General features: G+C 31.5%; 4 protein-coding genes and 1 pseudogene across 4 annotated transcripts; 2 read left to right on the top strand and 3 right to left on the bottom strand.

The window, feature by feature from the left end:
* Window positions 1-3,932: 3,932 nt before the first annotated feature.
* LOC125845053 (uncharacterized) lies at window positions 3,933-6,197 on the top strand. Its single transcript, XM_049524470.1, has 4 exons — window positions 3,933-4,169; window positions 4,665-4,787; window positions 4,894-5,055; window positions 5,407-6,197. Exons 1-4 carry the CDS (start codon window positions 4,021-4,023, stop codon window positions 5,879-5,881), a joined length of 909 nt encoding a protein of 302 aa, XP_049380427.1. The 5' UTR covers window positions 3,933-4,020; the 3' UTR covers window positions 5,882-6,197.
* Window positions 6,198-6,471: 274 nt separating this feature from the next.
* LOC125844216 (U-box domain-containing protein 33-like) lies at window positions 6,472-16,705 on the bottom strand. The gene is made up of 7 exons (XM_049523487.1): window positions 16,353-16,705; window positions 15,228-15,346; window positions 11,577-11,683; window positions 9,558-10,143; window positions 8,394-8,942; window positions 7,411-8,133; window positions 6,472-6,901 (listed from the first exon to the last, which is right to left on the bottom strand). The coding sequence occupies exons 1-7, from the start codon at window positions 16,651-16,653 to the stop codon at window positions 6,719-6,721; spliced, it is 2,568 nt and encodes an 855-aa protein (XP_049379444.1). The 5' UTR covers window positions 16,654-16,705; the 3' UTR covers window positions 6,472-6,718.
* A 17,954-nt stretch (window positions 16,706-34,659) lies between these two features.
* Window positions 34,660-40,967, top strand: LOC125844922 (uncharacterized). The gene is made up of 9 exons (XM_049524289.1): window positions 34,660-34,929; window positions 35,035-35,118; window positions 37,232-37,341; window positions 37,503-37,553; window positions 38,226-38,369; window positions 38,464-38,553; window positions 38,765-38,871; window positions 40,025-40,109; window positions 40,591-40,967. The coding sequence occupies exons 1-9, from the start codon at window positions 34,818-34,820 to the stop codon at window positions 40,687-40,689; spliced, it is 882 nt and encodes a 293-aa protein (XP_049380246.1). The 5' UTR covers window positions 34,660-34,817; the 3' UTR covers window positions 40,690-40,967.
* Window positions 35,527-37,225, bottom strand: LOC125844923 (laccase-3-like; annotated as a pseudogene).
* Window positions 40,968-42,932: 1,965 nt separating the features above from the next.
* LOC125845337 (actin-58-like) lies at window positions 42,933-44,156 on the bottom strand. The gene is made up of 2 exons (XM_049524825.1): window positions 44,083-44,156; window positions 42,933-44,012 (listed from the first exon to the last, which is right to left on the bottom strand). Exons 1-2 carry the CDS (start codon window positions 44,140-44,142, stop codon window positions 42,936-42,938), a joined length of 1,137 nt encoding a protein of 378 aa, XP_049380782.1. The 5' UTR covers window positions 44,143-44,156; the 3' UTR covers window positions 42,933-42,935.
* Window positions 44,157-72,089: the final 27,933 nt, after the last annotated feature.

Here is a 72,089-nt window from a genome sequence, read left to right as displayed (position 1 = left end):
TATATCATTGCTGCCGTTGGTAGTCATTTGTGACTAATTACTCACTTTGGTTACTCACTGTGCATGTGTTTTATTGCCCATTATTTGGTGGTTACAAAACGTTCAACTTGAGGTTGCCGTTAGTGGCAAAAGGTGGTCAACTATGACCACTAATTCTTTTCATTTCTCCATTATTCCTTGTAACCTATATAACTCCTAAGACCATTTATCTTCACTAATTACTACCCATTATCTTCCTATCAATTGGTAGGAAGACTTCCTCAACTATAAATAGTGATAGTCTTCATTTGGTTTGGGATATACTACACACAAGAAAGTGAAAGAGTTGGTCAAAAATAAGAGTTCTTATTAGTTGAAGGAAGGTGTTCTTTTTGTGGAGCTTTGAACTCAACTCTTCTCCAGGGTTGTTGAGTTATATATTGTGAATAGTTTGTTGTATCCTGGAGGGGACAAGTCAAGAAGGACTATTGCTGGACCAGTGAAAACATTTGTTGCAGTGGGCTTGAATCTCCTTAAAGAGAGCGAGATATCCGCGCCTCAGCCTGAAGAGATTTACTTCTTCATTTTTATTTTCAATTTAATCTTGTATTTTTTGTTGTCTTGTAAGTTTTTCACTAACACGTCTCTTCTTTGGAGTTGAAGCCAATGGTCCATGGAAACACTCAAATTGGCGTTGAATATCATTGTAGAGTGGACAGTTAACATATTTAGCAACATCTAATACATAATCATCATACCCTATCAAATCTAATCAATATATGTCGACGTGCAAGCCATAAGATAGGTTTCCAAAAAACATTTTTTGAAAACAACTTCCATCATATTAAACACACATATCGAATAAATAAAGAGTAGCTAGCCTTACGATTGCAAAGTTATATAGAAGCATAAATTGGATAATCATAATAAATTTGACCAAACTCATTGCCATGGCTAGGATAAAATGAACAACAAAATATGAAGAAAATCCTAAAAGAGCTTACCTGAAAGTCAACATGAGCACAATAATAAGAAGTGTATCACATAAATGTTAAGGATACACAAAATATTCTACTAAATGAAGATGCAATATAATCAATCCCAAAATGATCGATCCTATCTATGATATATCCCAAAACATACGTTTTTTCATTCCCAGGGCTCGAATCTGAGACCTCTGGTTAAGGGTGAAGCGATCCCACCACTGTACCACAACTCAAATCTTCCCTAAGTAGTCCTAAATTTTAGATATGAGATCCTTTCGATGTTTCGAATTTTTGATATATTATTCACTCGAAACGATTCACATGTGTGGCATGTCAAATTTCAAAGTTAAGCTTTAAAGAAGCTTTAATTGCTAATAGAGTCTTGCAATTTTGACCAACTCAAAATCTCATTTAAGCAGTTCTAAATTTTAGATATGAACTATTCTCAATATTTTGTGTTTTTTGATATATAATTCACTCAAAAAGATTTGAGAAAAAACGAATAGGGGGGAATCCAACAAAAATACAAATGATTATGAAATATTCTCAAACATTGGAAAAAAGTTTGGGGTGTTTTATGTGTTACAGAAAGTAGAGTTTATGTGAATTATTCTTTTGACAATTGGTTTTTTTTTTAATTATGTGTTAATGGAATAGGACATTTTACCAAATCCTTCAATATAAATTACACATTTTAGTTTGGAGAAGTGCATGATCCACATGATATTGAAGTGCCAACCTCACACCATCTTAAGGTTGTCGTGAAGTATTTTATGAAATAAATTTCTCAGATGATCACTCAAATAATAATTATTGTTTCAGAAAGTTACTTTTTTTTTATTCTAATTTTTTTCAATAATAAAGTGACTTTCTAAAATAATAACTATTAAATGAGTGACCATTTGAAAAATCAACTCGTATTTTATTCCCAACATAACATTTCTCAATGTGAATCTAAATTAATCAAATTTCAATACTAATACGAGACGTCAGATGAAAAACGAAAACAATTTGTTGAGTAATATGCCAATATCTCGACTATAACAAGGCCCACAAGGGGGTTGAGGCGGCCAGGGGCGGACCCACGTGTTACCCAGGGGGTTCACCCGAACCCCCTCAAAAAAAAATTACACTGTATATATAAGGTGAATTTTCTAGATTTATGTGGATATATATATTTTGAACCCCCTCAATGACAAGGTGAAAGAGATAGTCCAGTGGCAGCTCCCTTCAAAATTAAGCCTGACGTCCAGGGATCGAATCCCTTGGTTAGCGTTTTATTTTTTAGTTTTTTACTTTCATTTTTTTTTTTTTTGCTCCAGTTCCGATTTTAATGTTTTTTTTTTTTATAAAACGTGCTAAAATGTGGTGTTAAACCCAAAAAATTCAAGGGTCCCAACTCCCATACTCCCATTCCTAAAAGCTAATAACTTTTTCACTTTTCAAATCCCTATATCACTTTCTTGTTCTTCCCCAACTCAAAACTCAAATATTAAAATCATCTCCCATAATATTCTATTGTTGATTGTTTCATACTTGATACTTCATGCTTGAATCTCACATTCAATTCGAAATGAAAAATCAAAACTCATGCTTATTGCTTAAAAGGTAATAGCCTTTTTCAAGCAATGAAACCTCGTCGAATAGTATTGTAAACGTGCTTGAGAAGTATTAGCACTGACCTCTTTTTGGAGTTTGTAGTTAGCACTCTAGTCCTAGAGTGAGACATTACGAAGTGCTAATTTTTTTTGTTCTAGTTAGCTCCATTTTTTGCTCTACTTAGCATCCTAGTTCTAGATTGACATATTGTAAAGGGCTAACTTTTTGTTTCACTGTAATCACTCATGTTAGTTTCGGATTTCTTGTAACGAAACTAACTTTTTGTACCTATAAACTATATACTACTACTTCCTTGAAATTTTATTTTGTTGGCTTATTTACACGTTTATACTTTTATTTTTCGAACCCCCTGAACGAAAATCCTGGGTCCGCCACTGGAGGCGGCAGGAGTCAGAGTCATGATCGAACATGATGCTTGTTTGATGGACATATATAGTTAAAATGTAAAATAATGTCCTTCCTATTAACTATAACTTTTGACATGATAATAAATATTTAATCCTAACATAATTAAAATATCGCACAAAGTGCTCACCACAGAGTGCTCACCCGAAGGATAGAGGCTGTGGAAGAGGTTGTAGCGACGGCGGGTTATCCTGGGGTAAAAAAAAAAATGAAACAATTTTATCATGATTGAATAATAAAAAAATATATACATATAAACAATATAAATATTAGGTTCTAATAAATTTACTAATGTCCTTCCATGATGTTGAATATTTTAATTTAAGTACACATTTTGTTACTTCAAATCCATATATATTATATTCAAAAACCACTATATAGCCATCTTGGAAATCTGACCTTTGAATAATACACACACAAAAGGTCCACAAATCCATCTAAATAGGTCTTCTTTGAATTTGTCAGCCCTATCACCACAAGTGTCCTTCTCATTACATATGCAGTGGCCACTAATATTAATTAGATGAGAAGTATTAGGTGTATAGTCGGACTGCCTTTATTACCTAGTGATTAATAAAATAATATTTTTAAAAAAAATAAATCATAAAATTAGAATTTCAATTTTAATAAAAACAAAAAAGTTGAAATAATTTCTTTTCATCATCTTAAGTTTTGATCTGCAGATTCATTTGGTACCTATATTAATGAGAGACGTTAAATATAAGTATGACATAATTAACTCATAAATACATGACTCCTTCAACTTGTCTAAGTTTGGACATATCACTAACTCACTTATTTTGATCCGTTAAATTCAATATATCTAAAAATTGGACTGATAGGTAGCTAGTGAATTAAGTCGAAGTATGTACACAAACAACACTAATATTAAAATAATTACTATTAATGAAGTAGGTGTCTGTTGTTGGTTTGTTGCATCATTTGGTTATTAACCTCTTCTACTCCTTACCAAAAAGTCCAAAATCCTTCATTTTATTTTATTTTTCTTGTATGAATCAACAAGATTATTATGTCAACAATACAAGGGGGTAGGGAAAATAGTAACAATATTATGGCTCAACCATTTCTCCATGAATTCAAGAAACAAGCTTCTTTCTTCCTTAAAGAGAAGATCAAGACAGCCAGATTGGCTTTGACTGATGTTACACCAACTCAGATGTAAGTTCTGTATTGGAATTAGCGACAGATAAATTTTGTATATCATGATTAGTGATAGATCATCGGAAAAAAAATTGTTAGCTACGAGTAATTTATAAATTCCACTTTCTTTAGTCTTTGTACTATGATGAGCAATTTTGACTTTTTGATCATTTGTATCTTCTGATTTATTCACACATAGTTTGTTTATAATAGTTTCGTGACTTTACTGTTATATTATCGAATTTTGATAAGTCATTTTTTGATTTCTTTTAGAACTCTTACAAATAGTCCGCTTTTTTTTTTTTTCAAGTTAGTGATCGTACGTTAAATTAATCTAGAGAAATTTGATCAAATAATTACCAATTATGGTTCTTGTGGATCGGATCATTTATAAAAAAGAAACTCTAAATATTTGAGATCTTAAGTTCAGTGACGATTTTATTAGATATCTTACAACTAGAATTCCTCTTTTTTCCGATCCCTCTAAATTCTAATGATGATGTTTGTTTGAAGATTGACAGAAGAAGCTACAAATGGAAATCCAGGTGCACCTGACACAAAAACACTAAAAATGATTTCCAAGGCAGCTTTTGAAGTTGATGATTATTGGAGAATTGTTGGGATCCTACACAAAAAGTATATTTATTTTTATTCATTTTCTTTATTTAAAAAAAGTTTTTCTTTTTTGGCAATTTTTTGGATAATATTTTCAGGCTTGATGATATTTTATTGTATGATGTAGATTGTCAAGTTTTGATAAAAAGAATTGGAGGGTTTCATATAAGGCTGTGATAGTGTTGGAACACTTGTTGACTTATGGACCTGAAAGTGTTGCTGAGGAATTTCAAAGTGATAAAGATGTTATTAGGGAAATGGGAAGCTTTCAACTCATTGATGAGAAAGGGTAAACTTCATTACAAGTTGAATTTAATTATGATCATCCAATTGTTTATTTATGGTAGACAAGTCATCAAACTAATTTCTAGAATGGAAAAATAACTCAATCCGGAAACAGTCTCTTTATATTCACAAGATAGGGGTAAGGTTGTGTATACACCACCCTCTCCAGTTGCGTTTTGTGTAACTACACTGAGTATGTTGTTGGTAAGTAAATCAACTATCCATATATATAATGGAACTTTAAGAAGTCGAGAAATGCTTTATCCCACAAACGTTATTAGGTTCTACAACTTTGTCGCGATAAACTAAAAGTTGAATGTCCATCCATTTAAGGTACTTTGAATGATGTATGCAGATTCAACTGGGGGCTAAATGTTAGGAAGAAATCTGAGAGGATATTGAAGCTGCTAGAAGATGGGCAACTTCTCAAAGAAGAGAGAAACAAATCCAGGAAGATATCAAGAGGAATTGAAGGTTTTGGGAGCTTTAACATTAGGAGGACTACTAGTTCAGAGGAAGAATCAGCAATTAAACCTTATGGAAGGTCTAATTCTCAGTTTAATCATCATGAAAATGATGATGATGATGATGAATTGCAAGTTAGTGAGAAAGTGGATGATGAGTACTTAGTAAAAGAAAACATAGCACCAAGTGATGAAATGCACAAATGGAACTTCAAAGGAGAATCAAAAGCACTTTTGGATGAACAGAGAGAAGAACCAAGGATGGTATTTTCATCAGAAGAAGATCATCCTTTCAGAGAAACAGATCGATTAACGTCAGTCTCACTGCTTTCATCTGGAGATCAAGTCCTCCAAGCATGTCAATAGGACGTGTAGCAGCATATGTATGTTGAATAGTTGTTTTATGCGTTCATCTATCTCTCAGAACAGTTGTGTTGTTCCACCTAAAGATTTATGTATAGAGCCAAGAACACCTAATTGGTTGTTTCCCTTACAAACTTAATACCACTACTAGCTGTTTTGAGCTTCTGTTGTAACCTACCTACAGGGTGAAGCAATGCAGAAATGCAACTATACTTCCATTTCAGGTTCATGGAATAATTGTTGCTCTCTTGAAAGAGCATAATACCCGAATTTGTGTTTCTTTACAATGCTACTAATGATGCTGATGTTTCCTAGTACATTGCTGCTGCTTTTTTTGTTTAACCATCTGGTATCTAAAGCCCGTTGGTTCCACTCATCTGAATTCATGCTGGATAAGCACACTAAACGCTCTCAACCCGGAGAAGATCTCGAGCACTATACTTGTGGTTAAAGGTGGAGGGATCTCAACCACCACACCACAACCCTTAGTAACACTGTTGTATCTCTACTGCTACACCTGATGTGAACTAAAATTGCATTCTTGTAGCTTCTACCTTCAGCAACATTTAACATCTCAGGAAAATGGCAAAAGAAACAACAAGAGCACATAAAATCAGTCTATAAAATTTATAACTACTACATTGTCTCCGAGATAATTGCAATGTTCTCCTCTACTCATGTTATCAACACGGAGTCTTACCATTTTGGTGTATTAGAGATCTATGAGATGGGGCTATTTTCCTTGTATTTGTTACACTAGCTCTTAGGTTACCTTTTGTATCCTAGGCTCCACAAATACATATATATCGATTTACACTATTGTTACTACTATATGAGGATTTATAAGTTGCAGAGCCAATCCTTGATAGCAAGTCGCAGGGCATGGTTGGGAGTTAGCTCCAAATGGCTTAGTTTCAAATTGGTCATTGGAGAAGTATCATGACCACTTTCCAGCCATCCTTCAATGGCCTCTCCTTCATATGTGAACCCGTCTGCAGCAACCTGGGGGTCATTCATTATGTCCTGAAATAAATTCACAATTATGTGAGCATTATTGAGCTGCAAACATGAAAACCAGAAAAATTGTTTCTAACAGTAAATTGGAGTGAATGAAAAATACAAACACAGCACACTGGATGGATCATCTATAACGTAAGTAGTGATCAATTGTCAGCATAAATTATGACAACAGGCCTATGATGCCATGCATGTGGAACAACTACCATCTCATGCATTTTACATTCAGATTATGTTTTTATTTTTATTTTATGATTCCATGTTCTGCCGGGGTGGGGGGTGAAAGGGTGGTTGAGAGAAGAGAAAGGATATGACCAGATGTTGTACCCTCAACCTTTAAGAGGCATGATAGCAGCACTACCTGGAAACAGACTACCAGTTTGCTCCCTCTCAATTCTTTTTAAGTCTACACATACACTCTTATCCCCTAAAATAACATATCTTTGTCTTCCTATCCTGCGTCCTAGAGGACCACAAAAATTCATATGATTAATAGCACGCAGAACATAACTTACCTGGCGAATCGGACATAAGAAAAAGGAGGGCACTGATTGTTCTTCCAACTCATTCAAGTTCTTTAGTTCCATTACAAGAGATGATGTCAGCTCAGGCCTATCCCTACTGTTTAATTCACAGCATTGCAATGCCAGTTCTGCTAACCTCCTTGACACAAATGTAGACCATTCTCCAGTAGATAAATCCAAAAGAGAGTCTAATTGTGCATATAAGACTGCCCTGCGTACTTCATTCACTAGTCCTGCTAGAGTTCTTCCAGTGAGCATTTGAAGGATAATAAGTCCAAGTGCATAGATGTCCGATTTAGGTGTCAGAACTCCAGTTTCTTGAAATTCAGGATCAGTGTAGGCGAACAGGCCCTTTGGTTCACTAAGGCGATTGAAACTTGGGCATCGTAGGACTTGCTTAGGTATCAGACTAGATATGCCGACATCACATATTTTACAGCTGCCTGTAGAATCAATGAGCACATTCTCAGGCCTCAGATCCCCATGTACAATCTTTTCAGGGTATGAAGAGTGCAAAAACAGAAGTGCGCTTGCAATTTCAGCAAGAATTCGTGCTCGCATCTTCCAATTCATGGGACGAGTGTTGTTTTTGCAAAAGAGGCGATCTTGGAGGCTCAAGCCAGGAAAATATTCATGAACAAGGCACCAAGATTCTGGACATACACCAAGTAAGGTGACCAGATGAGGATGACGTAACTTAGCTAGAATTTCCACCTGCAAGTAAGAAGTTAATCATATGAGCAAGCACACAAATAAAAGAAATTGTTGGCAGAGAAAATTATGAGATTACTTTTTAGCTTATGATGAAAGACCAAACTGAGCACAAGGAAAGGTATATGCACTTGAGTTGGATGATATTAAGGAAAATGCTATGCTGAAAGGGAACTCTGAAGTAAAGAAACTTAGAGTGGAATCCAAATCCTATCTAAATGCAATTTGCAATCCATGCATGTGAATCAAATGGAGATGTTTACCTGTTCAAAAAAATGTGATGGCTGTTGCATATTATAATGATGCAACTGCTTAATGACTACAGTTTTATCTGAGAGTTCTCCTTTAAACACATCACCATATCCTCCCTGACCAATCCTGAAGCTCTCAGAAAAATTGCATGTTGCTGTCTGCAAATCGGAGGATGAAAACTCAACCAACCCAAGTGATACAGAGCACTCAGCCAAGTCACTTGCACTTTGTCCTCCATCTTTTCCACGATTCTTCCACGAATTAATCCAGTGCATGGCCTCACTATTTTGCTGCTGAAGTTTCTGCTTCTCCTGCTGGAGAGTTGATATGGAGGAGTGAATCAATGTCAATTCTCCAGCAATCTCTTCACACCGTCGATCGGCCTCCTGTGCACGACTATCCAGGAGGGCTATATTTCTCATGGCCTTGCACAGCTCATAAGTTTTCTCCTTTTTCTCCATCAAGAGCTTTTCTTTTTCCAGCAATGTAGTTTCCAGAGCATCCTCAGCTTCCTTCCTCAGTTCAACTTCATGTGCATGAGCAGATTCAAATGCTTTTATCTACAACAAAGCAAAATTTCTAAATTTCAGAGCCTAAGAAGGAAGCTTCAGTTCTTATAAAAAAATAAAGAAAACTTCAGTTGTATAGAAGTAATAGTTCACCAATTAAGTGCTTTCAGCCCATTATAGATGTTGCAAATATGAGAGATGACATTAATATTCACATAGCATTCTCTTACAATGGTAGTTGTCGCAGTATAGAAGATATGTTGCATGAGTTTCTGCTGTATTTAAGAATACAAACTGGCTCTAGGAATGAACTACTCTGACACAGAGATTCATGCAGTAGCAATGACTTGGTCGCAAACATAGACTACAGTAGTTCTAAAGTGCTGACTTCAATTTTTTTAGCTTGGATAAGCCCATAGTGGGTCTACTGGTACATTAGATATGATGGCTTTGGTCCATAAATGAATGTGAAGCCATAATATAAGAAAAACTAATAAGTGTAATTTAGCTTCATAAGCCTCCATGTCTGTGATATCCAGCAGTAGCCAAATTTTACGATTGTCCATGCATCAATAAAGTTCTTCCACAAATATGTAGGTATGGAATGATCTATAGAGCAATAAGAATACGGCCTCCTCAATAGGAATACAGAAACTAGAGGTTTACCTTTCTGATGGCTTCTTCAGCTTCAGCTTCCAGTTTTTTGCGCTTCATAATCTCTGCAAAAGCTTCATTCCTTGATGATTCAAATTCTGTGCCGACTTCTGCCAGCTGTTTGTATAAACTTTCCATCTCCGCATCAGGGGGCACCATTTGTTCAGCAGAAGAAACACAACTGCTATCATGAATAGAGCTTGTTGAAATAGATAAACTAGGAACACTGATCAGATTGCTTCTGCTGGAAGAAGAAAAATCCTTGAACCGTAAATCAGTTTGTGATGGAATCCCCGCTTCAAGAACTAATTTTTTTATTCCAGATGACACCAGGTCCCTAGACGAGCTTGACTGAACACGTTCTGGGAACAGGATAACCTCATTCTTGCAAGACTTCAGACACTGAGATCTTAAACCGCATACATCAACAGCCCCTGCTTGAGTATTAGGAGAAATAGGTGCAATGAAGCTTGAGCATTCAGGAGGTTGTCTACTCCAGATTAATCTTCCTTTGTAGACGAAGAATATTTCACAGAATGTAGGGAACTTTGTGGCAGCATAACTTGCTTTCCTGGAGCTTTTCTTAACCTTCACACAACTGTAGATGGCTGGTAAGTTTGGGTACATGGGACCAGTTCTATTTGATGAAAATTCAGAAAGATGCAAATATACTGTTCCAGTAAATACAGGTTTAGCAACAAAACATATAAAGGGTGAAAGAAAAGATCCATATAGACATACCAACTAGCTTGGATTAAGGCTCTGTCGTGTTGATATCCTTACCTTAGGTCCACTGTTACGAATCTTTTCACATTTGTTCAGAGATTGTGTGAAAATAAGAGAGATTTCAAGAGCTTCTAGGTCAAGAGAACTTCTGATTTTTTCCAAATGAGAAACTACTATGTGTTGGAATGAAATGGTCCCAAATATAGCAGATGAATAGAGGATTCATATAAATAACACTACTAGTTTGCGACGGAGGCTCTGTTATTGTTGTCATCCTTGTAAAACAACTGAAGCAAGATATAGGTTGTATTATGAAATCCCCCAGTTCTGCAGGCAATGACAACCTCCACAGATTTCTAGACCTTTAATTTGACCACTGTTCTCAGTTCTCCAACAGTGAAAGATTAGACTAGCCTACTAGTATTTTCAACTAGCAATTTGAGTACCCTAGGAAATTTGTCCCCACCCGTCAAGTTTGATGAAAACAGTTACCTGAAATGAACACAAAGTGGCCCGGGCACCTATGTTGCTCAGATTCTCTAAAAGTACTGCCGTAACCATGTCAGATCCTCCAAAAATGCACAACTTTGGAGGATTCGTCACGCAACCTGTGCCATTTTTGAAGAGTTTGAGCAACATAGCCGGGCACTACCTTATTGAAAAGAAAGACCTAATTTTCCTTTGCTAATTAGGTCAGTCAGGAAAAGTGAAAACTAAGATCAAATTGCTATAAGACATGAACCAAGCACTCAAAATGTTTCCAAAACTAGAGATTCCTTTTTTCTCCTTTCTTTTTGGTTAATATGGTAAAACCATATCCCTTCCCCTCAAAATAATATCCTGTCTAGGAGTCAACAGTGGCTCTTTCGAATTTTGCTCTCTAGGTGACAAAAATTCTCAACCTCCAGGTAAGAGGTGGAATACTCTTATCACTCAAGCAACCTCACTTACCAGAAACTAGAGATACCAGGAGATCAACATAGCAACTTGGACATTTCAGTTTGTGGTCAATTCTGGTGCCTCTGACACGACAAATCTGGTTTATGCAGGAAAATGACATGTAGGAGGAAACAAGTTTACGAAAAGGATTTATAAGTTTCATTAAGATCCTTGGCACAGAAACAGAACCGCATGAATTTGAGATATTTTGTAGCATCCAGAAGTCTTTCCAAAAAGACAAAGCTCTTCAAAAATTGAATCATATAACATAATCCAGAATTCACAAGTGCAATCATAATCTACAGCAGTTCAAACAGTTTAATCGCACTTGAAAGTAATCTAAATGACCAGAAGTTGAAGACCTACTCCGGTATAGCCCCAATTATAAGCTTCCTGATGTTATGCTTGTTGACAAAATCCAGAATTCCTTTTAGGACTTGATCTGATTCAACTATAGCAACACTTGCTTTAACCTGAAAAGATTATCACGTCTTCTGTAAGTGACTGCATTGGTAGCATGATACAAGGAAAATACTCATCATTACTTGAAAAGAAAAGCAGATTTTTACAGTACATAGATCATGATACAGTGAAACACTAGTTGTTTTAATTTTAAATGAATGATACTGTGAGAACATTAGTGTCACAGAGGTAGCAAAGATCTAGACATCTTCCTGCATGTCGTATAGTAGCAATAAAATGTCAAATCTAGGCACAGAAATCACCAAGAGACTAAAACAGTTGTACTACAAACATTGGTCAAGATGTAGCGAGGAAGGAAATCGTGAAAGTAATAGAAAAAATAATTTAGGATTTTAGTCTTTGTTTCGGATGTAATAAAAGATATTAGAAAGTGGAAAAGTGAGAGAAGAAAAGAACATATTTCGGGGGCTCAAACCCACTTAAGCTATCAAGTATTGCACGCAGTACTAGGTTCAAATCTCAACAGAAGAAAAAAAAAACTAGGTAATTTCTTCCCATCTACCCAAACTAGGTGGACTGAATTACCCGATACATGTGTTTGTGGGAGATATCAGGTAACTGTTGGAATAATCAAGGTGCACACAACCTTGACCCAATATACAACAACAACAACAACAACAACAATGCGGAAATCTTAGTAGCTCAGTTGGTTGACTATCCGTTGTCAAAAGAAAAAATGTATAGCGGGCAGTGAGAAAGAGGCACGAGAGGACAGGAGCGGATAAAACGAGTTAAAACTTTTAGGGGTTGGGAGGATAGAGAGACAGCAAATGGAGAATACTTTGAGAAGAGGGGAGCGATCTGTACAGACAGAAAATTCAGACACAAGGTGCCTGAGATGGAGAGTCAGGAGCCTGGAGCCCAACAACTTCTTCGTCAACTTTTATCACATCCCCACCTTTATTCTTTTGAATAGAAATTTCTTCACATCACTTTTTACTGATACTTTCACTTCCTCTGGGTTTCTTTGATATCTAGAAAAAGAGAATAAATTTGTTAAAAATCACTCATCTTTTCCTCACCACAATCTCTGTTCCAGACATAAGGTACAATCTGATCATCAGCAGGAAAACTTCTTCCTTTTGTAGATCGTTACAGTAAAACGGCAAAGAAGAACTATTTCCATTTTAATTTCGCTAGATTGATCGATATTTTTTCACCCATACGTCTGTTCATTTTCATGTCCACATTCAATGTATTCAATTTGAATAATCCACACATGTTCTTCAGAACCAAAAAAAAAAGAGGAAAAAGAGGAGAGAAAAGTCAAATAGTTTTCAACGATGACCTTTCTCTTTTGTACAACCCAGCAAACAACAAGAACTGCAGCAGGGCAATCCCTTTAATCCATCAGCACTTCATCACGATAGAATACTCAGATCAGGATAAACACGAGATACAGTTGTGATCGACGGTATATGGTGGAGATTTACAATGGTGCTTAAGTTTCTACAGTTACTAAAGGGAGGGTGAAGGTTAGGAGGGAGAAGGAATTTTGGTGAAGAGGGGAAGGGGAGAAGAGAGATGGAAAAGGGTAGAAGGGGCAATAAGAGATGGCGTAAATGGAAGTAGTCAGAGATGGTAGTCATTTATTGGTAACATAAGTGACAGAACTTCAGGCGGAAAGCATGGAAAAGTTCCTCTCTGGACTGCCGTTTTATCCTTTTGCTCGGTAATTAGTCAAAACCATTACCTGAGTTAATGCTTGTAGAGATTCTAATCTCACATTAAGAAACTAGTTATAAGTAAGATATCTGATTGTGGTCCCATTTGAGCAACAGACAACCATTCTATTAAGTAAAATTTATCAACAAAAATCCCACAAATACACAGCCAGATCAGAGTCTGAGTCTCAAAATAAACCCATCCCAAAGTTTCAGAACCAAAATGAGTTGTTGACATCTGCTCATAAGTCATTTTGAAGCAAAAAGTGCATAAAAATCCTCTAGAAGCTTGAAATGTTACCATTTAACTTTAAGATTTGAAGTCCTTAAGTGACCTCAATGATCATTAATACCACATAAGAATCATCAAAGGAAATGGTCCGACCTAGCTCATCGTACTCAGACATGTTTAAAGATGTCGCATTAGACACTCTCCCATGTAACAGTTTTATCAGTTCTATGCAAATCACACCAAAATAAGTAAGCCCACTAAGATAACAGTTCTAACATTTCAGAGTAGCAAAATGACCTTTAGAGGTGGTTTGGTAGGAGGTATTAGAGAAAATTGTAAATTAGGTCTTGGGCCTAACTCTACCCTTCGGGGTGGCCCAGTGGTTTGGGCTTGGGACTTCCATGCGGGTTACCTCTCCTATGTGATTTGCGAGCTATTGCATAGGAGCGGGGGTTTTACCCTGTGCACAACCAAAGGGTAGTGGCTGCGGGTTTCCCTTGTCATTTAAAAAATAAAGAAAAAAGAAAAAAGAAAAAAAAGGAGGGTCTTGGGCCTAACTCACACCTTAAAAGTTAGATCCAATGAAGGAGGATTGTCCAAACCTTATAAGGAGACCACCCATCTCATTAACCACCAATGTGGGATCTCAGTTTTAAAAAAAAAAAAAAAAACACCAATGTGGGATCTTCTTTCATTCTTTAACCAAAATAATACATACATTAGCTTTGGTATTATTTAATCCCATATTTGGTAAGTGTCTGCAACCTAAGTATAACTAATACACACCCTATTCAGTACTATTCTTATACATAGTAAACCATGACATTAACATGCGAGATACTATTCTTATTCTAATACACCATATTCAGTAATATCATATTCTAATACACCCTATTCATTTGATACAACAAACCAAACAATCTATAAAAACTAGTTTCGGCACAACTAATCCTAGCATTACTAATACGTCATATACAGTACTACTTTTATAAACCCTATTACTCTCCTATTATCTTATTTGTTGATTCTATTATTACTTGTTGTTTCCTTTGTTTCGGTTAGCATATTATTTTTTGTTGTTATTGTTCTATTCTACTTTATTTTTAGCTGACTTTTTCACTATAGTACTTTCTTTCAATACTTGATGTTGATATGTTTTACTTGAGCCCAGGGTCTATCAGAAACAATCACAATCTCTTTACCTTCAGGGGTACAGCTATGGACACACCACCTTCTCAGGCCTCACTTGTGGGATTACACTGGGTATGTTGTTGTTCTTATACGCCCTACCAAATGACCCTTAGTGAGAATAGACTAAACTTCTAAAGCAAATTAGTTAAGCACAGAGAAATTATTCTACACGTTGAGAGGAAGGAAATGGTGAAAGAGCAATTCCAATACATAAATCACAATTCAACATCATCATTCTCTTTGATCAGGACACTAGCATCAACAACTCTTCAATCATAGAGTAAAATGGTCATGCAGTTAATAGTATGGTCTTCTTCTTTATTCAATATGATCCACCAAATGAATTTACTGAAACCTAGTTTTACAAAATAATTGCAACTTATGCTATAAACAGGACTGTGTTCCTGGAGAATAACTCCACACCAATCATTTAGAGATAAATGATACCTTTGATTTGCAGCATACACTCAAATAACGAGATATAAGTTTCCAAGCCTCTTCTCTCTCTGCATTTCGAAATGCGGCTACCATTTTTGCATTAGCCTGAGTAACTGGCAATTTTCCCACTGCATAAAAATCACAAATATGGACACATGATTGTAGGTTGTCAAAAGAATAAATCGGTTCCTCTAAAGTTTTCTAGTCTAAATGTGTATAGTATGGGGGAAGATGTTTTAACAGGATGCACTTTAGTGGGGAGGAAAATGTTTATCATAACGCTAATGTTAGGGTTATGAAAATAGATGACATATGGTAATTGTACAAGGACTAATATTCAGGAAAACCAGAGGCGGGTTCAACATCTAAACTTATGGGTTCAACCTTTTAAGATTCGTAACGTTGAACCCGTTATATTTTAAAAGTTCAGGGTTAATACCTACTATTATTGCACAAATTTATGGATTTGTATTCCGCATATCATCACTATGCATCCGCCTCTGGGTAAAAGTATGTTTATGAGTATCGTAAACAGTGGTTACATGTTGACTTAAGCAAGTGATATGGACTTAAAGTTAGGATAGTTGTAAAGGAAAATTTTGCTCATTCCTTTTTGGTCAAAAATTATTTTCTAGGAACAAAGAGCTTCACAACTCAATGTAATCAAACATTACTTAAAGGACCAAAACTTCATCAACTTATTGAAAAAAAATTCAGTAAAATGAAGCTAAATCTATAATCATGATATGATATATAATCCACATTTAACCCTCCGTGTTGGCTCAGATGGTTTGTCTTCGGACTTCCATAACGAAGGTCTCAAGTTCGAAACCCCTTGCTTGCACAACAGGGCCTTGCCTAGTACGGTTTATCTCTCTTACGTGGTTTGCGGGCTATTGCACAAGAGCAGGATTTACCCTAGATGTGGGTTTCCTTAACAACCAAAAAAGATGCACTAATCATCTACATGTATAACCTATAAACACTAGAAATGATCAAGAAAATGATCTTTTTAAGGAACAACATTAAAGCATAAACATAATTATCATTACCAAAAGCACCCAAAGTATATAAATCATCTTCATATCATGAAAAAAGCATCAACAACAAGAGAGGGAAAAAGAGGTTACATACACAAAGTGGGTATATATGGAGAAGGTTGAAGAACATGAAGAATACAAATCTCAGAATTCCCAAATGTCTTACAAGCCCACTGAACCAAAGCAACACCTTTGTCAACATATTTACCCACAGCTACAAATACTTTAGACCCTTGTTGTTCTTCTTCTTCTTCTACCACAACTTCTCTCGATTGAGGAGCAACGATTTGGCTTGTCCTGTAAAATCCACGTCGGAAACTGGCCATTGAAGAAAACCCAGAAGGGAAATTTGGAGGAGTTGGAGAAGGAGGAGGAGAAGGGGTTAGCAACTCCATGGATTTTGAATATCAAAGAACTCAAAACTCACTGTGGGACATTATAGAGACAATTGGGGGATTCTTTTTTGTGCTCGTGTCAACATCGCACGACTTAAATTTGTTAAGAGTCATATTGATACGACAATTTATGGTGTGTTTGGTCTCACGTAAAATGTTTTCCACGCAAAATATTTTTCAGCTTGATGGATCGACTATTAAAATTTTCACCTTATTGATAAAGTTTTGATACTCTCTAATTTTATTTTAATTTAAGAAATATTTATGTGGGTTTTTTTTACGTTTGGTATGAAATTTAAAAAAAAAAATTTACGTTAAATGTATTTTGTATATAATTTAAACAAATAGATTCTTACGTAAACGTATCTTCAGTAAAAAAAAATAAAAAACAACTAAATGATTGGATGTGTATGTAATGTATTAATATTTTATAAATAACTTATTGTATAATTTAAACAAAGAAATTCTTAGGTAAATGTATATTCAGAAAAAAAAAGTTAAATTAAATTAAATGATTAGATGTGTGCGTAATGTATTGATATTGTCTAAATAGTACTCCCTCCGTCCCTTTTTAGTTGTCCACTTTAGAAATGGCACACAGATTAAGGCAACAATGATTAGCACAGTGAAGTTACAATTTTACCCTTATGACAATTTTTCACTTCAAAATTACAACCACTTATTTGAATTCAAGTGAAATAAATTGGAGGGAAACAACATACACTTTTACAATTTTCAAGAAGTGTAAATAAGGGTATAATAGAAAAAAATTTGTTGTCCTTTCTTGATTTGTCAAAATGGACAACTAAATAGGGACAACTAAAAAAGGAAATATGGACAAGTAAATAGGGACGGAGGGAGTATATAACTGTGCTTATATGATGTATAAAGATATATCAAAAGATATATCTATATACATTGCTATATTATGTTTAGACATTGCAACAATTATCTTTCTCAACTAACTGTTTTTTTCAATTCCGACTAACTTAACTCTCCTTTAAATAGTTTAAAATTTTAGATATAAGTTCCTCTCGATGTTTTGTATTTTTTTGATATATTATTCACTCGAAATAATTCACGTTTATTGCAGGTCGAAAATTAAAATTTGAACTTGAGAGCTCTATAAAGTGTTATTGAAGGTATAAGTTGGCCGAATGGCCAATTAATATGGTAATAATAATTACTTATATTGGGCTATTTTGGGTAAGAATTTGATCGAATGATTAATTTGTCTAATTTTCTTCTAAAAATATAGAAATGACCAATGATTGTCATCAAAGTAAGAAGTATAGATTATAGACCTGCAGGATCAAATGAGAACTTAACGGATCTCGCAACAATATAAGCTTTCAAAAGGGCGGTAACCACCTACATTTTATGTAGAACTGAACGCTTAACGTAATCAGTATAGGTAATCAAGTAATAATAGAGAGTCGTTAGTCTGATTCCACCTAATGGCGAATTAAATCAACATAGAAAGCAATACTACTTTTGAAGACTATCTATAGTGAGATCATGATATGTATCAAAAGGCGGGAAGATACAATTAATGTTAATTCATTTGTTTTTTTCTTTTTGTGCTAGAAAAATTAGTTTTTTGGAGAACCAAACTCATATATGTAGAATAAACTAATCTTTTTTTTCTAATTAGATTAGAAAATGTTTTCATTTTAAGAAACCAAAACCAATGATGTTTGATTGTTTTTTTTAACTTATAAATCCACCCAAAAATGATATATTTGGATGGGAGAGGTAATTCAGATGGTGTTTGAATTGACTTATTTTTAGGTATATTTTGATTTTTAAATTTTATTTTATTTTAATTAAATTTCAAACACTTATTTTTAAATTTTAAAAGTATAAAAAGAAGAAATTAAATATTTCTAACTTATGACTTTTAACTTATAAACTATTTTTAAAATGTCGATCCAAACATTCTCTTAATGATTCAAATTTGACCTTACGCGACCATTAATACTCGTCAAGTAAACAACAAATACAAAATAATAGCTTCTCTACCCCTAACTTATGTAAGTTTGAAATGATTGTTATGTTGTAACATATTAATTATAGCGTGTTAGCATTTGACTAATATAATAGAAGATAAATAGATAAATTATTTATTATTATCTTACGAATTTTTTAAAAAAATCTTGTTGGAAAGAAAAATAACCTAACCTAGGTTCTCAAACAAAAAAAAAGACTTGCACGTATTTCCCTTAAAACTCATGATCTTTACGAATCGATTAAAACACACAACTTTTCTTCATAATTTTTTGACTTTACTAAATCAGAAAGTCATTATAACAAATTGAAAAGTGAAAATAAATTAGAACAAAAATAAAAGAGAAGTTGAGTGTACTGGCAGTTTTACTTTACAATAATACTTTCAGTTTAGCTTTAATAATCATATATATATATATATATAAAAAAAAGAACCCTAGGCTCACATACGTAGCGCTATCACAAACAAGGATTCCCTTTTAACTTATTTATTTCTAAAATTAGCCTTCCCTTTCATGAAAAATTGTGGTTGTTATTAAAAGTTGTGACTTTTATGAAAAATTGTGACTTTTATGAAGAGTTGCGACTTTTATGAAAGGTTGACTTTTATTAAAAGTTGTGACTTTTATGAAGAGTTGCGACTTTTATTAAGAGTTGCGACTTTTATGAAAAGTTGTGACTTTTATGAAGTGTTGCGACTTTTATGAAAGGTTGTGACATTTCAGAAGAGTTGTGACCTTTCCGGTAAGGCACAATAAACATTTGTTCACGCTACCCTTTGTTGTCTATAAATAGAGGGGTTCCCTCTCATTTTAAAACAACGAAAATTCTGAACTACTTCTTATTCTTTTGCACAATTAAATATTTGATTCTGAACTTCTTCTTCTTCTTCTTCTTCTGCACAATTAAATATTGTGTACTTTGCTCATGTTGAGTGGCTCATTGACACTATTGTTTTTGTATCATTACACTGGTGAATAAAATCGTTTCAACTTGAGAGGATCTATTACCTCGGGTACTAGAGGGGAATGATTTCCTTAAGGAAACATTGTGCATTCAATGAGCTCGATTTTTTCTTTTGGTTTCATTTTATTGTTACAGATCCTGGTATGTTTTTTTTACAGTCATTAATTTATGCTTATAATATTAATTGTTGTTTTTGAATACATGTTTTAAACTTTGTTGTTTATGTTTCTGTAAAGTTATTGTTATAAGTATTTGTTAGTACAGACACTATGTAAAATTCAACTAACTACAGATTCACAAATAACTTTTTACAGAATACATTTCTTTAAAACATTCTCCAAAGATATCTAAGCTTCTCCAAGAGATCAAGCCTAGAAATTTATATGATTTTTTGTTGTTGTCATAATAATGTTAATATTAACAGGAGTAAAAAATAGAAACTCAAATGATAGAACTAAAACTAGCAATTAATTACAATGTATGATACACAATAATGACTATTCTCTCGCACCAAAGTACTCTTTTGAACATTTTTCCATTATCTCTTACTTCTCTTTCACCCTTTTCAAGGATCCTTAATATTTTGTTCGTGAACAACTTCAATTCCCAAACACCATCATAACTATATTACATATGAAATTTGGATTTTGAAAGATTGCATTTTAATTTTAAAACACATAATGACTACATATTACTTATTAATATATCATATGATTATGGAACCTTTGCTGTTGATAAACACATTAGTTATCTATATATATAAATATTTAATTTTGAATGTAATTGATAGTGTTATACTAACGAAATTTGCAAAGAAGAAAATTGAGAAAAATATTTATTTGACTCTCTAATTAAAGACACTAGGTATCGATGCATATAGATGATAAAACTAAACTAACCATTGTAAAATTTCAAAAGCAAATTAATGAATCTGTAAAATAAAATTATGTAAACTAGGAGAAAATAGTGTTATGATTTGTAATTTTGCCTATTCTTTTAATAAAACAAATGGTAAACTACAATTGAATAACCTCTATACTCTTGAAAATATATTTCTATAAAAATGCTATAGCAACAAAATACAAGAAAAGTTCTATTCTAATAAGAAAAAATCTAATCGCACGAAGCCCGGGCCCATTTACTAATAATAATAATATAGAGAGACACCTAATAAAAGAATGAATGAGACAACACTAACTACTCCACTAACAGCTAAGTCAATAATTATTATTTTGGAAGTTTAATATTTGAGCCAGTGAGATGCACTGGTTTAATGTTAAAAAGATTAGTAAGAGATGTTTATGGCCAGCTAGTGTCTTGGTTTTTTGTGTGACATTATAACAAGTGTTTTATGTCTGTGTTATTTTATTTTTTGATTTTATTATTAATATTTTAATTTTTTCAGATGGTGATGGCTAGCGATGATGATCGTGGATGCCGATCAAGGATGGTATTGATGTGTGTAATAGCTAGTGGTGATTGTGGGTGGCTGACTATAGTGGTGGTGTTGTGGATAGTTACTAATGGCAATCGTGGTTGATAATAATGGTTGATATTAATAGTTTTGTGGATGATAGTAATAACTAGCGATAGTGGTGACTGTTGGTGGTATTTGATGACTAATATTGGTGGATATTGTTATGATAATAATGGTTGATGCTGGTAATTGTAAATGGTGATTGGTGATGATAACAAATTAACAAATGATTATAGTTGACAGTAATAATGATCGTAAATGGTGATAGTTAATAATAAAATTATCAAATTATCGTTTTTATAGAAATTCCTAATTAAATGTTCTAATAATGTTAAGACTTTGCTATCGATCTCCCTTTATTAATATTTATTAATATTTTTGTTGTATATCCTTTCATAATAAAAATGGAATATTGCAACAAAGGGAAAATTATTTGAGAAAAAACTATGATTTTTTTTTTGACTTATCAAAAAGTAGTGAAATACAAATGAAAACAACAAATCTTGGATAATCTAAGGTCATCCAAGTCTTCATAGGGGGCCACAACTTGAAATGATTAAGATTTGAGAGTTTTATATATATTTATTATGCATATTTAGATATGACAGTTTGTTAGGACGAACATTGTGCTAAAGAGCTCGACTAAAAGCTATACAAATTGTACACTGAGGCCCACTAAATAGATGAACTAAAAGGAGGAAATGATACATATATACAACTGATAGTTATAATTAGCAATAAATATCCCAACATTAATTAACATTTAATAGACAAATAAAAAATAAGCACAAAATGATCCAAATTAATAAATGACATTTTAATAGTTTTTTTTTTTGTTTTCCTCGTATAACCAATCATCACTAAACAACAAAAATTACGAAAATATAAAAATTATATATACAATACGTAACCGCCTAAAAACGTAAATTATGTATTTTAATATGTTTTTTTATTTGTTACTTGATAAAAAAAATTCCAATTGTATACTTGATAATTGTATATAGGTAAAAGAATGGTGTATTCATTCACTTAGTATTAGTATACATTTATAGCTATGGTATCCCCTCTAGTGTATACATATGAAAAAATCAAACACTTTATGTATTCATTCACTTATAATTAGTATATATTTATAGCTATGTTATCCCCTCTAGTGTATACATATTAAAAAATCAAACACTTTATGTATTCATTCACTTATAATATGTATACACTGCATTGAAGATTTTTTTTAATCATGAACTTCATGTATGCATTGCATTCATGTATACATATCTGTGTATTCATTCACTCAAAATTTGTATACATTTTAGATTCTTTCTTCAGTGTGTAAATGAAGATTGCACATGAAATTTAAAATGTTCAATAGCAAACACAAGTTGAATCAGATAATGAGAAAAACTTACATGGCTAAAATTTAGAGTTATGGATGGAGAATCTATTGGGTTATGAAGGTGAATATGACATTATGCAGAAGTTTACAATTTGCAAATCATATAATTGATAAATCAGATAACAAAAAATTTATACTAAAAATTAAAATATTATTATATCAAAACTAATATAAAGAAAAACATTGAAACTTTAGAGAGAATAAATCTCCCCATAAACAAGACTTTTAAACGACTACATTGTGGATTCTATTGTTATTGTGTTTGAAGAAACAAACTTATATTTATAGGGTCCTAAAACATTTTCCTAAAAGAAAAGAATAAACCAAATATGAAATAATATTATATTTTCCTTTCAGGAAAAGTAAAAACATTTATGGTAATGTTTTGTCTTTTCTTTAAAGAAAAATAAATCTTAAATTATGGTAAGAAAATCAGGGAAAAACCCTAACAAATCTCTCCTTTTGGCTGGATTTTCTTGACAAAGCTTGATCTGTCTTCTTCATTGCATGATAATCTTCAAAAAATCTTCAAAAAATCTTCATCATTGTTGTTTGTCATGGTTAAAAATAAAGTTTAAAATATATGAGTTAAAAATAGGTTAAAAATATATTTTTTAATTCTTAAAAATTGCAGCAACAATAATGTTGAAAATACGGTTAAAACTTCTTCTCCACATGTAGCTTGACAAAAAATCTTAATTATCATCTAATTGATTACAAATTGATTTGAAATCATCTTGAGCATGTCTTCAACCTCGTTGAACCATAGGATCACCGGATTTTTGAACCATGTGCTCTGATACCACTTGTTGGGTTATGAAGGTGAATAAGGCGTCATGTGGAAACTTACAATTTGCAAATCATATAGTTGATAAATCGGATAACAAAAAACTTATACTAAAAATCAAAATATTATTATATCAAAACTAATATAAAGAAAAACATTGAAACTTTAGAGAGAATAAATCTCCCCATAAACAAGACTCTTAAACGACTACATTGTGGATTCTATTGTTATTGTATTAGAAGAAACAAACTTATATTTATAGTGTCCTAAAACCTTTTCTTACTAGAAAAGGACTAGCTACTCCAAAACATTTCCTAAAAGGAAAGAATAAACCAAATATGAAAGAATATTATATTTTCCTTTCAGGAGAAGTAAAAACATTTATGGTAATGTTTTGTCTTTTCTTTAAAGAAAAATAAATCTTAAATTATGGTAAGCAAAATCAGGGCAAAACCCTAACAGAATCCCTTTTTTTATGAATACTAATTGATACCTACAATCAATTACTATTATGTAAATTTTTGCCTAAATCAGATATAACCTTAAATTTCAAAAATTAAAACCCCCCAAAAAATTAAACAACAATACAAGAGGGGGATCAAACATATGTTAACAGTTAGAGAAATTGATGAGTAGACATCAACAAACCATCAAAAAATTAAAAGAGAAAGAGAAAAAATAGACATTGTGAATGATTATTTTTATAGAACTCAAATATGTAAAACTAATATACAAAAAGTAAATCATCTTTTATTCAAAGTAATGAAGAACTAATGAAGAAGAAAGAATTGAATAAATATTTACATAATCAATAAAAAAACACATTTCAAAAGAATCGTGTGTGTATGGAAAAGAAGAGAAAAAATAAGGAAGAAAAAAACCACTTACCATTAAAAAAGGATACCATGCTGCCACCTTCTAAAATTATTTAATTTAATTAAAAGATAACTTCCCAATACGTGGGCTATTAATTGCAAGATTTAATTTTTAAAAATTATTTTTTTGTCAAAAAGAAAAAATGGTTGCCAATTAGTAAAATAGGATATCATGTTGTACCATTTTTTCAACTAAAAGCTATACAAATTGTACATTCAGGCCTTACTATAATATTTGGTCATTTCTGGCCCACTTTAATTGGATATTAATTTTATTCATTTTTGTAAAGACATTTGTATTGTAAATTATCACACGTGTCTTAGTTTTCCACTTCCTACAAGTTCTTACTTTGCTCTTCATCTGCTCAAGCACTCCTCATTTTCAATTTCCGAAAAGTGTTGCTGCAATTCAAGTTCTTACTTTGCCCTTAATCTACTCAAAGTTCTTCTCATCTTCAATTTTCGGAGAGTGTTGCTTCAATTTTAAGATATTCCTTTTCCTTTTGTTATTCTTCTATCTTTTCAATTTTTCCTTCAATTTTTCTTTGTGATCAAAGGAGAAAATCGAAATGGAAGTCCCTACCTTCAATTTTTTCTTCAGATATTATTTGTGAGCAAGGGAAAAATCGAAATATGAGTATTCACACATGCAACTGAAAAAACCCTGTTTTATTGGTTTATATAAAGCTTTGATTTTTTGTATTGAAAGAGATAACGATGGATAGTCTGAAGGATGCTAATTGTTGCATTAAACACCTTAATAAGTTGGTTTAACTGTTGAATTTGTGATCAGTCTGACAACATAATCTACTTAGCTCACAAATCATAAGCTTATCACATACATATTTTACTTGCCTTTAGAGTTGATACCCAACTTTATTTGAGGCTGATAAAGGTGATCTTATTAGTCTTAGTAGCATTCTGTATATCCAGAAATTTCTTTCGAAATGATTTGAATTGCAGTCTTCAAGTGATTCATTGATATATATATATATATATATACGTGTGTGTGTGTGTGATTTCTATCGAAATGATTTGAATTGCAGTCTTCAAGTGATTCATTGATATGTGTGTGTGCGTGTGTGTGTGCTGCATTTTTCAATTGGTTTATTCTTCTCTCCATTACCTTCTTTTTCGATCTCTTTTAAACCAAATTTACCAAAAAAAAAAAAAATTGACACACAAAAATCTCTTCAAATTTCAAATCATAGTTTAAGTTTATATTTTCCACCTTTATCCATCCTATTTTCACCCTTTAATGTTAACATCAGAACAAAAAATAATACATAAAAAAATTTAGTCTTTAAAAGGGCAAAATAAAATAATTTATATTCTTCGCATAGATTTTTTCGACAAAAAAGAATAGTTAGTTTAAAACTTGAAAAATGATTGGCTTATGGAGATCTCTTAGGAGAAGGAATGGAGTTTTTTTTTAATCTAATTTACTTATGGCATATTTGTTTTAATAGACTCGTTTCTTTTCTTCGTATGTATAAGAATAGGAGTTGCTGGAAACTATTGTTTTTAGATAAAAATTAAAAAATAAGTATAACATGTATTTTTTTATAAGATAAGTGGGTCATGGGTGGACTGAAAATGGAGCTTCACCTCTAATGGTGAAAGAAATAAGATCGAGGGAGAAAGAATCTGTGAGGTGTCAATTTTTGTGGGATCCACCGTTATGTTTAACAGAAATTTTCACATGTATAGTTAGTTTTAGGGCTAAAGATCAAAATGAACATAATTTTCTATACATTAAGGACTTTTTCAATAAGGTGATATATATAAATGACCAAAAATGTTCAACCCTTATACATCAAAGATCATTTTGATCATTTTCTCTAACTTTCCAACATTGAATTTATTGTGTAGTTAACTTCCTCATGAAGTCGCAGTTGGGGAGATGCTATATGGTGGTTTTTTATTTTTATTTTTTTTTAGTGGTGATCATTATAATGATGAAAATATTGGATAGATTATGTCAACCCTGGATATAACGTGTTTGGACTTTTTTTCTATTAATATTGTATTTATTTGAATAATCATTGATTTGCCTCTAAAATGAAAGGAGCATTCCACCAATAATCTATTTCCATGTTTTAACTTCTTTCATGTTTGGTTATGTTATCGTGCTTCACTTACTGTAGCATATTCTGCTATCATGATATTCATTTTTCCCATGTTTTTGTTAGGACAAGGAGTCTGATGATGCACCACAAGATATTGAAGTTCTAAATCTAATAGTACATCTCAATTGGAGTTGTAGTAAGTTTTTGAACTTCTTAAACTATAATGTCATTTGTCCCTTAATAACAAGGTGGCCACTGAACTAACTTAGTGGGATAGTATTCAAGCAGTAGAACCTATCTTTACACACTAAATGATATAAAGGGTGTGACTGTTGTTTCTGAAAATCAAGTGTATTTTAGTTAAGTAATTATTTTCTTTCTTTTTTGTCTAATTATCAAATTATTTCTCCCTCATTTTTCATGTTCTGTCTATGTAGTTGCTCTCCTCACCATGTTAAAAATTCTTTTGTACAACGTGAACATGCTTCTGTAAATTGCCTTCTCAAAATTTTACTTACCTAGATTTTGATTTTAACTCAAGGCCTTCACTAGCATTTGATGTTTTGTCGTGTGAGTTAGAAATTTTATGCCAAATCCAAGACAACAATAGATATAGATTTCTAAAGTAATGGAAAAGTATAATAGCTCTGTCAATTCAATGTCCCTAGATCTCTATGACAAAAAAGGTGAGACCTTTTCTTCTTCAAATTTTATTTTTTGTCGGGGAGGACGGTGGTAATGATAATCTCAACTTAACATCGACAATATAAATTTATTTACTTTTGATGAATTGTTAGAATCTTTTGGGACATTAAGCATGCTAAGTGGGATAAGACATTAAATGTATTTCAATGAACATCTTTTATGGTGATCTTTTGACCTAACATCCTCAAGTAATGCACTCTCAGACATGATATGATCAAATGATCAGCTAGCAATTATAAAGGAGACATGATGATGTCGTTTAAGATTTAGAAATGAGAAACAACATGTATTTTGCTATTTTTCTACTGGGCAGGTCAAGGATGAGTCTATTGTAGATCGGCTTGTTGCTGAGTTGATTGAAAAAACAAATGAGTTTGCTGGTGTTCCTAGCAAGGATTTATTCTATAGAGAAATCAATATTAATATTCTTCTTTTCCTCCTCTGTTAGCTAATAAATGTTGGTAGTTAGTTGGGATTAATTTTAAAGCTAATAAATGTTGGTAGTTAGTAGGAATTAATTTTGAAGTGTTAATTAATTTCTTGATGTTTATGAATTTAATTTTAAGGTTAGCAAGCTTTTAAAAGATCCATGTTATTGTCATTTATAGTTTTTCCAATATTTCTATTTCCTATGTAGTCTTATTTCTTGACCCATATATTAATTGGCATGCAGAGTACAAGTATGAAACTGTGAGATGTTTAAAGATGGAAAACACATATGCAGCATGCCTGGTTATGGCATGAACAAAACACCTGTTTTAAAAAAATCTCAAAATGATATGGTTGTCGCAAATGCTAGATCATGTCTAAAGTGCTGCTTATATAGTCCTAATTTGACTTGAGCGTCGTAAGAGTTCAATGTTTGGATTAGTGATATATGTCAATTTAATTGGATACAATATATTTAAAATAAATTATACATAATTTTAACTTCATATATTCGATACATGTATCTGATCTTAAGTTTTTTCAAAATGAGGGAAAACGAAAAAATGGATGTTGATTGTTTCAGCATTGTTGTGTAGTGTGTGTGTGTGTGAGGGAGTGAGGTTTCTTGATTAGGGGGTATCAAGTTTTGTTCTTTAATAAAAAATCTTGTTTGTTTTAGTTAAATCTGACCGAGTTTGTATGTAGCTAGAATGGCAATGGGGCAGATGCGGAGTGGGGTGGGTTTAAGGCAATGTGGGGCGGGGAGGGTTTAAGTTTGTGCGGGGCAAGTGGAATGCGGGGCGGATTGCGGGTATATGTGATTTTATGTGAGTTCAAATTTAATTTTAAGTTTTTACATGTTATAAGAGTGATAGAGCTAGAGCCGTCAATATGGGCTAGGTCAATTAGGCCGGCCTGGCCTAACCCGTGATTTGATAGGGCTGAGCTACGATATTTGAAGCCCATTTAAGAAAAGAGTTTTTTAGCCTGACCTGAATAAGCCTGCCGATTTGTGGGGCTTGAGAAATATGGATAGGGACGGCCCGTTGGCCAAATAAAATTTAATTAAAAAATTAAAAAAATAGAGTATTAAAAATATCAAGAGTCTAAACTCAAAATCCGTTTAAAGTTTGAAATATTACAATTTAAATACGAATTATGTTTATAAAATATGTACTACATAAAATAAAAATTCCCTAACATTTCTAGGGAATCACTAATTGTCATAGTTTTTGTGTTTTATTACGATCATTGGAAAACTATTAGGTTAATCTTTCTATTTCTATTTATATTTTTACTTGAAATCAAACTTAGTAAATATTATGAGGGAAAAGAGTCTGAAAAACACTTCAATTTTGGTCGAAATTACTATTACGATACCAAACTTTGAAAATGACCTTTTACATCCCATGTACTATTTAATAGTGTATTTTAAAGGTATATATGTGTCTACGTGGACATCATAAATATTGCATCATTTTAAATAGTAATGTGTCCACGTGGGCACATATATACCTTTAAAATACACTATTAAATAGTGCAGGGGGTAAAAGACTCCATAAAGTTTGGTATCGTAACAACAATTTCGGCCAAAACTGCAGTATTTTTCAGACCTTTTTCCCATATTATGAAGATAATTTTATTTGTGTATTTGATTAACAAGTAGTAACACTAACGTCATTTAATATTGTCTTGTCAATATTTGTGATAATGTTTTTAAATTATAATTTAATTTTAAAAATTATATAAAAAATATATTTTTAAGAAAAGAGGGCTGACTCGGCAAAGCCCGTACCATGTACATATGGGCTGAGCCAATCATTTTCTGGCCCACACAAAAAAGGGGCTAGCTTGGATTGACTCGTCAAATTTCAAAGCCTGTATGGGTTAGCCCAAATGGGGTGGGCCTACCCATATTGACAGCTCTAGATAGAGCATTATTTATTAATATAATTTCTTTAATTCTACTAAAATATTCAAGATAGTAAATGAAAATGTTTCAATAAAAAATAATACAATCTCTTACATGTTTTCCAATTGACTTCTAAATATTAAATTTTTAAGTCACTATCCTATTAAATTAATATAACTTAATAAAAAAAAGAATTTATTTTTGTGAATTTTATTTTTAGTATCAAACTTAACTAGAAAAAGAAAATATTGAAAAAGTTATGCGGGGCGGAGTGAGGCGGGTTGAAAATGAAAAAAATTGTTACGCGGGGCGGAGCGGATTAAAATTTTTAGGGGTTAAGCTCAACCCGCCCCACCCCAACCCCGCACAACCCGATCGTCATCCCTACATGTGGTCGTCATAGTGCTTTACCTCGGCTTTTATGAGTTTGTTGCTCCTCTTCCGATGCAATTGCAATTTTGAAGCTCTTCCTCTTTATCATAAATGATTCACTTGCTCTGAAATAAGGGTTAGCACTTAATTTATCTTCTGAATGGATGTGAAAGAAAGAAGGTAAAATGACAGGCTTATCCTTTTGAATGTCCGAAAAAACTCAAGAAAAGAGGAGTAATTTTCCTAGATAGTCATCCATGTTTGAGAAATTACCTAGTAATATCACTTATGTTTGTTTTAAGACTACAATATCACTTAACTTTACATATTTTCCTTAAAATATACTTGACACAAAAAAAAATTATTCTCTCTTTTATCGGGATGTCATGTCACATTTTCATTTTTTCTTAAAAAAATTAACTTTTAAAAATAACTCATATGTTATATTCCGGAAAAAAAATTCTTAATTATTTATCATTTTTAGTTTTTTTACTTAAGCATATTAAGAGATAGACATTTTTTTCTATTATTACATTTAAGATTAATTATTTTTCTAAATCATTCCTTATTTAATTTCTTAAAGAATATGCAAAGTGCACACTTTTAATGGGATTTCATGTTATATTATTCTTTTTTGTAATAATATTTTTATTTTTTTTTAAACTGGAAAATTTAGTTTCTACTCCTTCCGTCCATTTTTACATATTTACTTGTTCAATATTAATTTGACATATGTCTTAAGAAATAATAAAGATAATTTTACTATATCAATCTTTTAAAATAATAAATTTTATATTTTAAAAAATGCATTGGCAAATGACTATAATTAATAATAAGAGTGAATTAGAAATTAAGTAATAAATTATCACTTGATTTTCTAAAGTAAACAAGTCACAATTGACTAATTATTTATAACGTAATGAATAAATAAAAATGGACAGAGAGAATAGTTGCTAGAAAAAGATTTGTGGAAAGAGTTAGTTGATATAATTCTCTTGGTTTTTTACGAGTACGTGAAAATTGTTCTCTAACGTCACTTTTTTTTTTGTTCACTTTTATTTGTTTTTAGTGTTCACCTTGTGCATTTTATAAGAACTTAAAGAATGAATGATTTGAAAAATGATTTAGAATAAATAATTAGTGTTAATCGTAATAACAAAAAATAAATATGAGTTGTTTAAAAATGTTCACTTTGCGTTATGTAATTATTATTTTAACCGAGTATATCATATGGGTTGATATAAAAAGTTAAATCTTTTAATTATTAGTAAAAAAGGAATAATGTGACATAGGAGAGAGAAAAGTGTTTTTTTTGTGTCAAGTATATTTTAAAGAAAATATGCAGAGATGGGTGACATTTTAGTCTTAAAACAAATAAAAGTGATATTATAAGGTAATTTTTCAAACACGGGAGACTATGTAGGAAAATTACTCAAGAAAAAGAAAAAGAATGATATATTACTTTAGAGGTTTAGCCCATGCCGCATCCGGCCCATAGCCCATCTCTCAACTCTCATCAGTCGTCAGTTGTCTAAGATACGCCGCAGCTCATCTCTCAGCTCGTCGTCCATCGTCTCAAGCCAGCCGCTGCTCAGTCCTCGCTGACTGCTGAGTGCTCGCGCCTCGAAGGTCAGTGCTCATCCCCTCCATTCCTTCGTTTGTTTTCACATTCCCCGCTGGCTCATCAATTAACATATCCTCCTCTAGGTTTGTCCTTGATGTTGTTTGTACTGTTTTTTAATATGGAGTGATGAGCATCTCCACTTCCTTGTCAATCTTTACCATGTAGCTGCTCTCTCGTGTTGTTTCCATTTCATTTTTTGTTGCCGCCCGCATCTTTGTTACAAATAATTCTAACTCACTTTTCTACCAATTATTTGTTTTAAAAAAATCAAATCGAAAATAGTACATACAACATATGCACTGTACCTAATTAGTATCATCCTAAAACAGCAATTGGACCGACTAAATCCAATGTATTGGTTCACATTTGCTTATTACTTGTATCGTTGATAAAATAATGTATCAACAATCAATAACATGCTTCTGATTTTCTGGTAGGTGTTACTGTTAGTTTGTAATCAGTAATGTGTTGCACGGCTGATTGTTGTTCTTCTTGTTTGTTTCACTTTTTTACTGGAGGTTGCAACAATGTTTTGTTAGTTTTCTAAATCTTTTGGTTGCTGCAAATTGCTATGACGCATACTAGCAGTTGGACTTTAGTTTGTAACTAACTCTATTTTAGAGCTGGGCATAAGTTTATTGAATTTTCTAGTGTTGTTGTCTTGACTCTTGATAGTCTTTTTATTCTTATACTCGGCTAGTTTGTTAATGTTGCTGCCTGCTGGACTGCTTAGACAAGAATTATCAGTTTTGTTTAAATAAATTAGTCAATGATATGGTAAGCTGCAAGTTGATTGCTTGTTGAAAATTGAAGGCAAAAGCCAAACTGTATGGCATAGATTGCTGGAGTTTGGAGAGTATATTGTTGATTGTTGTAGAAGTTAATGTTGATTGTTGTACAGTTAGTGATCGTTTGAACAGCAGCACAGCCACCAAAGTCCACAGCCCACATGTGATGTATTGAGGTGAAAACTTACCTTTTGCACAAATTTGATATTTGAATAGGTAAACTGTCCTTTTGAGTTTAGTCATGGCCTTATTGGGCAGGCTGCAAGTCACTGCCTCACTGGTGACTCAACTCACAAGTGAAGTTGCAAATTTATATACAATGAGACAGACTTCCTGTAGGAAGTTGCAAATTTATATACAAAAATTTGGTGAATTTTTACCATTAATTTTTGAACTTCTCTTGAACTGTCAATACATTTGCAATGCCATAGAATTGGATGTGACTTGTAAGAAATGAGAGGTAAAGAAATTGAACAAAAGTGATTGGATTTTGAAAATGTACTACTGTTAATTAAATTTGGTTAAATCGAAAATTAAATCGAATCGAAATTGTAATAATCGAACCAAACCGAATTTATTTCGATTTGGTTTGGTTTCACATTTTTGCCAAACCGAATTTCACTAATCAAATCGAACCGACCGAACGCCCAGCCCTAGATGTATGTAGTTAAACTAAACACGCTAAAAATGAAATTATTGTTACAAATATCTCTATTATTACTATATAAGAAGAGTGAATAAGCACACTCCTCTCCGTCAACACGTGTGCTTACTTGAAAATACAGTAAATTTAAGGGTTATTTTTGTAATTATATGGTTCACTTTACATCTGATCCTTATTTTTCCTCCATCAATCCTAATGCCACCGCCCACTGCTCAAGACCTCCATCACGTTTCCTCTGTCTTCTTCTCTTGTTCAGGTGACCATACATTTTATGTGTTTTTTTTTTTTTGATGACAAGGGAAATCCGTAGTCGCTATTCTTTGGGTGTCCACGGGTAAAATTTCCACTCCTATGCAATAGCTCGCAAATCACATAGAAGAGATAACCCGCACTAGATAAGCCCGGTGCGACGAGCTTGACCAGAAGGTAAACCCCTTGCCAAAAGCAAGGGGTTTCAAACTTGAGACCTCCAACATGGAAGTCCCAAGCCCAAACCACTGGGCCAACCTTCGGGTCATTTTATGTGTCTTTTTGTTATTTTGAATGTGATTCCCTAAGTTTACTTCGGCTAATTTATAGGTCTTTTTACTGTTTTGATTGTGATTCCCTAACTTTAATTCGGCTATTTGATTTAGCGATTATTTTGTGATTTCTTTGTATTCGACATTTTTGGTTGGTTATTCAACTTTTCCGTTTTCACTACTGTTTTCTGGTGGGTTTCGGTTCTTTGAGTTTGGCGTTTTCTTCTATCTGCTTAACTCCTATTTTTCTTGACTTTGCACTTTCAGGTGTTTCCTTATCTTTTCTCCATCGAATCTAACAGTGTTTAAACAACGGAAGTGTAGGTAGAGGTTGCCAGGTGAGCATACTTTACAATGATCTTTTTGTTGATTGATTTTGATTCCCTAACTCTACTTCTACTATTTGATTTTCCAATCCTTTTGTAATTCGTTTGTGTGTGACAATTTCTTTGGCTTCCTTCGACTCTCCCGTTTTGGTTTCAATTCCTCTTCTATTTGACTTTGAACTTCTTGTTCACTTTTTGTTATTTCCGAGCTTTATCTTATCTAGGCGAGCCTCATTTGTAAGGGAAGATTTACGGTGCCTTTAAGTTTTCCTGCGATTTCCTTAGTTTGATATTGTCTTCAATTTTGTGATGCTTTTAATATTTAATCTTTTTTTGGTATATTTTACTTGCTGATTGATTAATGAGTTCTCACAATTTCGCCCCTCTTCTTGTGTTTATTATAAAGGAGATTTTTTTCCCTGGTTTATTGAGTACCTATTAGCGAATGGACCAACGATTTCATTATATGTACTTTAACAATCCCCCTGCTGAGCTAACCTTTGGATTGAGTTAAACCGAGATATTATATCTTTACGGGTTCCATGTTTTTTTAATGGAAATTGATAAATTTGCTCACTAGACCTTTGCACAAAGATATGCAGCAAGACATGCTCATTGAAGGTGTTCAAACATTCTGTTTTTGCAATCTAACATGGTCATTATATTGGATTCTCTTGATGCCCAGCATTCCTCTGACATAAACAAAATACAAGAACTTGGTTGGTTCAGCAAAAGGTTGAAATTAGTAGGAGATGACTTAGCTGGTATTGTGACAACATTGCAATATTCTGTTTTTTGTTGACACATTGGATGCAGTTAAATGAGACAAATTTTGAGTTCTTACAAACACAACAGAGAAGCTCATTTTATTCAGAGAAATGTGTATAATGTAGGTCCTTTTGTTACTCTTCAAGCTGCCTTTTTCCCTGATTTTTCACAAAATATTTACTATGCTTGGTTGTAGAGGAACTTTCTGGTATATAATTTTTACCAAGATACTGTGAAGAACAAGTACAAGCGTGAAGAATGTCTGTTAAATTCATTAGACATAGATCAAAATTTTGCACACTTAAAAAATGTAGTAATTTTTTAATCTTAAATTTGAGTGTTTCATCGACCTACATATTTGCATAGTAAAAGCCCATTTTATTTTGTCTTCTCACAAAACCCTCTCTTTCTTTTTCCCCAAAATCTCTTAAACCCTAAAACCAGAAACCTTGAAAACGATGACGTTTGTGTAGTAGCCACCATGCATAGAAGGAACATTAGGCTGCGAAGAGAGTACCTATACAGGAAAAGCTTAGAAGGGAAGGAGCGTTTGCTCTATGAGAAGAAACGCAAAATCAGAGAAGCTTTAGAAGGTCAGTTTTCATTACAAATTTGATGAGAAAATATTGAAATTTGTAGAATTTTATATTTTTTGTGCTGTTTGTTTTTGGGTTTTTGATGATTTTGGGTATTTTCAGAGGGAAAACCAATTCCAACTGAGCTCAGGAACGAAGAAGCTGCTCTTCGGAAAGAAATCGATCTTGAAGATGAAATTACTGCTGGTATGCTGATTATTTCTAAATTTATAGGGTTGATACTTGATTATGATACGAATTGAACTCAAATTGAAATTATAAACTAGAATTAATCTTGCTACAAAAATTGCTGCTATTAGTCTTGGTTATGGGGATACACGATTGAATTGGGGAGGAAGTCTGTTTTGGTGTCTATTGTAGGAGAAAAAGTGATATGGATATTGGGATTGCTTCACTGAGTAAGAAATTAAGAAAACTTTTAAATTTTGGGGTCTGATTAAGTATAAGTAGAATGCAGTAAAATGCTTTTTAATCTTATAGTTTTAAACATATCAGCTGAAAAGTTAGAATTAAAGAGTCTTTTAAAAAAGAAAAGATACAATGTGATTAGTACATAGAATGTGAAGGAAAATATATAAGCTCACCACAAAAAAGATCTTTAAGAAAAAGAGAAATGTGATGAAAATATAACTGTTCAATACTTCTATATGATGATGACAGAATTCAAGATTGTGATTAGTACATAAAATGTGAAGTAAAATTCTTTTCTTGGTTGGCACTTGAACATTAATCATAGACAAATGAATTCCAGTAGGCAAAATCATGATGGCTCACACTTGAGAAAACAACAAACAGACACTAAGAACTGCTTAATGTTAGGACAATTTGCTACAATTTAAACATATTAGCATTGTGGTAGATCTGGTGGAGGTGGTTCCATTGTCTGTTCCTCTCCAATTCCATTTTTGACGATGAGTGCCATACCTAGGCCCCAAGCCAAGTGTGAATCAATGTGGCAATGGAACAACCAAACCCCTGCAACATATCACATAAGTCAATCAAATTCTCAAAACAGATACAAAAATTTCAAACAAAAATATTTTTAGTGATGATATCAGGTTGTTTACCTGGATTATCAGCCACGGAACGAATGACTGCCCATCCACCAACAGGAACATCGATTGTGTTCCTGACAGGCGGATCGATCAAGTTAAAGTTGGCAGTATCAGTTTGAGCATTGAAGCTACCAAAACCTTGTCCAATGACCCAAAAATGGTATCCATGAAGATGTATAGGATGGTCCTTTGTAGAGAAGATAGCAGTATCTTGCAACACAATTCGTACATTAGAACCAAACTTGAGCATGTACAGCTTTGTTCCAAATCTCGGTTGCCAGAGTCCTCATGAAACATTGCCCGTGTAATCAAAGTGCACCGGTGGAACAGGTGGGAAGTCCAAAGTATAAATCCCTGGAATATTTTGGTAATAGGCCTGCAGCAATGAAGTTCTTCTTAGAAAAACAAATGAAATGTTCATGCTAGCAGCAAATTGCAATTCACTAAGCCTAGTCCAACAGTGAAAAATAAGTTCTCATCAATCTGATTGGGAACTCTATTATTGCTAGGAATGCTCCTCAATTGATTAGCGAGAGAAGTGGCAGTGGCTGTAACATTGAAAGCTGGAAGTTGAGGCAATAAAGGCCTTGAATTCGCGCCTGAGTAGAGATTTGTGTACTCAAGTATGGCTGTGGTAGTGGTGTTATCAAATTGCCCATTTCAGACTGTGGAATAGGCACGAGCTGCCATATAATATCGGCCAGGGGACTGATCAGCAGTGAGAATTACATTAGTTGTTTGTCCAATTGATTTGAAATAGTGGTACATTGGTCTCCTTGGCTGAATGCGAAGAAGAGGTATCTTTTTTTATCTTCATATTTATGATGTAAGATCTTATAGTTTCTAGAGGTTTTTATGTGCTCATGAGTTTTTCTTCACTTGTCTATTCTCTTGGTGGGTTAAATCTTGTAGAATGTGAAAAGGAAGAGAGAAGCAAAGAGGGTAAACAAGATGGTGGAAGGATATGAAACCTTTGATAAACTAGAAATTATTGGCTGCTGGAGATCTTTACAGTTCTCTTTAATGCTTGTATCTTCATCATGCCTTTTCTATGACAACATCTCTCTCTCTCTCTGTTCTTTTGTTAATAATTCACCTATGGGAATTGTAGACTATGCACGAACAAGTAGAACATAGTGGTTTGTTGAAATGTTCTCTAATTACATTCGTATTGAGTTGTAGTTGTATGTGCTATGTTTTTGCTATAACAAGGCTTTTGTCTATTTTTAATGATGTTGATGCAGTACCTCGATCAACTATTGATGATGAATATGCTAATGCACCTGAAAAAGATCCCAAAATTTTGCTTACCACTTCAAGAAATCCTAGTGCTCCTCTTACTCAGTTTGTCAAGGTTGGTGTACCCTTCAATTATCCTGTTATTATATTACGTAGTCCACTATCCCCTTCTCACTCTTTCTTTCAGAAGTCATTATATAGGAAACTATATTTTTTTTAATTAGACACTTCTCATGTCCTATTCTTTCCTTTTTCCATGTTGTTGTATGGAGACAGGAGTTGAAAATTGTGTTCCCTAATGCTCAGCGGATGAATCGTGGTGGTCAGGTTGGTCTGCTATTGGGAATTATTTTCTTGTTTAATATTTCTATCATTACGAGCTATTAGAGATGGCATTGGGAGCTTACAGCTTGAAAGATTCATAATTAGAATTGGTACTTTGTCTCTAACTTCTTGTCGGAATAGGAAGAGGTGTTCCATTTGTTTAAATTGCAATTTAAACATGTGTATATGTACATTTTTGTGTCTTACATGTATACTGGAACACAGAGAGTGCTAGAATAATGTATCAGGCTCACATATATACATTCCTGCAAACCTTCTAGAAAAATTTAATTGAATATAAAAAGAAGAGAACAGATGGCCATGGATGTCTCATATTTTTTTTTTTTAAATGAACAGAGCTCTGATTCTTCGACTCTTAGACCCCTTGTTTGTGCAGGGAAAGTGATTTGTCTTAAGCACTTATTAACATTTATGTGCTTGCATAACAAGCTACTTAGTTCTTAAAGCCTATGTTGCTTGGATTCTTCAAAAATGTCATCTTGGTGCATGTCGGATCCTCCAAACGTAGTGCATTTTTGAAGCATCCGACACAGTATGGCTGAGTTATTTGGAGAGTCCAAGCAGCACAACTTCAAGATATTTACGGTTTTACAGTTATCTTCTATTTGTTTATCATATGTTTGTATTTTGCTCATTTTTCTTCTTTTTTTTCAGGTTATATCAGAAATAATTGAAACCTGCCGATCTCATGATTTTACAGATGTAATTTTGGTCCATGAGAATCGTGGTGTGCCTGATGGTATTGTCATTAGTCATCTGCCTTTTGGTCCAACTGCTTACTTTGGATTGCTCAATGTGGTAAGTGGTCTTACTCTTACCCTGCTAAGCGCAGAAGTCTTCTGCTGTCTATGTGAGTTGTAAGATGATGTCCTCATCTACTATTTTCATGCAGGTGACTAGACATGATATTAAGGACAAAAAATCTATGGGAACGATGTCTGAGGCGTATCCACATTTGATTTTTGACAAATTTTCAACTAAGGTAATTCCTGACATCCCTTTTTCAATGAAGAGTGAAACACATGCATTTCAGTAGACTTGCTACTGACATTGAGATTTTTAAAACTGGTTGATCATGTCGCCAAAATCAGTTACTGGATGTTTAGATAACTCTTGAATATCTAGTCTTTGAATTCTTAGTGTGGCATCTTATATACTGTTCTATACTCACGGGGGATATTTTGATCATGCAGCTTGGTGAGAGGACAGTAAACATCCTAAAGCATTTGTTTCCTGTTCCCAAGCCTGATACAAAACGAATCCTCACATTTGCTAACCAGTCGGACTACATCTCATTCAGGTCTGTTTCTTGTTCAGTCTCATTAAGTTCTACTTTAGCAATGGAGGTTGTTAGTTTTGCTGTTTAGTTTTACTTAAGTACAAGGCAAGCTGGGGATTATGGCTCAGCAATATTTTTTCCCATTTGATCCTCGATCCACAGATTTCTCATTTTGGTAAATAGAAGCCATACAATCAGAATGAAGCTTGTAAACAATTGCTTTGGCATTAGCTATCTTTAAACAATTAGATATATTTTCGCTGCTTGTGCCAGACTACGTTCTAGACTCTTTTTTGTAACATTTTGTTGTGTTTTTCTGAAGTTCATCAATTTACGGATGTCTCTTTTAGTTGTTTTAGTCATTAGCTTTTACACATTTTGTTCCAGACAATGTTTCTCGGACTCTTCAAAAATGTCAATGGGTGTGCGTCAGATTCTCCCAAAATAGTGTTTTTGGAGAATTCAACACGGGTGCAACAACGTAATGGAAGAGTAAGTGCAACCTAGGTTGCGTCAGAAATCATTAACCATTTTTTTATTCTGTATGGTGAGGCCCATGGATTTTCCTGAACTATTCTAACATATAGAGAAGGGGCTAAATCCATGATATGCTACATACTTTTGCTTCTCAAAATGTTAAAAGATGAGAGAAATAGACAGACAAATGGATTATGACAAAGACCATGCAAGATACAAGTTGGAATATCCTGCGTAAGTTTCATTACCTCTCCTGTCCAGCAGGAGGGAGCAGTAGCTTTTCCCACTTTACTCACTTGATTGACTCAAACCACCAACCGCATGGTTCGATCTTAGCGTGATTGCCACATATGAAGTTGTTGCAAAGAAATAGCCCCCACTTGTTTCTCGAGAAGAGATGAGAAATATGCTCAATATCATTTGATTGAATAGTTGAACCAGTCCCTTGTTTGAAGAAACCCTCCACTTCAATCGGTATTTTTTTTTCATGAAAAGCATGCATGAGATAAGAAATTCAGTGTTTCACTAAGATTTCGAAAAATCCTCTGGTGGAGGGTCCTTACCACTAGGCTATCCCTTGGTTGTCTTGTTAACTGACAGAGGATAGTTAAAAATAGGTATAAATTTGATGATTTACTGGATATACAGCTCCCCCCTTCCCTTTTCTTTATACTAAATTTGATTGTGAAACATGCAGACATCACGTCTATGAAAAGCATGGAGGTCCAAAATCAATTGAGCTGAAAGAAGTTGGCCCTCGATTTGAACTACGGCTTTACCAGGTAACAATAATTATACCAAGACTAGTTCATCATATTTGTTTGCATCCATGTTTATAAATAATCTTGAAACTGTGTAATCTTGATTTATCTTAGTTTAGTTGCCAGACCTATGTTTTCCACATCTACATATTCCTATAAAATTATTTGGAACGACAAAAGAGAAAAAAGTTGCTGCAAGTTCTCTTATCTGCTTCATGATAATAGATGTCACGCAACTAAACCAGAAGTGATATTAATCTCTTCTCCAAAAGTTCACTAATATGTGTTTTATCTAGCTCGAGAATTTATCATATTAGTTAACAGATTTGTTTTGGTCTTGAAGAATCAGTCCCTGAAAATGTGCTTTGTTTAGTACACTTGCCCTGTCTCTCTGTCATATGAATTCCGTGCTACGTTGTTAGGAATGTGTGATCACCTTGATCCGTATTCTATCTGTTGCTGATTGCTCATTCCTGATCAAGTTACTTGTTTTTCAATGTAGATCAAATTAGGAACAATGGATCAAGACGAAGCTCAAATCGAGTGGGTCATAAAGCCTTACATGAACACATCCAAAAAACGAACCCTTCTAGGGGACTGATAAACATGCAACAGAATATGAACTTTGAGCCTCTGCCTCTTCCCGTTTGCACTAACAGAAGTTGATCGTTGCTGCAAGTCATGTATTTGACCATTGAAATGCAGATGTGATTGATCCTAGAGCTACATTTGACGTAATTTGCCGCTTCCTGTTCCAGAGAGATGCTGTAAAATCTGCCTCTGTAGGAAAAGAAAAGAGAAACGAACTCTCTTTGTTTTAAGTAGTCATTTGGTCTTTTCCCCTGAACTGGGAATATAATGTTATGTATAGTGTGCTAATTTTTTTTTTTAACCTCAAAGTTGATTTATGACTTCTATCTTGAGCTTATTGCAGCTTAAAGAGCAAAATATGGTGAATTCTTTTTGTTTTGATCAATTTTTGTTTCCAATTGGTCGTATATTTATGACATTCTTAATATATTTTCTTTCCGTTATAACTAATGTGAACCTATTTGAATAAAAACGAAGTTTAACAACAAAGAAAGACTTCATAAATATAGTTATAACTCATTAGAGGCGGAGATAGAAGCACAAAGACGAGATTCATCTAAACACCCCTTCATTGGAAAATTGTAGTGGAAATGGGGTTATTAGTAGTTCTTTTAGTTGACTCGACAACAGGAGGAATCGTGGTTTTAGGACATGTTAAACATCATTCGTATGGTGGTGTTAAACATGTCATGAGGGTGGTCCCAAGGGAGAGGGACTACATGCACTATATAGAGGCATAGGGCCTACACTTGTTGGTATTTTTCCTTATTCTGGATTGAAGTTTTATATTTACAAAGAAATAAAGAGGTGTGTTCCTGAAGATCACCAAAGGTCCATTTTGATGCATCTTTCTTGTGGAGCTCCAGCTATAGCTTATTTGGACAAACATTTACGTATCCATTGGACGTGGTTAGGAGGCAGATGCATGTAGATCGCTTGCATCTGCAACCTACATTGCAAAACAGAGCGCTTTACCCTCAAAATAGGAATATGTTCAACGGTCTTTAATTTCTTCCATTGTATGCAATCAAGGTGGGAGGCAATTATTTGCGGGACTTTGCATAAACTACATGAAAATTGTCCACTCCACGGCTATTGGTTTTGCGACATATGGCGCAATGAAGGCTTGACTTCTCCTAAAAGATTCGACAATTTTTTTTAGTAGTTTTGGCTCAAACTCGATTTTATGTGCAAAAGATCACTTAATATGTATAAACTCCGTCTTTTAGGATATATTTAGTTTTTTGAGTAACTAACACAAAACAAAAACTAGAAATGAAAGAAAATACAACATCAATAACTAACTATATATCAAATCCCAATTAACTTGAGGATCGATTGACCGTATGAATTCTCTATATTCCTTATATTTTATTCAAATACATAGTTTACACGCTCATCAATCTTAAAATCCAACCAAACGCCCCCGTTTTATTGGATGTCTTAAGAACCAAGAAGCTAAGAGCTTTGGTTTTAAGATAGAATCAGCCTTAGGAATGTATAAATTGAAAATCTAGAGCCCTAAACTAGATGACTAATAAACTAGAGGTATCAAATGCGCGAATTGAGTTGAATTTGGATAGACTAAATTGGGTTGTGTTAATAAATGGGCGGGTTATAGACCCAAAGCTACTTGGACTGGAATGGTTTGGACTAAAATGGGGGTCATAACCTAACCCACCAATTCTTATTAAAGTTTAATTGCTTTATTAGTTCTTTTATAAATCTTTAGTACCTAATATTTTTTTATAATCACTAAAAATAATATATCAAATACTAAATATCTTTTTAAAAATATTTTGACAAGATTTCTCATCAATCAATTTGAGCTACATTGGGTTGTGCTAATAAATGAACAGGTTTTGACCCACCCAAACTTAAGTGAATCGGGCTTGATTTTAACACCCCTATAGTGAACTACTTATTGGGTCAGCCCTCCGCATAATATCACACTTGTTCACTAACGCTGCGATTGTGTACCAATAATTTCAACCCCGTCCGAATTATTATTTTTTGTTGACAAGGGAGGGACTGTTCTTTGGGTAAACTGTGCTTTAATCTAATTGCCTACAAATCACACCGGAGAGGCAACCTGCACTATGTCAGACCGAGAAAACATGCAAAGAGTTGAAACCCAAGATGACCTGCTCAATGAATACTTGTACACATGATATAACGAAAAACAAATCGATTTAGAAAATTTACATGTGATGTGAATTATTATTACAGGAGGAGATAGAAATTACATGGGAAGAATTAGAAGCATTTTCTATGCACAATGGATGGACCAGATTCATCATATTCTGCCTTTGCAATCCACATCTGTTGGAAGGTACTTAAAGAAGCTAAGATTGAACCTCCAATCCAAACACTATACTTCCTTTCTGGTGGTGCAACGACCTTAATTTTCATGCTAGTTGGAGCCAATGCTGTGATTTCTTTGCTCATTCTATCAGCAATTCCAGGAAACATAGTGGTTCCGCCACTAAGTACAATGTTTCCATAAAGATCCTTCCTGATATCGACGTCACACTTCATGATGGAGTTGTAGGTTGTTTCATGGATTCCAGCAGCTTCCATTCCGATAATTGAAGGCTGGAAAAGCACTTCAGGGCATCGGAAACGTTCAGCACCAATAGTGATGACTTGACCATCAGGCAACTCGTAGGTCTTCTCAACAGTGGAGCTAGTTTTTGAGGAGGTGTCTATCTCTTGTTCATAGTCAAGAGCAATGTAGGAAAGCTTTTCCTTAACATCCCTAACGATTTCTCGTTCAGCAGTGGTGGTGAATGAGTAACCGCGCTCTGTCAAGATCTTCATTAGGTGATCAGTTAGGTCACGTCCTGCTAAATCGAGACGAAGGATAGCATGTGGGAGAGCATATCCCTCATAGATTGGGACAGTGTGGCTAACACCATCACCAGAGTCCATGACAATACCAGTTGTACGACCACTGGCATAAAGAGAGAGAACAGCTTGAATGGCGACATACATAGCAGGAGTGTTAAATGTCTCAAACATGATTTGAGTCATCTTCTCACGATTAGCCTTAGGATTGAGAGGTGCTTCGGTGAGTAGAACAGGGTGTTCCTCTGGAGCAACACGAAGTTCATTGTAAAATGTATGATGCCAGATTTTCTCCATATCATCCCAATTGCTCACAATACCATGCTCAATTGGATATTTCAATGATAGAATACCACGTTTCGATTGAGCTTCATCACCAACATATGCATCTTTTTGCCCCATACCAACCATCACACCTGTGTGTCGTGGCCGACCAACAATGCTCGGAAACACTGCTCGTGGAGCATCGTCTCCAGCAAATCCCGCCTATAAATTTCAAATTTCAAATTTCAATTTTCAATTTTCAATTTTCAAATTTCAAATTTCAAAAACCTACCTTGACCATTCCTGTTCCATTATCACAGACCAGTGGCTGAATATCCTCACCATCTGCCATTTTTTATGCACTGCATCCCATGATCAAAATTCAAAGTCTTTAATTGTCATTCGATCCAATGTCGACATTTACATACCACATTTGTACCCTTTCAACCCAATAACAAATACACAACAAGTTTCAATATCCTTCCCATAAGCCATTAATATCAACATTCAAGAAGCAAATTCAAATGTCATAATCAAGTTACTACAACAAATAAAGGATTCCGCCGTAATTATTTAGCCATAATAATATAATATGAGTATTTATAATCAACACTCTATAATTACAGTGGCGAGGCTAGTCATGACTAAGGGGTTCAAAATCTGAAGAACTGAACACCCTAACTAGCCGAAGGGGGCTCGAGTTTTGACATCTACCGTATAAATAAACAATAATTTTAACCATGTATAAATAGTATAAGCTACCATCGACAATGTTATCTAAATATTATAATCTAGAGATTACAACGAGAAAAATAATCTCATCTCATATAATATGCGATAAATAATCTCATGAGTTAGCTAATATCCATTACAAAACACTAAACAAATTTAATCCCAAATTTAATAATGATATAGCATCCTATCCCTATAACCAAACGATCAATAGACACGAATTTGAATTATTCTCATACACATATATCGATTTTAAATTCTAAATTCGTCTCCGAACAATGAAATTACCTTTTGGGGGAGGGGAATAAGCTGTTGGTGCCCACAGTTGGGTTGTGAGTGCAAATACAAAAAAAAAAAAAAAAAAAAAAAAAAAACAACAACAACAACAAAGCAAAATTGAAATGAAACTCAACGATTCCAAAAGGCAATGAAATGGTCTTCTTTTTAAATGCTACAAAAATAAAATTCCCACATTTTTTGTAGTCTGTTACTTTTCTTTGGTATATATTTGGTCTTTGTTATTGTCTATGATCGCCACGTGTCACATATTTATATGAGGTCCTGCTTTTTTTTTGGTCTGGCTTCTCCTCTTATTTAGCCAATTTAAACGGTTCAATTTTTAATTAGATTAAGAAAATTCAATTTGATTTCAATTTTTAAAATAAAATTGATTGTGGTTGATCTATTTTTTATTTTTTTACACCAAAAATAGGAAAATTAAAAAATTGACCAAGCTCGATCATTTAAATATTTGGTGAAAATTCTTTTGATTTAAAAATACAAATTAAAACTTTTTGGGATTAAAAATAAAGAAAAGGAGTCTGACAAATTGATACCTATATACAATCTTTATAATCTTTTATTGATATTTTTTTTTTCTTCCAAAGATTAGAATTGGAAATTGTAGCGCAAATATTAGCATTCTCTGATTTTATAGGAAACTCAATATTTTCTTTCTTATTCTTGGACTTGTTCAATTATAAAAGATAGGGTGTGCATTCGATTTTTCGGTTTGGTTTTTTACTATTCGATTAGGATTTTTTGGTTTCGAAAAAGTTCAACCCAATCCGAACCAAAATAAATTTGGTTTGGTTTGGTTTTTCTCTTTTCAATTTGTTTTTTTCGGTTTGGTTATTCGGTTATGTCAATAATTAGAAACATAATCAAAGTTGTATTTGCAATTTGAATATATATATATGAGAAGTAATAATATTAAATCTCTTAAATATACTCTCTAATAATCACAAGTAAAACATAAAATACAATACTTAAAAGTATATCAATTATAGATGTCCAAACATAAAATATAAACTAAAACATAATGAGAGACGATAACTAAAAAGAGACAAAAGTGGTTTATATATAAAATTCGGTTTTTTCGATTTTTATTTTCTAAATCCGAAACCAAAACAAAAAACCAAACAAAGTAAATTATAAATCCAAAATCAAACCAAAAAGTCAAAAAGCCAATCCAAATTAGAATTCGGTTCAATTTCGTTTAGTTTTTCGGTTTAATCCAAATAATGCACACCTCTAATAAAAAATGATTTAGTTTTAAATATATACAATAAAATAATTAATAATTTATAATGAATATAGGTATATTTTTATTTGTTTTTAAATAGTAAAAAATGATTATGGTCTCAACAGAGCTGAAGTTGTCATAAAAATAGTAAGTAAATCTAGAGATGTTGGATTATCCTTTAATCCAAAACTATTAAGAAGGTAAATATTTTAGATGTTATAATTGATAATCAGTTAATGTTATCGTGTATATGTAATACTTTTATTTATAAATGTGAGATAATACACACAAAAATATCTAAAGACATAATTTAAATCATATTTTTCACTATTGTCCTTTCGTGAAATCATAAATATAATTTTGTAAATAGTGCAATTTATTTGTCTAGTTATGTTTTTTTCCTTTTTTTTTGCAACGTTAATTTAAAAGAGAAAAACATTTTTTTAAATTTTTTTTTGCTGTGATAACTTTTTCCTTTTTTTTTTCATAATGTTTTTCCAAACATTTTTTCATCCATCAATATTGTATATATGGTGTATAAACATCTATATATAATATACAAATAAATATGTTTTATGTAGTGTATATGTAATGTATCGATATTGTTAAATAGTTATGTAATGTATCGATATTGTATCAATATTGTATAAATGTGTATCAATTTTGTATAAATGATATATAAACATGTATATATGATGTACAAATAATTATGTAGTGTATATGTAATATATCAATATTGTATAAATGTGTATAATCTTGTATTGATATTATATAAATAATTAAGTAATATATCAATATTTATTTGTCTATCATGCATTCCCACCTTAATAAATGAAAAAATAAACGAAGATAATAAAATGACATAAATATTCATTTTTTCACAAAAAAAGGTGAAACAATTAGAAAAGAAAAAAAAAAGTTTTAAAAAAGGAGCAACAAAAAGGTTTAAACAGCGATTTTTAAAAAAATAGCACAACAAGAAAAATTAGAAAAAAATTTACTTTTTTTTTTTATAAATCAGAAAGAAAATGTCCAAATGGCAACTTGTCACTTTTGTAATAGCCGATTGACTATATATATATATATATATATATATATATATATATATATATATATATATATATATATATATATATATNATATATATATTTGGTAAGAACAATGTTCGATTGACCATTTTAAGTTTTAAAAAAAATTGAATACATAATTTTTTGTGTAAGAAATTTAACCCAATGGACATTTTGCATAATTCACCTTTAAAAGAATCATGCATAGATACTGTTTCAGTGATATGTGTGTATCACATTATATATCATTTATTTCAGTATACATCACACAAATCACATTGTATATCGTATGTATCATACATAATTTTACATGGAGATATACACTGATATTCATGATATATCAAAGAAAATAAATATACACTGTAATATACATATGTATGTACACGAGATACAATACGGATATACAAATGAAGTCATTTTCAGACTCGAGATTTTAATGTGAAATTAAATTCAAATTCGCCTCAAAGCGTCTCCAACACCTCCAAAATGGATATTAAACTCCTTCATATGTTCATGATAAAACCCAATATTACTCAATCCAGATAAATCACATATACACAAATCGCGAATCAAACTTATGTTAAAACTCTTTATCTTCATAATTTGACGGAAAAAACTAAAGAATACTTCAACCCAAATGAAGAAAAATGGACACTGCAACATCGACATGAAATCAATAACTAATGGAGATTTAATAGAAAACTTGAAGGATTTTTTGCTAAATGTTAAGAAATCTTGTCCAAAAAAGAAAGTAAATAAATTTGTAAGAAAATATTCATTTTTTTTTTGTAAAAGCATTAGGAGGGAGGGGATACTAAATATTTTTTGTGATTTTAAAGCTTTTTTTTTTTTTTTTGATATTGAGTGTCGGATCTTTTAGATATAAATATTTAACTCGGGTTATCAAATGTCATATGCAAATGAACTTTTTTTTTGTCAATTATTGTTCATAATTGTCGTACTTTGCAAATTTATCTAATATAAAAGAAAATCTTTTTGATATTGAGTGTCGAATCTTTTAGATAATATAAATATTTGACTTGGGTTATCAAATGCCATATGCAAATAAACTTTTTTTTAATGTCAATTACTGTCATACTTCGCAAATTTATCTTAATATATAAATAAAAAAAGAGTTTTAATAATGTAAGCCCATTTTTTTTAAAAAAATTACATCTTTATTGATTTCTCTTTAAGATAATTTGTAAGACCTATCACCATTAAAGTATATGGTGCAATGAATGGTGTTACTCATTTTTTAATTAGATGTTTCGAGTTTGAGTCTCATGTATGGAAAGAATCCTGAATTGGGCCTTATGCAACGAAAATTCGAATTAGTCAGACTCCAATGCAAACACTAAACATCGAAAGAAAATCATTTTTTAAAAAGAATTATCTATGTAATCTACATGAACAAATAATAAGGATATTTGATACTATTACCAATTGAAAATTTTCAAGTTAATCTTTCAATATTTACCCAAATAGGCCATAAAATAGGGTATATTTAAAAAAGTAAAAATTAGGCAAATCACATAGTATAAGAAGGAAATTACTTCATATCCCTACTCTTTCATTAATTACCAAAAATCTCTTTTTTAGTGTCTTTTGGATACATAATATAGCAGCGCGGATACTTTAATTAATAAAGGGCGGATACTTAAATTATTAAGTTGTTGGCACGGATACTTTAATTAATAACAGGTGGATACTTAAATTAACGGGCGAATGCATAATATAGCAGCGCAGATACTTTAATTAATAACAGGTGAATACTTAAACTAATAAAGTATCCGGTTAAGTTGAATTGGGGGAAAATAAGGGATTTTTGTATTTTAGTAAAAGAGTAGAGAAATATTGAGAATAGGTAAAGTAATATTGTGTACTTAAGTAATTTGTCCTTTAAAAAAACCCAAAAGTTATGTACGTGGAATATTCTTATTAATTGTACTAATATAGTATGTTAATGTAGCCAATGATGAGATTCCTATTATTTTTTTTAAAAACAAAGTTTAGATCTTACATTGAGATAATAAACATCATGAGATGCACTTGACCTTAACGTGGTGAGGATCTTTGTGAATCCCACTGCAAAAATATTCGAATCAAAATTTAATAAATTCATTAATTAATGGACTTGTTATATGTGATCTGAATTTATTCAATCTTTTAGTAATTTCATGCATGTGATTCCAAAATTAAAGACACCTCCTTTTGTTTTTATAATTTTATTTTTGTCTTCATATGTATGATTGCAAAGCCTATAGTATGATTTTAATACATTTTTTATATGAAGAGATGTGATGTAATCATCATTGAAAAATTATTTAATTTTTTTTTGAAACAGAATGTGTCAATTTTGATGAGTTGCTTCCTGTCGAGTTTGGATTATTTTTATATATACCTATATATTTTTAAAATAAAATTAATTATCTAAAAAGGTATTTGTTTAAATAAACTCAAAACAGAATTTCAAAGACATAAACATATCATTATAATAAAATCTAAAGAATTAATATATATAAGAATACAAAAATAAATAAAAAAGGGATAGTGCTTTATCTAACGTGATGTCTAAGAAACTTTTGATAACGAATTTCCATTAGACTTCAATTCGTTAAAGTGTGTGATTATTTTACCTTAAAGTTTAATTCATTAGAAAATGTATACTTATATTTATTTAATGGAAAAGGCTTAAAAATATCCTTAAATTATGTGATACGAATAAAAATGCTCTTTGTTTATGATATGGTCTAAAAATATCTCTGTCATCAATACTTTTGTTCAAATATGTCCTTATTATTGCTTAGTGGGTTAAAAATGTCCTTTTTTCAAACAAATATACTATTTATCTTTTTAACAATTTTTTTTTTCTAATCATACTTTTTTAATAAAATGTTTATCCTACTTCAATTCGAAAAAAATAAAAATAGAAATATTTTTTATTTTATTAAATTGTTTTATCATTGTATAAATAAAAATTAATGATGGATTTACTATGATTTTATATATATGCCATATATTATCCGTTAAAAGGGTACATGAATTTATTCTATTTTAATTGATAAAATGAGATTAAGAAGAAAAAAAATTATTTCCTACATTTTAATTAGTTCAAGTGATTTTAAAAGAAAGAAAACAAAAATATGGTTCTTTGATAATATTTTTATTAGGAAAAAGATGTGTTTAAAAAGAAAAATATAAATATATCTATTCAAAAAATAGTATTTTTAACCCATTTAGTAACTATAGCGGCATTTATGGACAAAACTATCAACATCAAGGATATTTTTGGACCAAATTATTGACAATGAACCAAACTATAAACAAAGAACATTTTTATTCATTTCACATCATTTTTTACCCTTTTTCGTTTGCTTAATTATATTTCCAAACTTATATATATGTGAGCTTGATTATTTTTTTAAAACTTTAAACCAAACACAATCTCAAAACTTTAATTACTTTAAGATTACATGAGCATTATTCAAACTATATAAAGGACCACCATCCTTTACCAACCGGTGTGGGAGTACTTTTTAACAGACATATATATATATATATGGACGATGTAAAAGAAATTACGATATGATTTCACTTAATTACTAGTATAAAAGAATCATCATACTACCTGTGTATATTTATGTATAATATATTCTTGAGAGACTTTTAAATTATTTGACATGAATTAATAATTTTGTCTTCAAACAATTGACAACTTTAAAAATATTTCTTTACTTGACTAACTGAACTTATTATATTAGAATATGTATTTATGCGTTTGTACTTTGTATTAATCCAACTAGCTGATAAATAATTAAGTTGTGAGTCAGAAATGAGGCCAATTGACAATCATTTCGAAGATATACATATCCAACATATATAAATGAAGAATATTCCACTAGAAATATTTTACTAATTTTATTTTTCTTCAATTCTATTTTCCTCCCTCTAACCTGCAGAGAGGCACAATTTATAAACTATAACTAAAGTCACGAGTTAGCAATATATATATATATATATATATATATATATATGCACAATATATACATTAATTAGTTAACCGAACAATATGTATGCATAACATTTCTATATATCATGTATATTTCGATTATATTAATAAACTAGTCGTAACTTTCCCATAAAAATAGCAAAATGATGACAATACTGCATGCACAAGTTTTTATTCCATTCATCTCTCTTTTGATCCACACCTTTTTCGTGTTATTTGACTAAACACATAAAACCTTCCGTCAATATAAATGTATAATTTTGCTCCTTTAAGCAAATTAATTTTGCTCCATTTCCCTTCAATGTTTACATCACCACCATAAGTTGACTTTGAGAAGAATAAGCCTAGAAAAAAGCTCATTCCAAAAATAGAAATAGAGAGGTGACAATTGGACCCTTATTCTTTGCCTACTTTCTAATAATTTATTTAAGAAACATCAAAGCAAATATTTTTTAAGTTTGAACTATATATCAGTCGATTTTTTAATAAATTGAAATAAGCAGGTCAATGATCAACTCAAACTGAAACAAGTTAACGGATTATGTTTTCACTTTTTATGAGTTAATTTTACCATCTCTAATCAAAACAATAATTTTCATCTAAAATATGTTGTCATATTTCACATATAAAAAATTAATTTAACCAATATTTATAATAATAAAAAATTAAATCAACTCAATATATTGCATTAAAATTTAGACAAGATCCATTTTGGTAAATGTGAGCTGATATTCTGATAATCTTTAGCTGTTCATCATTTGGAGCAAAAATTTATATACCTTTTTTCTTTATAATTTTGAGAAAATCAAGGAATAAAAAAGGGTGTTGAAACAAAGCGGATAGATGGATGATATGATTGTTAAGGATGGGTAGGGTAGGAACACTGATCATTAGAAGAAACAATATAATTAAGCATGACCTCCAGATGCAATTATTTATGTCCCATCATATATATATATATATATATATTACTTTGTGAGTCAGGTGCGGAGTTTATTTGGATACAAATTTAATTGAGCTTAGTATTTTTTGTTTAAATAACATATTTATAATTGCTTCTTAAATATGTACAAATGTTATGCTTAGAATTTAATTATTAACATTTACAATTACAGTCATAAAACTCAATTCATAAGATTAAAATTTTTACTTTACCTTTAATATGAGTGTGTGTCTTTCTTATTATTTTACTCAACTCATGTTGACTTAACACTTTCTTTAAAAAAATAATTATTTACTGAATTAAATTTATTAATTATATTTTAAAAATCTAATTTTGATTACTAGTAATTTATGCTATTATGTAATAATAATGATAGTATTGAAAGTTCTTAATTTGTTAAAATGGAGAAGTAAAAAAAATAATATTTTTAGCGTAAAAATGAAATAAAAATAAAATAGTGAGAGTATATAGCATTTAATTGCAGGGTTTGCTTTTCAATGATATAGAAATATAAACTTATCTCGAATTAAAAAATCTATTTATCTTGAGAGATTAAACTTAAAAACAACACAAAATATAGACAAAATTATTTTGCTAAACCCCATCATATATACCCCACGGGTCACGGCCACTATATCAAACACATTACTGTACCTTTTTAAGCGTTAATTATTACTTAACACTAATTCAATTCTACATAATTAAACACCTCCATCTTTACAATTATCACCATTACCGTTATTAGTCACTAACGTCAACCATAACCACCGCCATACAAACCATCTCCATTGTACATTCAAATGTTGAAAAACAAACAATTTTAATCATAATTCAATATTCAGATCTCGAGACAACATCTAAATGTATATTCAGATTCAGACGTCTTAATCTTAATGAAAACAAATAAAAGTCTTAAATAGAACAAATATTGTAAATAATTAATTAAGGATAATTGAAATAAAAAGGTAAACGCAAGTGAAAAAAAGAAAATGATGTAAATGAAGAAAAGAGGGAAAAAGGCATAGAAAAATGTTGGAATATAAACCACCAAACGTACTTACTTTTATTTTTTTGCACTCTCATGGCTCAAATATTCATGATGGTGAAATCCAAGCAATATAAATTATTAAGGGTCCCTCCACTTTCTATACAAAAAAAACCACAAGTCATAAAACTCCATGATTTCTTTCGTTTCATGAGATGATGACAATAATCATGGGAAAACAACTATAGAGTAACAAAAATTCAAAAAATATTATCTAAAAACCAAGCCATAAAGTCAAAAGCCTCAATATGAATATTGGATCCTTCTTTAACCAAAGAATCCTAAGCATGAATATTACATATAGGTAGCAAGACAAGAATCCTAAGCATAAGCATGCATATATATCACAAAAATAGACAAAGGAAACACATAATAATCATTAGGATTAATGATTTTGTAAGCACTCAATATAATTTAATCGATTATAGCACGTTATAATTTGTTGTATTTTTAGGTTATCAAATTAAGATTAATATTATAAGTGCGCGAACATAATTTCACATTGATAGTTGAAAAGATTGAGAAACTACATATATAAGAAAATATATTCTTAATTGTGTGAGGGAGAATATTGTTGGGTACGAATAAATTCCCACGTGATAATTAACCAGATTGGAAAGCTCCATATAAGGTATAATGGCAAAGTGTGAGGTCTATTTCTACCAATTTTTGGTGATATATTAATGTATTAAACATGCTCAAATGATGGTGATTATTAAGTGTTGGACATAGTTGGGATTTAATGATGCACATAGCTACTTTGAAGATGGAAAATTTCTTTTCAAGAAGGAAAAAAATGTGAGAATTTACTCTAAAATACTTAGAAGCAATGTGCGAGGCTAATAACAAAGAAAGAACGAAAATTGAAGTTGAAGAAGGTTTGGTCGAGATAGCCAAGGCGGCGCAACCCAACTAGGCCGCGATGCTAGGTGTGGTGCTAAGGTTATTTTCGAAATCCAACTTTTCCTATCGTTTTTGGACTAGGATATTCAATCTAGGACTTTTCCTACATATATAAATAGTCCTTAAAACACATTTTTAAACGGATATTGAGATTAGAAAGGATAAACATGGTAAGAGCAATTTTGATGATTTTTAGCTTTCTTATAATTTTTATTATGACTATGAGCGGCTAAGTTCTCTTGTTCTAGGGTTATGAATAGTACATAAATGTTTGACTTGGACGGTAAAAGTAATTACTTATATTAATTAAATACATTAAATTGGTTTGTTTATTTTATCGTGCACTTAATTAGCTGTTGGGTAATTAATAGTAAAATATTATTATTTACTAATTTATTGAACTTGAAAAGTGGAAGCTATGGATTGCATGTAGGGTTAGATAGAATGAATTTAATCTTACAATCTGAAAGCAGGGTGGAGCTAAGTGGGGATTTGTGGATTCGGACGAATCAGGAGCTTTACAGAAGTTCCTATATTTGTATTAGAAAATTAAATAAACATATATGTATATTAACTTTTGAACCTTCTGATAAAATTGATTGATGGTTCAGTGGCAAGAAAAGGGCCGTGGAAATATTTTCCACACTAGAGTTGTGGGTTTGAACCTCACTATCAATAAAAGTCTCTTTTAGAACCCCAAATTCCTAATTCTAACTCCACCAAGCCATATTAATTAAACTATGTAGGCGTTTGGCCATGCGATACCATATCACGATATGGTATTGTGAGATGGAATCAACGTTTGAACATACGATTTTACGTTGATTCCATCTCATGATTCCATATCATGAGATGTGATTCCATATTCTCCAAAAACCATGATATGGAGTTATATGAGAATTCCATATCATGATTTGAGATAATTTAATACAAAAATTGATCCACGAGTTTATATTTTGTTAAAATAACCCCACATGTATATCAACTAACCATTTATTTTATATGTAAATAAAACTTGTTATAATCACATCATTACTTTTTAAAATTTATTACTCACCGACATAAAATTTATTATTCTCACCAACATATAGTCTTATGTGCTTGTGATTTTGATATGCGATTTACCTTTATTGTTGTTGGTTGGGAAGGTACTGCACATGATAGTAAAGTACTTGAGAATGCACTTATTGAACCAACGTCATAATTTCCATTTCCACCACATGGTAACTTTAAATTACATCCTTAAAATAAATATTATTTATTTACAGAAAGTTGTCTCATTTACGTCACATATGCTTTTAGTAATTCTTTATAAAATGTTTGTTGGTAGATAAATATTATGTCGTTGATGTTGGTTTCCGAAACACAAAAGGATTTTTAGCTCCATACAAAGGACTACGTTATCATTTGCAAGATTACCGAGGAAGTGAAAGAGAGCCTCAAAATGCCAAAAAACTGTTTAATTATAGGCATTCATCTCTGCGCAATGTGATTGAAAGGACTTTTGGAGCTTGGAAAAATAGATTTAGAATACTGAAACAAGACATAAACTATTATGATATTGATACACAAGTGAAAATTGTCATAACTTGTGCAGTGTTACATAATTATTTGCGAGAATACCAAAGTATTGATGAAATATTTATGGTCTATGACCATGAGAATATAGTAGTGGATGATATTGACCAACAAATGACTCAAAGTAACAATGTTGGTTCGTCTTCTCGGTCACATGATCGAGAAATGCAAGTTCAACGTGAGGAAATTGTTCGTACTATGTGGGAGGATTATATTAAAGACCAGTACACTACAATTTATGTTTATTTTTTTTATTAAATTAAAGTTAGATGAAACAATTACTTAAGTGGAGAGCAAATAGCTTTGTAATAATTTATTATGCGATTTTATAATTTTTTGTTTATTTGATAAGATTGAATAAATAATTGGGGCTATTTTAATAGTTTTACAACTTATGGGATTTTTATGTTTATGAGAAAATATACAACACAAAAATTTCATATCGCATGTCCAAACAAAACTTCAATTTCATCTCATGATTCCATATTATGATACCATATCATGATTCCATATCGCATTGCCAAACAGGCCCAATATATCAAAGAAAAACTAATGATATAAAAATTATACTCTATTGTGCACAAAAGTTAAAAATAGTAATCACTCTACTCTTAAAGAGTGATGGGGGGAGTAGTTGGGGTTGTTTGTGTTGCCCATTCTACATAACAATGCAACATAGACATGCTGTGTGTTGCTAGCGGCGGGCCATGTGAATGAAGAATGTGCCCAAATTGACTTTAGATTGAGAGCATCTAATTTTAGATGTATAGCCAAAGACTAAAGCACTAGACAATCTTATGTTGTTTACAATTATGAATGTCTCTTGGACTTGAATATATAATATTGTTTAGTCATAAAAAATATTTGGAAGTTTTTGTGGGAGTGAATAGGTAATTATATATAATATCAAAGTATGGGCATTTCTAGGTTTATAATGAAGTATTCATATTGAAGCCTGACTAAATTCAGATTCGCATCTGCAGGATGACCCACATTGGGATAAAGTGCTCCCTAACAAAGGCGACTCCATACCCAAATGGACTCAAACCCGAGACCTCTTGATTAAGGATGAATGAGTACTTACCACTTCACTACGACACTTGTTGGTAAAGTAAAGATTGATTATAAAGCATTTAATTTGATCACCAGCCTCTAATAAACTATTAGACCATAAAAAATTAAAAATGATGCAACAAATTATAAATACCTTTTTATATTTTCTTAATCATGACCTTTTACTTTGAGGGGTCATTAAACAGTATATATAATTAATTAATTAATTAACAGTAGAGATTAAAGGCAAGAACATATGTATAATTATAACAGTAAAAATTATAGGCAAGTACATCATGTACATGTATTATATATTATATGATTAATAATCCTGTAGCGTACTTTAATTAGGCCTTCAAACTTATATTAGCATCCATTTTTGTTTAGTAATGATGATGGAATGGTTGACCCAACATTCTGATGGAAACTTATAAAAGTACAATAAATTTGGCAAAATTCTTAGATTCCATGAATTTTGATTTATTATCCATCATGCTGCTAGAGGTTTGCGGGGGGGGAGAGACTTGTTTAAATATAATTGTGAATCTAATTATTATTATTATTATTATTATTATTATTATTATTATTATTATATATTAATCAAATATTATTTTAAGAACTCTCATAAATTTTAAATTTTTGCCTCTAGCACGAAGCGTTATGTGTTTACAAAGAGTTAATAGGTCACAATCTAAGAAGATATAATATACACATCTTACTGAAATATTAATAAATGATATTCCATAGTTTAAATTTGTAATTTATAAATGAGATGAAAACAATTTTACATATCGTTATTCTAAGACTTTGATGCAAAAGAATAAACATATTTTAATAGTGTATAATTTCTAGGTAGTTAGAGTAAGTTTACTAGCAACAAATAACTTTTTATGATAGCAAGATTGATAAGATAACTTAAAAAATAAAATAGTATATGTTATAACTGATTAATTAAATTGAACTAATAATATAAATACAATATCAATATAGTACATAACTAATTAAATCCATTTAGATTTCTCTACCGCCAATAAGTATTGTCAAGTCTGTCATTTTAGGAGTTAAATGTAAATATTATTCCTCTCTTTCATTTTTATTTGTTTATAATGGACTTACATTCTCCTTTAAAATACTTTAAATAAATAAAAAAAAATACATAATTTATCGTAATATTCATATTAATTAATGTATTGTAACAATAAATTTGAAACATAATTTTGAGAATGAGTAATTAATATTAAAAATAAAATAAATATAAAAAAATGTCTTGATAAATATTCTAAAATAGATAAATGAAAGTGAAAAAAAAATATTATGATGAACAAGTGAAATAACAATAATTTCTTACAAAAATTATTGATTGACGAAATACAATAATATGGAAAAGAAAAAAAAAATTAGCACCAAACAAAATTGAAATTGCCCCTTCTTTCAAAGAGAATACGATAGTAGTTGAAACTATATTAGTTGAAATTCAAAAGATTCTTCACGGGAAAAATACAAATATCTTTTACCTTATCCATAATATGTGAAAACATGGACCTAATTTGATAAAGTCATTCGATCTACATGAAGAATGTAAGTAAAATAACCTAACGGAGCCTAAGGGCTAAGAGCACTGGTATAGCCATATCCTTCATAGAAAAGTTATACTCTATATATAGAAATTGTACGGTTTAAACCAAAAAATATTTTTCACACATAATATTAAATTTTAAACATTTTTATTGAAGTTTATGACTTCGACTTTGTGGTAAGTGTAATACAAATATATAAATTTAATTTAAGTTGACATAAGATGGCTTCAGCGTGAGGCAAGCACGTGCCTAGATGCCTCGAATTTTGTAAAAATCACAAAAGTGACGCACTTAAGATTTTTATTAATTACTTATTCTCTGACTAATCATCCCTAAAAATATTTTTTAAATGGAATAAAAAGACTTAGTTGTAAATCATTTAAAAATGAAAAAAGATAGAAAAAGAAAAAGATAAAAATTTGCATTGGATCCTTCGCCGAAGTAGGACTATTATGCAAGGAACAACTTCAACATTTTTCTCTCTCACACACATCCAAAATGTTGGAAAAAGCTAAATTCCAACAAAGTCCAAAAATAAAAAGAATTTCACTAGATATTGTCCAACAATTTGACAAATATAGTAAAACAAATTTTATATTATTATATCAATTTTTTTAAAAATAATTTAGGTAATTATTCAACAAATAATAAGTACTAATCTAAGATTATAAGTAATATGTTGATGCATATTGATTAAGAAGGAAGATATATTTTGAAATAAATAATTATTAGATCAGAGTGACCATCCGAGAAATCAATTTATATAATCAATTTATATAGTTCGTATAACTTATACTCAAAATTGAATCCATCATTATATTCACACCTTTTCTCCCCTACCCTTCCCCACCCTCTATATCTACCCTCATTCTTCTAAGGTGTCTATTTTTTCTCTAAGAGTATCACTCTCAAAGTCTTTAGAGTCACTCCATATACATATCTTTTTGAGTTTACTTCTTCATCTTTTTCTTCTTGTCTTTGGAGTCACTCCACATACATATCTTTTTAAGTTCACTTCTTTCTTCTACTTGTCTTTAGAGTTACTCCATCTTTATCTCATCAATTCCTCCATTGACTTGCAACTTATATACTCAAATACACAATATTCATGTGCTCACAATTCAATTCTTCATCATCATCTTCCCTCATGGTTCTTCCAAAATGCAATTTCTTGTCATCTAGACCCTTTCTACATTTTCAAGATGGGTATCAAAATTCACCCCAACAAGACACACAAGAGGCTCAAGTAGCTCAAAATCAAGAAGATCATAGACAACAAGACACACAACAACAACAACAAGACAACAACAAGAAAGAAGAAAATGAATTATTTGAAGATAATGTTAAGGATTACAACAACAACAACAACAACCACTCCACTGTAATTCCACAAGTGGAGTCTGAAGAAGGTAGAGTACATACAAACTTTACCTTAACCTTTGAGAAGGATAATACAAAAAAAAATCCAACATCTCCAAAACGTGTTAGAAGTACTATAGATTTGATGATTTGTCCACCAGCTCCAAAGAAGAAAAAGACAATTCAAGTTACAAAGAGAAGATTACATCATGATCATCAAGAAGAAAGAGTTTTTCTTGATGTTTATAATGAAGTAGAATCATTGTTTCCTCCATCTTTACTAGCAGATCTTAGTAAGAAGATCAAGAAAGCTAGGAAAACAACTCCTATTTTATGAGTATCTTTTAATCTAATTTCTTATGTACTATAGTATGATACTAGATCTTAATTATTTAGTGTGTACTCAACCCTAGTACTGTTGATTATTAAGAAGAATTTTCAGGTTCCTACAACTTTGTTTGATTTGAATATTTCTGCAATATTTGACAACAAGTTATATATATGTTGTCACTCAACTATATCTCATCTACTTCATTTCTATCAACATTTTAGTTTGTTGTACACTTATGATCTTGGCCCCTATATGCACCTCAACCTAGCTAGCTAGTCTAAAAAACTTTCACTTGAACTGTCAAGACTCGTTTTCTTCTTCTTTTTGTTTGCTTATGAATCAGATCGTTAAATCTATGGCAAGTTTTATGGGTTAAATTAAGTTCATTGATTTTTGATAAACTATGTTTGTATTTTTTTTTTGTTGAAGAAGTATGATTGTGTGTGTGGAGGCATATATTTTTTTAATTTTTTAATATTTAATTAATCCAAATATTTTCTTAAAAATAAATATCTTAAAAATCAGGAAAATTACTTCCCTAATGGGAATAATGAAAATTAAGTTTTATGAAAGGCACTCTCAATTAATTCATTGTCTCCTCCCCACCTTTCAACGCTCTCAGCCTCCACCTCTTGACAACCCTCATCATTGCCAACCCTGACTCTCCACCCCAACTCATAGTATTTCTCTAACTTACATATATAAATATATTCGAGATGATAATTTTTAACTTACATATCAAATACTGATTTATTTTTACTTATTTTTCAAAAAGATATTTTTGAGCATTGACTTCACCAAGACGCAAACATACTTTGCATAGTTTTCAGTAAATAGCAATACAAGTAGTAAAGAAAACCGTGAAAGGGTATATTCTCACAACAGTAACATATATAAAGGACTTTTTCCCTAACTTCAAGGTTACACTATTGCTTTATACATTACTCAAATTTTGTATCTTTAGTTTTAATTTTGGTAAAAAAAGGCAAGTTTTATGTGTTGTTTTGTGGTTGGCTTCACTTCCCATGCACTCATCATTAACTTTTCAGTCTCTTTTCACTTTTTTATCACATGAGACAACCTCTTATTTTGGGGCAAATAAAGTTCTACATAATAAAACCCACGCCATGTGAGTAGTGACAATGTACTACTCCTAATTACTCCCCTCATCCACTTTTATTTGTTCACGATGTAATAATTAGGAGCGAAAATTGCCCTCTAAAAATGTATTCAATCAAATTTATTTACTTTAGTTCAGATCGTGTATTTATTTTAAGAAATCTATTTAATATTTACAAATTATCATTGTTGGTGTAATATACCACAAATATAATAAATTACAATTGAAATAAAATGAACAAAAATGTATAAAAAAAATCTTTAGGCTGAGGCACAGATATCTCGTTCTCTTTAAGGAGATTCAAGCCCACTGTGGCATAATCTACACCGATCCAACAGTATATCTCTTGACTTGTCCCCTCCAGGATACAACAACCCAACAACGTGTACAACTCAAGCAACTCCAGATTAGTTGAAGAGTCCAAAGCTCCATATATATTTGCATCTATATATCTATATAAATCATTTGCGCTTAACTCAAGAAAACCACCCCCAATTGAACTAGGTTTTATTATAGAATATGGATCATGATTTAGAGAAAATTTTCAATTTACGCAATATTATTTTCCAATAAAGGACTAGTAATTTAAATAATATTAGTTACGAGTTGTTTAGCAATGAATTAGCAGCTAGAGGTAATCGATAAATTTCATAGATAATTTCATGCTTTCTAATAGTAATGATATTTTATTGGTGTTGTTGGAAGATATGGCATACAAATCAATAAGGTGCAGCCGGCCATGGTAATATTGTAAGGTAAAATGAATAGGTTATATTAAATAAAGTTTAGATAATGACAAGGGTGGAGTAAACATGACAAACATAATTATCTTAAATTATTTTATCATTTAGAAATTCAAAATAAAATTAATTATTATTTTTTTCCTCTGCGCTTGATGGTAAATGTTTTTAAAGACGACAATACATTTCAATTATGACATGATAATATAAAAATTCAATGAAAAATTATATTTTAAGATATAAATAAAAATAAAATAATTAAGAATTTTCTTAATTAATATTTTCTTAAAAGCGTATACGAAGCAAATTTCAAATGTAAGAAACTTGATTACTTCATTTTTTTTTTTCTTCCAATAAGGAAAAAAGAAGGAGAAGGATATGAGGAATTGAATTTATAGATTAAATTCGTGGATCAAGGAAATAAGTACAAACATGAAAATTAGAGAAAATATTAGGAGTTGTAAAGGCATTCAAAATTAGGGAAAAGTCTTGAAAAGGAATAGCTATAATTAGGAGAATTTTTAGGGGAAAATGCACCAAATGTAATTATCTTTAACAACTTCAAATAAAGTAATCAAACAACTTCAATAATCATTCATATGTGGTTTGCCTAGACATATATAGGAGTTACTAGAGGATTGGTTGTAAAGCTGCAGCACCTCATGTTGTATAAAAAACAATAGGTATCAATTCTTTAAAACCAAAGAATAGTTTCAAAAGAGAACTCACACTTGAAAAGATTCCTTTTGAAAGAAAAAAATCCCCTTATATTTAGAAGCAGAGCAAAGATTTTTTAGTTTATAAATTCTGAATCATAATTATTTTTATTTACTGGATTGTTGATATATTATTTATACCTATCAAACAATTTCTTAAATATAAATATAAGGTTTAAATCAAAATAATTGAGTTCGATCGAATCCCTGGTTAAAGAGCTGGCTCCATCCTTACTTTTATATATATATATATATATATATATATATATATATATGTTCAAACAAGGGGAGAAATGACATTGTTATCCATAGAATATACTATTTTTGTCACGATCCAGACCGTCGTGATTGACATCCACACTAACCCTCAGGTGGGAGAACCACTACTACAACCCAATCCAAGCAACTAAACCAAAGACTAAAGCATTTAAGTTACGAAAACAAGTTAAATAGCTAAAAACTGAAGTTCCCATAAACTTTTAAAAGATCTAACAACTAAACAATGTGGAAAATACACTTAGAACCTGAAAGTCAATGTACCAAAACATCTAAAAGTTCAACAAGTCTAAACAAGAAAGGATACAACCCCAAACTAATGAACTAATAACTAACTAGGAAGTCTAAGTCCGAAATATAGACATAGACAGAAAGGAGAACTCATGGCAGCCTGGAAGAACTGGCTCACCCTTGAATTCGAACGAAGATCACTGATCTTCTAAGCGGGGTCTGTCAATAGCCGGTTGAAGATGCCTTGTACTTAACAAAGAAAGAGCAAGTGCAATATCAGTACACAACCACAGTGTACTGGTAAGATCACACGGCTATCCCACTAAGTGCAACATATATCAGTCAATACAATAATATAATCACATGCATATATCGAACATATACAATATCATCATCATTTACGAACAACGAACAGTTTCACATTTCTCAAGATACATAATTATATCAAATCATTGGTCTTCTTATGGAACCCAAACCCAAATTGTTAGCATACCGGAACATGGTACCTGATCCAATGATTATGCCAGAATGTGGCAACCGATCCCATAATTATGCCGGAACATGACAATCGATCCAAGTTAGTGTGTCGAAACGCAACATCCGATCCATTCAACAAGCCACAATCACAATCACAAAGTACATTCTCATAATCATACAATCATGTCATGATTCATGGCATTCATCATTCATATATCCTCATTTACAATTGATGTGATCAATAATGCAACATTAGCATACAAACATGTATCATAATGAAGCAAGAACAAACATACATCACACAATCATAGAATCACAACCATCACCTACCTCGAAACAAGCTTGAAACCCTAAGAAACTTGATTCTTCCCTTTCCGAATTCGTTTCGCTTATTCTTGGTCTACAAACAATCAATACAATACGTGAATCAATAAACAATCACTAATTACCCGGATTACTAGCAATTCTAACAACCCTAGATCATACCCATGATCCCACTACCTAAATTAGGGCTTTTCCCACCATAATTCTCATATCAAAACTCTCCCCTATCGATATTTACCCATTAGATTATGTTGTACGGATCGAAAAATAGATTCGAAGAGTTAAAACCTTACCTTTAGCATTAAAGATGGTGGAAAACTGTCAAGAATCGCCTGGGGTTCATCTCCTTACTCTCAAAGTCGAAAAGTGAAGAATAAAGACGTTTTGGGGTTTATTTCCGACTTAAGTCACGTCGGGCCCACCACAACGGTCATCACCACGCTACAGCGGCCCCGCCCTAGCGACAGAAATCCCCGCCAAAGCGACTTGTACGAAACAGTGAGATATTTTAATAATTCCAAGACCCCATTTCACAACACACCTTCAACCAATGACACTCAGAAATTATCCGTTCACGCCAAGATCGATTTCAGGAGTTCTACTCACCTGAATTCAATTTCGTAAAGTCGTACGGATTCTTTAACGCCTTATCTATCTACTCATGTGATCAAATTCATAATTAGATCACCCAATTGCTATCAGATTTCCCTAGGCCTCACTGACTCTGATTTTGTCCAAATTTGGACTAGGTTGGGAAATCTCAAGTTACTACGAAAAAGTTTTCCGGTCCAAAATTTTTCCCCGTTGGCTTTCTATAACGACGGAACTCGATCGTTACAATTTTTCTATTTGTATTTCGACTAGATTTGTTAATCCAATAAAACTTGCGAAAAAGAAATTAACATATGCAAAATTTATCAATTAGGTGAAGCCTGATAACAATTTAAAATGATAGGTACAATTAGGGGTGTTCATGATTTGGATAAAAACCGATCCAAATCGAAAAACCAAACCAAATCGATTGAATGAACCGATTTAATTTGGATTTTGGTTTGATTTGGTTTTAGTTTGTTAAGAATCGATAGTAATTGATTTGGTTATGGTTTTGTTCGAAAAAAATCGAAGAAATAACCAAACCGAACCAACAAGTTATATACATAAATTTTATTATTATACATACATAATAAATTATATTCATAAACAATTTTAAAGATTTTATATATGTTTCATCAAAATTTATTTATAATTTACTTGTGAAAGAAAATATGTCCAAGGTGAGGACATTTTTCTTATTGGTTTCATGTATATGAGTGTCTATGAAAATTCTTTGTGAGACTGAAAATGTCATTGTCTCTTCCTTCTATGCCAAAATAGTGAATTTTGAAGTTTTATTCAGTAAATTCAATGATTGAAAGTTTTGTAATGCCAGTCATTCTAACTATTTTTTTGTTTGAATGGATTGTTGTCACTTTTTTCACGTTTTGAATGAATTGTTTCTGTTATTTTTATGTATGGTTAATAACCGAATAACCAAACCAAACCAAACCAAAACCGAAAACAACCAAACCGATAAATGTATATTATATTTGATTTGGTTTGGTTTTGATAATTTTAAAACCGATTAAGTTGGTTTGATTTTAGTTTTGACCAATAACCGACCCAAACCAAACCGTGAACACCCCTAGGTACAATGGAGTTAGAATCGAGATTTATTAGTCCAAGTACAAAAATTGTGATAATTGAACAAGAAAAAATTTGTCAGTCAAACAAAACTTGTGAATAATATTAAAAGATAGATAGAACGTTTTGACCAATTACTAAACATGTGAATATTAAAAAATATTTTCCTATATACCATCTAGAAATTTCTTTTCTCACAACTGCATTTGTTTTTTAAAAAGTAATTTCCCCCCACCTTTGCAACAGAAGTGGAAAGCATTTGATTAACATTTTTGATGATGTTGTTTGGTCTGACCCAATATTAAGTCTTTGCTCTTTTCTTGTTGAGTCAATTTGTAGCCCAACTATTGAAATTTCAAGTGGTACCAATCCATGAATCCAAAAATGTACAAATGAGCTAATGTGAAATGTGAGCTGTGAGCTTTTTGACATTATTATGTGTAATCTTTTAGAACCCATCCATTAATGCTATTATGTTTAGGGGAAATTAACACACAAACATATATCTACCAAAAAACTAGCTAACTAAGCAAATAATAATATATGTATATATATATATACACACTTAACCAAAATATAGCTTTAAAATATTACAAAACTTATCGAGGGTTTTTATTTTCCTTAAATTCTCCACTCAAAACAAAAAAAAAAAATAGTGGAAAGAAAGGGGACTTACCATGTGTATCTGAGTGGGGTTTCTTCTTCTTCTTCACTAGAAACATAGATACATAGATAGTGAATTCAATACTAAATACACTAGCTATTTGATATTGAATACATTGGATGGAATTGATATTAAATATACTAGATAAATTTTGATAGTGGACACATTGGATTAATTTGATATTGGATACACTGTTGAAATTGATACTTGATACATTGGATGTAATTTGTATTGGGTACGAATACACTGCTAATTGTAGAAATTGATATATTCACTTGTAGAAATTGATACAAGCTTATGCTTATATAGTTAAATACATTCTTTCAATATTGATACCGGATATATTTGTAGAATTTGATATTGAATACACATATGTATTAAATTGTGAAACACATATATAGAGAAGGAGAGGAGCGAGTGAGAGAGATAGTGTATTCCAAATACAGTCGCATTGCCCATCAAATACATTGTATCTAGAGAGAAACTTAGCCAACATATTTAATTATTAAAATTATCGTTACATTGAGTAATTAACACATATACTAGTGTTCTTTGTAAAAATTGCACCATATCTATACACCACTGCTAACAACAATTAACAAGGTTTCTCACCAATGCAAAAACATGAGATACACACACTAACAACACCAATAACCTCAATCCCCAATCACAAAACTTGTAGTTATCATTTCATCACCAGTACAGGACACACATTTAACCATATAACACTAGTATATCATGTATATCACAAAATATTTTTTATAGATATACATAATATACATGAGATACACAAATATACAAGACATGTGCGCAGATATACACCACCTTCAAACTCCAATATTGCCCATTTTCACACATCCTTCACTGCACCACCACTATAACATTACCATAACCACAAAATGACTCAGAAAAAAACCAGCGAATATAGATCTTCATAACAATTTGCATAAAATCCCAAAATCGCATAGATAGTGAAGTATTGTCTTGCTTCCCTAGAGTTTAAGCTTGTTGGTGTTTTGTAGTTGTACAAGCTGTATTATTGTAGTTCTTGATTGCAATATGTATCGTCTGTTGTTTATTGTGTTTCAATTTATCACATTCTTTTGTTGTTCTTAGTCCTATTTTGTAGGATTGGCACTGCCCTTCTTGTTAGTTGCTATGTTTTCCATTGGTTTCTTTTTCCTTGTACTTGGATTTGTTGCACTTGAGCCGATAGTCTTTCGAAAACAACCTCTTTACATCCACAAGATAGTGATAAAATATGCATACACTTTACTCTTTCCAGATCATATTTATAAGATTTCACTCAGTATATTGTTGTTGTTATTATTATTGCTATACCTATCTTTCAGGTAGTTAAAAAACAATGTCTTATCTGTTAACACTAATAATGTCCTTGGTCTATTAGACTAAGTGGTTGCTTTAAACCCCCCCCCCCCCCNCCAAAAAAAAAAAAAAGTGATGATGAACTTTTTTTAAAAAAATCACCTACATCTCTAATTTTAGGCCTATAAGTGACTACAATGTATCCAGTAAAATTATTTTAAATCCTCATTATTAGACTAGAATGTATCTAACTTTCTTTAGCGGTATCGAACTCCTTCAACATTGTTGGAAATTTATTCAAGGCCAATGCTGCTGGCACAAGACCTCAAAGAATGGTATGGGATTATTTGGTAGTTGATTAGAATTATGCATGATTAATAATGTGGAGATTAATTATGAGTGAATCTATGTATTATTTTATGAAGATATTAGGTATGAATAGATTAGTTATTCGGGCTGGATCGTTTGGTAGTTGGATAAGAAACAAGTTATCCATATACTAATTTTTATGAGTTAAGGAATTTTTGTAATTTGAAAAAGAGTAAGGATATAACTAAGATGGACGACCCATGTGGGAATATGTCAAATTGCATTTGGGACCCCGGAAAAATGCCTATATATATAGAGAGAGAGAAGAGTAAATTAATCTATTAGGGCTATGCTATGAAGTTGTGTCTTCTTATTTGTTAGTTTCTTAGATTAATCTGAAACCTCCCTCCATTCTTCCTTTTTATTTCTACTTCTTTCCTTGGAATCTAGGATTGGTTACTAGTTTGAGAATGATGAACTCTTATAATTAGACGTGTAATTCTAATTATCCATTTCAATGTAATATGGGTTCATTACATATAGAATAGAGCAACTTTCACATATAGCAAACACAAAATTCATATTTGTAAGCTATAGCAAAGTTTGCATAATTGCGCTCCATAGCAAACATAAATATGTATATTTCGCTATACATATATAAAAGAAAGCAGTTGTATAATCTACTTTGGTATACATATACAAAAAGATCAATTGTATAAAGTGAGAGAGGCGAGTGAGTGAGCGAGATCTGGGAGAGGGGAGAGAGGGGAACGAATATATATATATATATATATATATACATATATACAATTTTTACGCATTTTATACATTTGTGTTTTTGTATAAAGTGAGAGAGGTGAGTGAGAGAGCGAGATCTGGGAGAGGGGAGAGAGGGGAACGAAAATATATGTATATATACAATTTTCTCTCGCTTTATACAAACACAAATGCACTTTATACAATTTGTGTTTTTTGTATAAAGTGAGAGAGGCGAGATCTGGGAGAGTGGCGAGCGAGATCTGGGAGAGGGGAGGGAGGGGAACGAAAATATATATATATATATATATACAATTTTCTCTCGCTTTATACAAACACAAACGCACTTTATACACTTGCGTTTGTATAAAAAACGAGAGAGGCGAGGGAGACAACGAGAATGGCGAGCGAGATTCACCAGAAGAGAGGTGAAATAGTAACAGTTTGCTATGAGGTACAATTAAATCAAACTATATTTATAGCATTTAATTTGAATTAATAATTTGCTATTATATATAATTTTCCCTATAGAAGAGCATATAATTAACTTTTAACACTATGAGATTTATGTAAAATTATCTTAAATATATATAGATCTTTAGTGAATATTCAATCATATATAGAATTTGAGTCATAATTATTAAATTCTCTGAATCCACACCCAATATGTTGCATTCACCCTTTTACTATCAATAATATAGATACTTAATTTAACTCCTTTAACATAGTTAATAGGGATATGGTTTAACATACTTAAATTGTGTGTGTGTGTGTTTTTTTTGTTCATTGGACTATTTTTCTGGAACTCAAAGAATGTTTTAGCCATATATAGAGACATTTCTTTTTGGTTCTTACCCTATTGACTATTCAATTTCATGGGTCAAGTGGAACTTCTATTATTTTATTTTGGAAAAAAAAAAGAAGAGAATACTTGAAAGTGGTCTAATTATTGTTAAGGTAATCAATTACTTTGACCAAGTAGGGAGATGTAGTGATGGGCCTATATGCCTTCTTTTCAATGTCTAAACCTTCTTGTCTATTACTCTTTTCTAAGTTATGACACTTTTTTTATAAAGAAAAGTAATAATTTAATTTTATAATATTTATTTTTCTCTTAATGAGATGATTTACAGCTAACCACACAAATATTTATGACTTACTTTAGATAATAATTTTCAAAAAGTCTTTAGTTTTTTCTTAAATTTTGTGTTCAGTCAAACTATATCATATAGAAATTAAAACAGAAGGAGTAATAATATGTTATCATGTGGGTCCTAAAATGAAAATGGGCCAGAAAAGGACCAAAGGCCCATATGAAGCTTGAAGACTTTTTGATACATACCCTGTTGCCACAGGTATACACCTAAAGTAAAAATTGCAATCATTTCTATCCCTTTATTGGATTCTCTACCTTCACCATCAATGGAGCCATGGAACCATCTTAAACTATTAGAAACATTACCCCACACATCTTTTTTCTTCTTTTCCCTACCTGTCTGCAGATATTGGATTTTAATCGTGTGATATCTAAGTATTCATAAAGTTCGATTTAAACTAAATTCATGTGATGTAAGAGTTCTTTCGGTTTTAAAATTTGAATTCGAGATATTTGATTAGAGTGGGATAAATTTCATCACTTTTTCTATCTTTATAAGAGAGAGAAGTAAGGTCTGCGTACATATCAGTCTCCTCATGCTCCATCTATTAAAATTTATAGTTGATATGTGTATTCTTTGTTGTTGAATTTAATTATATACATTTGTAAAGATATATTACTAATTTTATAGAATACCAATCAATATTTATTATGATAGTTTCATGTAATTATTTAATTAAAACCTAACTCAAATAGTAGAACTCCCCTTCTTCCTTAATCCTCTTTCTCATCTAAATAGATTTCTTTTCAAACAAAAAAGAAGGGAAAATTCCATAACCTAGCAAATATAATTACTATATTTACTATGCATAGTCATCCTTTTAAAATATTATATAATATAAGCTATATTTAGAATTTTATAGCAAATATTTCCTCTAGTTCGCCTTTATTCCTTTCTCGTTCCACTCCCTCTCCCTTTAATTTCATAGGTTTTATCGTTATATATATATTTTATCATTTAAGATTGTATCCAATAGTGAGACTCCATAACAAAGACATACAATTGTATCAATGACGGAATTGACACAATATGTATCAAGTTGATAACAACTTACACATACCATATCGATTCCGCCATTGATACAATGATGAAAACTTGAAAAGAAGCACTGATACAGTCTCTATATTGATATAACATGTATTGATACAACATGTACTAATACATATATGAGATACAGAATCCATATTTATTGATACAACCTCCATAGTATTAATACAACCTTTATTTATTGATACATCTATGAAATACAACATCCATATGTATTGGTGCAACCTTTATTGATACATATATGAGATATACCAAACCTCAAGAAAAAAAAGATATATACAACCTCTAATAGATACATACTGATACAAATCTGAGATACAATTTTCATATTGATACACATTGTACAATCTTCATAGTGATACGACATGTATTCGTCGAATACAACCTAATTTGACCTCTCTCCTCTCTCCCAATCTTGATCGTCACTTCCCTCCCTCTAACAACATGTATGTATCGAATACAATCTATATGTATGAGATAGTATTTGTAGATACAATATGTATTCATCGAATATATCATATATCTAGCATTTCTCCTTTCTTTACCTAATCTCCCTCGTCTCTCAATCCCGCTCATTTCTCTACTCGTTATAACTATAGTTATGAATCATAATTAAGCAAACTATATGTATAAATATCTAATTAAGCTCCAATTACTATAATCATTTTTTAAAGTTCCTCAAAAGAGAATTTTTTATTTGGTCTGGTTCGTTGGAATCACTTCATTCGACGAATAAAAAATATTTGTAGAATTGGACTATTTTACCCTTTATTCTAACGTTTTTTTTAAAATTAAATACTCTACCTAATAAAGAGCTCAAAGTTTATTAATTTGACCCTAAATTCAATACAACCCTAGAAACTAGTGTAGAAAAATCAAATTAATAAAAAAATTATACAAAAGCAAAGCATTGCTCTATATGAATTGTTAATTCAATGGTTGAGCTAAAAAAAGGGAAAAAAAATTGGGTCATCTGACAATGACAGTCTTAAGTATTGAAAGCTAATTAGCTACTTTAATGTCATAGTCCTACTCTTTCTGTCCTAATTTATTTGATCTTAATATTTTTTAAATTTATTTAAAATAAGAATAAATTATTTTTCCTTTTAAGCAAGATTAATAGAAATATATTCTTTATCTTCTTAAATTTCATATCAAAATCAAAATAGACAAAACAAATTGAATCGAAACAAACTTTTACCTACCTCCAATTCTATAGAGGATACAACCTCTCTGCACCAGTTTAGGGTCTTTTTGTCTGTTTACTTTATCACCTTTATCGACACATTACAATTATTCTATGTTTCTAATTCACCATCAACAAAATCAAAAAAGCAACCCCAACCCATCC

This window comes from Solanum stenotomum, chromosome 11 (assembly GCF_019186545.1).
Source record: "Solanum stenotomum isolate F172 chromosome 11, ASM1918654v1, whole genome shotgun sequence".
Lineage (NCBI taxonomy): Eukaryota > Viridiplantae > Streptophyta > Magnoliopsida > Solanales > Solanaceae > Solanum > Solanum stenotomum.
Note: the sequence above shows the minus strand (reverse complement) of the source record. Positions and strands in the feature narration are given on the sequence as shown.

What these genes read in the sequence shown, in the direction of transcription:
- LOC125845337 (XM_049524825.1), bottom strand. Translation starts at nt 44,142, where the DNA reads ATGGCAGATGGTGAGGATATTCAGCCACTGGTCTGTGATAATGGAACA. An exon ending in ATGGAACAGGAATGGTCAAG is followed by an intron (nt 44,013 to 44,082) that starts GTAGGTTTTTGA and finishes TGAAATTTATAG; the next exon opens with GCGGGATTTGCTGGAGACGA.
- LOC125845053 (XM_049524470.1), top strand. Translation starts at nt 4,021, where the DNA reads ATGTCAACAATACAAGGGGGTAGGGAAAATAGTAACAATATTATGGCT. An exon ending in GATGTTACACCAACTCAGAT is followed by an intron (nt 4,170 to 4,664) that starts GTAAGTTCTGTA and finishes GTTTGTTTGAAG; the next exon opens with ATTGACAGAAGAAGCTACAA. An exon ending in GTTGGGATCCTACACAAAAA is followed by an intron (nt 4,788 to 4,893) that starts GTATATTTATTT and finishes TGTATGATGTAG; the next exon opens with ATTGTCAAGTTTTGATAAAA.
- LOC125844216 (XM_049523487.1), bottom strand. Translation starts at nt 16,653, where the DNA reads ATGGAGTTGCTAACCCCTTCTCCTCCTCCTTCTCCAACTCCTCCAAAT. An exon ending in GTGTATGCTGCAAATCAAAG is followed by an intron (nt 11,684 to 15,227) that starts GTATCATTTATC and finishes TAATCTTTTCAG; the next exon opens with GTTAAAGCAAGTGTTGCTAT. An exon ending in TCTTATGTCCGATTCGCCAG is followed by an intron (nt 6,902 to 7,410) that starts GTAAGTTATGTT and finishes AATTTATTTCAG; the next exon opens with GACATAATGAATGACCCCCA.
- LOC125844922 (XM_049524289.1), top strand. Translation starts at nt 34,818, where the DNA reads ATGCATAGAAGGAACATTAGGCTGCGAAGAGAGTACCTATACAGGAAA. An exon ending in ACTTTGGATTGCTCAATGTG is followed by an intron (nt 38,370 to 38,463) that starts GTAAGTGGTCTT and finishes ATTTTCATGCAG; the next exon opens with GTGACTAGACATGATATTAA. An exon ending in TTGACAAATTTTCAACTAAG is followed by an intron (nt 38,554 to 38,764) that starts GTAATTCCTGAC and finishes TTGATCATGCAG; the next exon opens with CTTGGTGAGAGGACAGTAAA.